General features: G+C 46.5%; 1 protein-coding gene and 1 long non-coding RNA gene across 3 annotated transcripts; one reads left to right on the forward strand and one right to left on the reverse strand.

Annotated features, from left to right (window-relative positions):
- Positions 1-17,575: 17,575 nt before the first annotated feature.
- On the reverse strand, positions 17,576-19,843 carry LOC122942499. Its single transcript, XR_006390569.1, has 2 exons — positions 19,707-19,843; positions 17,576-18,376 (listed from the first exon to the last, which is right to left on the reverse strand). It is a non-coding gene; the product is annotated as an uncharacterized LOC122942499 (long non-coding RNA).
- A 1,724-nt stretch (positions 19,844-21,567) lies between these two features.
- LOC122942487 (interferon-induced protein with tetratricopeptide repeats 5-like) lies at positions 21,568-58,222 on the forward strand. Of its 2 annotated transcripts, none has more exons than XM_044300141.1 (2): positions 21,568-21,590; positions 54,760-58,222. In XM_044300141.1, the coding sequence occupies exons 1-2, from the start codon at positions 21,586-21,588 to the stop codon at positions 56,204-56,206; spliced, it is 1,452 nt and encodes a 483-aa protein (XP_044156076.1). In that variant the 5' UTR covers positions 21,568-21,585; the 3' UTR covers positions 56,207-58,222. The 2 variants fall into 2 exon arrangements, with proteins under 2 accessions (XP_044156076.1, XP_044156077.1); XM_044300142.1 differs by lacking the exon at positions 21,568-21,590 and adding an exon at positions 51,958-52,016.
- The last annotated feature ends 13,867 nt before the right edge of the window (positions 58,223-72,089 follow it).

Consider the following 72,089-nt stretch of genomic DNA (forward strand, 5'->3'; position numbering starts at 1 on the left):
AGGTTATATTAATCACATTGCGAATTCAACTTAGAGCTGGGTTCCTAATGGTTACAGTGGCGTTACTATGCCTGGGTCATTCAATGCGCTAGATAAATACTGTTGGTTATATAATTCTGGTCTCGACGCGTTTCCCCTTTAATAACAGGTTCATCAGGAGACAAAGAGGATAATCCAGTAAGCCACGATCAATACTTAGTGACCACACACCAACGGTTTAACAGAAATAAACCAAATCAAAACAAAGAAAATAACTGGAGCACCCCCACGGCAGTATATGGCTGCCAAGGATTTCACAACAATGGTGCACTACAATAGATTACAACAGGTCCGGAGTGAAAAGATAGCTTAAATTAAATCAATACTCATCTGTTGCTGTATTAGTCCTGAGCAGCGATCTGCGGCTTGGGGTGCTCCAGGGGGGCACTGAAAATACAGCTCCAATTTGTGTACTAATCCCTAGAATATTTAAACCCCCAGGTAGGGCAGTCCCTAGTAACTTGCCACCAATCGCGGTGGTTTCAGGGGCATCATGTGACCTGGTCCCCACCCATCCCCTAAAGTTGAAAGGGTGCATGGGTTAATTGGATGTGTAATATGGATATATTTTACACATTAAAGGGAACCTGTCACCGGGATTTTGGGTATAGAGCTGAGGACATGGGTTGCTAGATGGCCGCTAGCACATCCGCAATATCCAGTCCCCATAGCTCTGTGTGCTTTTATTGTGTAAAAAAAACGATTTGATACATATGCAAATTACCCTGAGATGAGTCCTGTATGTGAGATGAGTCAGGGACAGGACTCATCTCAGGTTAATTTGCATATAAATCGGTTTTTTTACACAATAAAAGCACACAGAGCTATGGGGACTGGGTATTGCGGATGTGCTAGCGGCCATCTAGCAACCCATGTCCTCAACTCTATACACAAAATCCAGATGACAGGTTCCCTTTAATATACAATATTCGCATATTACTGTTCCATTTACCCCCCGCGGTATGAAATATAGGCCAGCGATCTCACCAGTCCACCTGTGGCTTCCGCTCAACCAGGTGGAACGCACTCCGGGAGTTGAAGAAGGCCGTGCGTTCCACCATGAAACGGCCAATCCAGGCCGTCCTAGTCATCACAGGGCTGCGGCGACTGGATCACATGTGTGTTTGCGTTCCAGCGCGGCATCCCGTCGGCGTGGTTATGCGCTCCACTGGTTTGGGGCCTCCGTTCCGATCGACAGGAGCAGGTGGAGGAATGGAAAAGTGTTCCAAAGAGCCATAGTATTCATTATGGGGAATAGCGGGGGGAAGAGACATAATAATAATACTAATAGTAATAGATTCCCCAGAGTTATTTTGTACTTTCGCAGATAATAGAAGAAACAACTAATTTTCCCCAAACTAAATAGAATGATGAATTGACAGATCACATCACAGGTCACTACATCCATATATGAATGGGCAGGTCACTTCTCCATATGCACATCTTACTTGGTGAACGTGGGGCTATATACTCTTTTTACCCTGCAATTGGGTGGTGGGGAAACCTAAATAACCATGCATGCAGATACAAAATAGACATCAAGTTTTATAATTATTAATTGATGCCCCGCATAAAGCATCTCCTTTCCCCAGGGGTGTCAATTTGGCAACCCGTGGGTTAGAGCTAGGGAGTTATTGCCCTACAACCTGGGGCTAGGGAAATCGGTGGTGCTATATGTAATAGATATATATGATACCAACGAATGACCTTAATCATTGGAAAGGTCCTAACGATAATAAAATTGATACTTCGCGTGTCGATATCCAGTTCCGTCACGTAGGAAGGAAGTTTAAGAGTGGTTCCGACAGGATTGCCGAGTGTTTCATAGAAAACTTGAGAACGTCAACTGTTCATTTAGACCCCCCGGGGACTGCGAGCGGAGCCGGGAAATCCACTCCGTCTCTTTCTGGAGGATCCTCCGGTCCCAGTCGCCCCTCCTAGGGGAGGTTCTAATCAATTCCAAGGCAGAGAATTTGATTAGTTGGGAGTCCCCATTGTGGACTTCCCACATATGATTAGCTATGGGCGCGTCTTTCTTGTTTTTAATATTGTTCATGTGCTCCAGGATTCGTCTACGGAATTCCCTGAACGTTTTTCCCACATAATCCTTGGGACAAGTACACTGGGCCAGGTACACGACCCCCTTGCTACGGCAGTTTATAAAATCGCGTATGTCATAGGTTCTACCTAAGTTCTAAGTTGTAATCTCAATGCGATTAATGCAGGTTATATTAATCGCTTTGTGAATTCAACTTACCACACTCTGCGTCAACTACGTAATTTTCCATGGGAGTTTTGCCATGGATCCCCCTCCGGCATGCCACAGTCCAGGTGTTAGTCCCCTTGAAACAACTTTTCCATCACTATTGTGGCCAGAAAGAGTCCCTGTGGGTTTTAAAATTCGTCTGCCTATTGAAGTCCGCCCGTTCGTGAACATTTGTGGAAATTCACGTTCGCCGTTCGCGACATCACTACTTACCATCCCTTCCAACAAGCAGCTACACATGGTGACAACTTGCCAGTGTACGGGGGACTCAGCATGGACCACCCCAAAACCGGCCTCTGCATGTGGAACCGTAAGGTGATTCTGACATAAATTACCCTGAGGCATGCTGGCAGTGGCGTTGCAAGGGGGGTGCAGGCCGCACCAGGTGACACCTTCACAGTAGTAATGTCCACATTGTGCCCCCTTCACAGTAGTTATCCCCAATTTTTTCCCCTCACAGTAGTTGTGCCCACATTGCGCCCCCTTTACAGGAGTTAGGCTAGTCTCACACTAGCATTGCTGGATTCCGGAACTGCCTGCTGGATCTGGAAATCCGCGTGCAAACGGATGTCATTTGTTTCCGGATCCGTCTGACAAATGCATTGAAATACCGGATCCGGATCTCCGGTGTCATCTGGAAAAACAGATCCGGTATTTAGTTTTTTCATAATTTTCAAAGGTCTGTGCATGCACAGACCGGGAAAACGGATCAGTTTTACCGGAACACTTGCTACATTTCAATGGAAATTAATGCCGGATGCGGCATTCCAACAAGTGTTCCGGAATTTTGGCCAGAGAAAATACTGCATCATGCCGCAGTATTTTCTCCGGCCAAATACCGTAAGAGGGACTGAACTGAAGACTGCATTCATTCAGAATGCATTAGGACAAAACTGCTGCATTTTTTTTCCCGGTATAGAGCCCCTAGGGTGGAACTCAATACCGGAAAACTTTAACGCTAATTTGAAAGTACCCTTATGCTCACATGTACCCCCTTCACAGCCCACATATGCCCCTCCCAGCAGTTATGCCAGATATGTGCCCCCTCACAGTCATTATGCCAGATATGTGCCGGTTCACAGTAGTTATGCCAGATATGTGCCCCTTCAGAGAAAGTAAAAAAAAAAAAAACAACAGTAAATATTCACTTACTGTAGTTTCTCCAATGATCACGGCTCCCACAGCAGTAGCAGGATACTGTCACACATCGTGCTGCTGTGTAAGAGAAAAAGAGGCTGATTCCCGGCCTGCACTGCTCCTCCTTCACAGACCAGCAGAGTTATGTCCGGCAGGTATCCGTATTTTGTGGATATGCAGTTTAGAGATGTCGCGAACATAAAATTTTCCGTTCACGAACGGCAAACGCGAATTTCCGCAAATGTTCGCGAACGGGTGAACTGGGCGAACCGCCATTGACTTCAAAAGACAGGCGAATTTTAAAATCCACAGGGACTCTTTCTGGCCACAATAGTGATGGAAAAGTTGTTTCAAGGGGACTAACACCTGGACTGTGGCATGCCGGAGGGGGATCCATGGAAAAACTCCCATGGAAAATTACGTAGTTGACGAAGAGTCGTGTTTTAATCGATAAAGGGCATAAATCACCTAACATTCCTAAATTGTTTGGAATAACGTGCTTTAAAACATCAGGTATGATGTTGTATCGATCAGGTAGTGTAAGGGTTACGCCCGCTTCACAGCGACAGACCAAACTATGACAGACCAAACTCCCCGTTTAACGCAGCGCAAACAACCGCAAACAGTCCATTTGCACAACTGCAAACTCCCCATTTGCACAAGGTTGGATACCAAGCTAGCCATGTCCCGTTCCTTGTCCTCACTGATGTCATTGAAGGTCTCTTCCTCCACCCAGCCACGTACAACACCAAGGGTCCCCGAAAGGTGACAACAAGCCCCCTGGGACGCCTGCTGCGGTTGGTCTTCCACCTCCTCAAATCCACCTTCCTCCTCAGACTCCTCTCTCTGCATTGCCGCAGGTTCAGCAATCGATGACGACAAGGCTGCTTCTGGTGGTGATGGTGACCACAACTCTTCCTCTTCATGCTCATCTATGGCCTGATCCAGCACTCTTCCAGAAAAAAACGCATATGGGATGAGGTCGATGATGTTGCCTTGGGTTTGACTGACCAGGTTTGTCACCTCCGCAAAAGGATGCATGAGCCTACAGCCATTGTGCATGAGCGTTCAGTAACGCGGCCAAAAAATACCCAGCTCCACAGAGGCTGTCCTCTTTTTTTTTTAAATTAAAAAAATCAGTTCTTACCAGTTTAATCCCTGTTACATCCTCTATCAGGGGACGTGTATGGAATAGATTTTAGGAACCAGGAGATGGAAAAAGATGCTTGGTCGGTCCTCTTACTTCCAAATTGGGGCACTGCGCGTGCGCCGTGTAATGTACTGTGCAATCCCAATATGAGTGGTGTGTTAAGTAGTACTATTCCTATCAGTTTAATCCCTGTTACATCCCCTATCAGGGTCCGGTTTATGGAATAAATTTTAGGAACCGGGAGATGGAAAAGATGCTTGGTCGGTACTCCTACTTCCAATTTGGGGCACTGCGCGTGCGCCGTGCAATGTACTGTGCCACCAGATCTGAGTGGTGTGTTAAGTAGTACTATTCCTATCAGTTTAATCCCTGTTACGTCCCCTATCAGGGGACGTGTATGGAATAGATTTTAGACAACCGCAAAGAGTTGTCAATAGTTGTCAATAATTTTATTCCTCTATGCGTCAATCTTGGTGTAGTGATGACTGTGCTCGTGCGCATGTTTGGGAGATTGCAGGCAATGTTTTTTTTTTCAAAGCCTATGGTCGTGCTAAGGTAGTTCAGTAACAGTTAAGTGACCCAGAAAACAATGATTCTTCAGTTTGGGCCCATTGTTGGCCTAGTAGGCTTTAATGATCACCTTAGATCAAGCATGTCCAAACTGCGGCCCTCCAGCTGTTGCAAAACTACAATTCCCAGCATGCCCTAATAGCTATAAGCTATCCAGGCATGCTGGGAGTTGTAGTTTTGCAACAGCTGGAGGGCCGCAGTTTGGACATGCCTGCCTTAGATGATCACAAAGAAAATTAATGTTTTTTCTATGCAAAATTATCCAGCCGATCGCTTTTGGTCTGTTCACAATGAAGCAACGACCTTATCATCTGGGGTGTGCCAACATTGCCATTGCCAACACACTCATAGAGGTGGTCGCTTCATTGTGATATGCAAGCCCCTTCACCATAACAAGGTAACGATCACGAAGGGGAATTGACACATGTATGTGCCTTTTTTTTTGTTTAGCATTTGCAGCCACAGTGCAGCAAAAGAGGCCAGAGAAATTAGGCATGTATACATGCCTGAAAAATCTGGTATTGTTCAGCCGCTGTAGCAGCGGACAGAAAAGTGATGTTTTCCAGGCAGAAAGTGCCCTAAAACATTGCGGCTTGAACTCTAGTTGGTGGCGGATAAGTCACAAGTCAGCTCATCTCATCAGGCATTCTTTAGTCGAATGTATCGCCCACTGTCAGTCCCTTCGGGATCCATCCCTCATTCATCTTAATAACGGTGAGGTCATCTAGATTTTTTTGACCTAGGCGACTTCTCTTCTCAATGACAATACCTCCTGCTGCACTGAAGGTCCTTTCTGACAGGACACTTGAAGCGGGGCAGGCCAGAAGTTCTATTGGGATAGCTCAGGCCACAGGTCAAGCCTGCACACCCAGTAGTCAAGGGGTTCATCGCTCCTAAGAGTGTCGATATCTGCAGTTAAGGCGAGGTAGTCTGCTACCTGTCGGTCGAGTCATTCTCTGAGGGTAGAGGGCTGTGGCGATGCAAAGCTCTGCATGTCCTCCATCAACAACACGTCTGTAAAGCGTCCTGTCCTTGCCGGTGTGGTCATGGTAGGAGGAGGACTACTTTCACCTCTTCCCCTGTTAGATTCTCGTTGTGCTGTGACATTACCCTTATACGCTGTGTAAAGCATACTTTTTAATTTATTTTGGAACTGCTGCATCCTTTCCGATAATACGGTAAGATTTCAGGCACTTTCTGCATATACCGGGGGTCTAGTAGCATGGCCACCCAGTACAGGTCGTTCTCCTTCAGCCTTTTTATACGAGGGTCCCTCAACAGGCACGACAGCATGAAAGACCCCATTTTCACAAGGTTGGATGCCGAGCTACTCATGTCCCGTTCCTCGTCCTCACTGATCTCACTGAAGGTCTGTTCTTCCCCCCAGCCACAAACAACACCACGGGTACCAGATAGGTGACAACAAGCACCCTGGGTTGGTCCAACCCTGCTGTGGTTGGTCTTCCTCCTCCTCAAAGCCACATACCTACTCTGACTCCTCTTCCTCAGACTCCTCTTCCAGTGTTGCCGCAGGTCCAGCAAGCGATGCTTATAAGGCTGTTTCTGGTGGTGATGATGGTGACCACAACTCTTCCTCTTAACGCTCATCTACGGCCTGATCCAGCACTCTTCGCAGGGCACGCTCCAGGAAGAAAACAAATGGGATGATGTCGCTGATGGGGCCTTTGGTGCGACTGACTAGGTTTGTCACCTCCTCAAAAGGATGCATGAGCCTACAGGCATTGCGCATGAGCGTCCAGTAACGTTGCAAAAAAATTCCCAGCTCTGCAGAGGCTGTCCTAGCACCCCGGTCATACAAATACTCGTTGACGGCTTTTTCTTGTTGGAGCAGGCGGTCGAACATTAGGAGTGTTGAATTCAAACGTGTCGGGCTGTTGTAAATCAAGCGCCTCACTGGCATGTTGTTTCACCGCTGAATATCTGAAAAGTGTGCCATGGCCGTGTAGGAACGCTTGAAATGGCCACACACCTTCCTGGCCTGCTTGATGACGTGCTGTAAGCCTGGGTACTTATGCACAAAGCGTTGTACGATCAGATTCAACACATGTACCATGCATGGCACATGTATCAACTTGCCCAAATTTAATTCCGCCAACAAATTGCTTCCGTTGTCACACACCACTTTGCCGATCTCCAGTTGGTGCGGAGTCAGCAAATGATCCACCTGTGCGTTCAGGGCGGACAGGAGTGCTGGTCCGGTGTGACTCTCTGCTTTCAGGCAAGTCAACCCCAAGATGGCGTGACACTGTCGTATCCGGGATGTGGAATAGCCCCTGGGGATCTGGGGGTGTGCAGTTGATGTGGAGAAAGACGCAGCAGCAGAAGAGGACTCAGCCGAGGAGGTTAGCGAAGAGGGTGGAGTAGGAGGAGTAGAGGAGGTGGCAGCAGGCCTGCCTGCAAGTCGTGGCTGTGTCACCAACTCCTCTGCAGAGCCACAAATTCCATGCTTGGCAGTCGTCAGCAGGTTTACCCAATGCGCAGTGTAGGTGATATACCTGCCCTGACCATGCTTTGCAGACCAGGTATCAGTGGTCAGATGGACCCTTGCCGCAACACTGTGTGCCAGACATGCCATGACTTCCTTTTGCACAGTACAGATTGGGGATTGCCTTTTGTGAAAATAAATTTCGGCCGGGTACCTTCCACTGCGGTGTCCCAATAGCTACAAATTTTTTGAAGGCCTCAGACTCCACCAGCTTGTATGGTAAAAGCTGGCAGGCTAAGATTTCCGACAAGCCAGCTGTCAGACGCCGGGCAATGGGGTGACTCTATGACATTGGCTTCTTACGCTCAAACATGTCCTTGACAGACACCTGACTGTGGGCAGATGAGCAGGAACTGCTCAAGGCGAGAGGCGAAGTGGCGGGTGGTTGAGAGGGGGCAAGGAGGACAGCAGTGGTTGACGTGGCTGAAGATGCTGGACCAGGAGGAGGATGGTGGCTTTGAGTTTGTGTGCTGCTTGTACTCATGTGTTGATCCCATAGGCGTTTGTGATGTGAGATCATGTGCCATCGCAAAGCAGTTGTACCTAGGTGGGTGTTGGACTTCCCACGACTCAGTTTCTTTTGGCACAGGTTGCAAATGGCATCGCTGTTATCAGAGGCAGACACACAAAAAAAATGCCACACTGCTGTTCTTTGCAATGACGGCATTATGGTGGTGGCAACAGCATGCGTTGATTGGCGTGCTGTCTGGCTGACCCCGAGTGCTGATACATGCTGTCTGACTGTGCCACTAGCTCCTTGCGACGACCACCCCCTGCTTCCAACTCGTCTCCTCCTCCTCTCTGTCTCCCCATCTGAACTTTCCCCCTGTTCTTCTTCTCTTAGAGCGGGCCCCCACGTGACATCCACAGACACATCATCATCATCAACCGCTTCACTTGTATCTGACAACTCAGCAAAGGAAGCAGCAGCGGGTACATCATCATCATTATCACACCGTACATCCATGTGTGTAATGCTGCCTGATTGAGACATATCCCTGTTATCTACATCCTCTGGAAATAATGGTTGCGCATCACTCATTTCTTCCAACTGATGTGTAAATAACTCCTCTGACAGATCAAGTAGCAGCTGTGGTGCTAGTGTTGGTGGTAGCGGCAGGCGGGCGAGTGGTAACTTGAGAGGTGCCCGAAGCTGAGCTGGAGGAGGATGGTGAGTCAAGGTTCCAAGCGGAAGCTGTAGAAGATTGGGTGTCCTGTGTTAGCCAGTCAACTAAGTTAGGCCGGACAAGAAGCGGAGCGGTAAGGGGAGGCTGCTCATGAAGAGGGTTTTGGATGTGAAGGGACAGGTGAGGTAGGGGTTAAGGCACGGAGGAGGGATTCAGGAAAGGACACGTGTCGCCATGCGAACGGGGGGGGGGGGGGGTGGCTATGGGTCAGAGCGGAGGTGGGGTCAGTGGCATTCGGCCAGGAGGAAGCAAACGAGCAGGATTATGGCGGCGCCGGCTTGGTCTGTGGAGGAGATGTTGGAGGGGCTGCACAGGGAGGCGGAGGTGCGGGGGCCTGGCTGGTTCAGGAGCAGGTTGGTGTGTATGTTATAGCTCCTGCTCCTGCAGCTACCCCCACTGTACGGGCTGTCCGGCCGCGGCGGGGTGTCCCACCGGCGCGCCTTAGCCCTGAAAGCACCCCCAGGGTCCGAGTAGGGAGCCCCTCAAGGGACCCTCCGCGGCGGAGAGGGTCTGCTCAGTCTTCTGCAGGGCTCTCTCATCGCAGGAGGAATCCCACTACACGGCGGGGCCCAGAGCAGAGCGGGACGCCCCTTCCCCCGCTCTCTGCTGCCAGTCTTGGGGACGCAGGACCAGGAACGGTGGATCGGCCCAGTCCAAGTCCCAGCGGGCGGTCTACTCAGCTGTGTGATGAGATCCATGTGCTTCGGGCTGCACAGAGTGGGGGAGAAGAGCTGTGCAGGCCCAGTGAAGTTCCAGGCAGAGGTGGAGCCGTGTCAGCGTGCCAGAGGCCTGCCAGCATCATCCAGAGGGCTGTGCAAGTCATCCGGGAGGAGGTACTGTCGACGTCCAGGAGCAGCGCCGAAGGAGAGTCCGTGCAGCGGGAGTCAGGATCAGCGGCAGCGGGAGTCACAGAGCCCGTGGTGCCTGGTGAGACTACTTGGGGTCCCTTGTTAGCGCAGGGCTTCCCGGCGGGAAGTGCTGGGGGGGTGGCCATGGGTGAGTTAGGAAAAGGGTTGGGGCAGTTGTTGGGGGGATTGGCGGCTTGGTTGTCTAGTCTGGGGTCAGTAGGTGTGTCACCATTGCCGGCGTGGGGGGTGCTGCCAGGACCGATAGCCGGGTTGTGCGGAGGGTCGGTGTCGGTGGAGACTCAGGTTGGGGGGGAGGAGGAGGTGCAGAGGTTGGATGACAGAGCGCGTGGGGAAGTGTATGTGTGCTTTGAGGGCCCTTTGGGGGCCCATTTGAAGCAGGAGGTTAAGGAGAAGATCTGGAAAGGGAAGTATGTGGAGATATTTTCACTGCTCCCCTTGGAACGGTTTAATTTGGATAGGGGCAAGAAGGAAGAGGGGAAAAAAAGAGGAGGAGGAGAAGCGGCGGCATAGGTTGATTCCCCGCTCATTTGCAAATTGGCTACAGGTGTTTGCCATATTAGCAAGTGTCATTGGGGAAAGGTCCCCAAAATGTTGTTCAGCGTTGTTCTGTTACCAGGATGCTATAGGGGAGGTGTATCGGGTGTATGGCGGTGTGGGGTGGCTTTGCTACGACGAGCAGTTTCGGCAGCGTAAGGCGGTTAGGTCAGATATATACGGTGGGACCACAAGGACATCGGGTTGTGGTTGAAGGTGACGGCACCGCCTAGGGCGGGGCAGTCCTTTCGGGGTGAGCCCGGGGGGTCGTCTCGGGGAGCATTGGCGGCAGCATCGGCAAAGGGGTTGTGTTTCCTCTTTAATGAGGGAAGCTGCAGATTCGGTGCTAAGTGCAAATTCAAGCACGAATGTACAGTGTGTGGGGGGTCCCATGGAGCTAGCCGGTGCTTTAAGGGGGGAAGACAGAGGGGCGGTGATGGCGTTGGAAAAGGGTCCGACACCGGTGCGGGTGGAAGAGATGCAGGAGTTTCTAGATAGGTACCCGGACTGGGCGGCGGCCAGGTTGTTGGGGGATGGTTTTCGGTTTGGTTTTCGCATTCCTTCGGTGGTAATGGCAGGGCCTATGGTTCATGAAAATCTTAAGTCTGCGCTTGATCATGCAGTGGTGGTGACTGAAAAGTTAATGAAGGAGGCAGAATTGGGTGGATGGCGGGCCCATTCAGGGCGCCACCGCTTCCGAACCTTAAAGTGTCTCCGCTGGGGGTGGTGCCAAAGAAGGAGCCGAACAAGTTTCGGCTCATTCATCATTTGTCTTACCCGAAAGGGGCGTCGGTCAATGATGGTATAGATCCCGAACTTTGTTCGGTAGTGTATACGTCATTTGATGCGGCTGTTAAGTGGGTACAACGGTGTGGGCGGGGGGCGTTGTTGGCAAAAGTTGATGTTGAGGCGGCTTTTCGGCTGCTTCCAATTCACGTGGAGAGCATGGGTTTGTTGGGTTGTTGTTGGGGGGAGTATTTTGTGGATAGGTGTTTACCAATGGGGTGTTCTCTCTCGTGTGCGTACTTTGAGACTTTTAGCTCATTTTTGGAGTGGGTGGTGGTGGAAGTTTCGGGTTGTTCTTCGGTTATTCAGTCTGGGGCCTGCGAATTCTCGGGTCTGTTCTTTGTTGTTGTACACGGTGCAGTCGGTTTTTGCGTGTTTTGGGGTGCCGTTAGCGAGGGAGAAGACGGTGGGTCCAGTGACGGAATTGTGTTTCCTGGGGATCGTGATAGACACTGAGAGGATGGAGTGTAGGCTTCCGGAGGACAAGTTACTGAATTTGCGGCAGGAAATTGATAGGGCCATAGTGCGGGATAAGATTAGGTTGAGGGATCTACAGTCGTTGTTAGGGAAGCTTAATTTCGCATGTCAGATTATGCCGATGGGTAGAATTTTCTGTAGAAGGTTGGCCGCCGCTACATCTGGAGTGTCTGCGCCTTATCACTTCATTAGGTTGCGGAAGGAGTTAAAAGGGGATTTAAGGGTTTGGGCGGAGTTTTTGGGTCAATATAATGGGCGGACATTGGTTATGGGGGAGGTTTGTGATACTGCAGATTTTGAGTTGCATACGGACGCGTCTGGGGGAGTGGGTTTTGGCGCTTATTGTCAAGGGCAATGGTGTGCGGGCGGGTGGCCGGAGTCGTGGGTGGTATGGGGTTGGGTGAAGAATATTGCATTGTTAGAGTTGTTTCCCATTGTCATGGCGGTTGTGTTGTGGGGGAGGTTTGAAAATAGGAAGGTGCGTTTTCATTGTGATAATTTGGGGGTAGTTCAGGCTATCAACAGTTTATCTGCATCTTCTCCTCCAGTGGTTAGGCTTTTGCAGTTTCTGGTATTGCGTTGCTTGTCAATGAACGTGTGGTTGGTGGCAGAGCATGTCGCTGGAGTGTCTAATTCTGTGGCGGATTCTCTTTCTCGTTCACAGTGGGAATGTGGGTGAATCGTTTCATTGCAGGTGTGGCTTTTGGGTTCAGGCTGCAGGTATTGGTGGATTTGACAGGTTTTTGAGTTTTTTTTGTGCGGCAGGTTTTAAAAGGCTGGCCGGTGTCTTTTGATTTATTGGTTCAGATGGGTGAGAAGTTGAGCGTTGTCTGTAGCTCTGGATGGGAGTTAGGGTTGTTTAGGGCGGCATTTGCCTTAGCGTTTTTTGGGGCATTCAGATTGGGGGAGTTAGTGAGCGGCAGTGTCAACCGTGCGGGGGGGGGGTTGACGAGTGAGGATGTGGAGTTAGGCGAGGATAAGATTATGGTTCGGATTCGTAGGTCGAAAACTGATCAGGAGGGCAGAGGGCAACAGTTTACATTGTTTTCTGTTCCTGAGTGTGGTATGTGCCCAGTTCAGTGTGTGGGGAGGTATCGGTTGGGTATTGGGAGGGATTCTTTGCCATTTTTCGACATGAGGATGGTTAGTTTTTGTCCAGATTTCAATTCTTGGCTGTTTTTAAGAAATGTTTGAAGGCTTTGGGGGTTCAGGATAAGGAGTATTCCGGACATTCGGTTAGGATTGGTGCTGCGACTGAAGCGACCAGATTAGGGGTCAGTGATGAGGTAATTATGAGGATCGGGCGTTGGGAGTCGGTACGATTTAGATCTTATGTTAGGCTGGGCTTTTTGTAGTTGTGGTGCAGTGGGTAGGGGTTGTGTTAATTGTGTTTTTTGTTTGTTTGCAGGTTTTCCGGCAGCCTTGGTGTGGATTTTAGGACATTCCTATGTTTTTTGGGGGGCGCTCAGAGCAGATGTGAGGCCGAATGGTCGCCAGCTTGGGTTGAGTTCTGAGGTGGCTACGGTTAGGTGGTTAGGGGTTAGAGGGATGTTATGGGGAGGGTGTGTTGCGGGAGGTGCAGCGGTTTGCTCGGTTGAATCGGCCTCCGGATGTGTTGGTGCTCCATGTTGGGGGCAATGACTTGGGGAGGCGTCCATTTAGGGAGTTGATACAGGATGTGAAGTTTGACCTGTTGAGGATCTGGGCGTTGTTCCCCGGTGTGGTTACGGTTTGGTTGGACATCGTGCCGCGTAAGTCATGGAGGGAGGCAAGGTCTGTGGAGAGCATTAATAAGGCCCGGATGAAGGTGAATAGGGCAGTGGGCCGGTTTATGGCAAAGAATGGGGCTGTGGCGGTGCGGCATGAAGAGTTGGAGAAGGGAGTTGGTGCATTTTGGAGAATGGATGGGGTGCATCTGAATGCGGTGGGGGCGGATTTGTGGTCATTGGGGATCCAGAATGGAGTGGAGATAGCGTTACGGATGTGGAGGGACGCGCAGGCTTGAGGAAGTCAATCTGCGCGTTCTTGGAGGCGGGGGAGGTCCTTGAAGTAGAAAAATATGGTGGTATCTGAGGATGGGAGGGCACCGCGGGAGGGGCTGGACTCTCATGGAGGAGCTGGGATTAACGAACTAGGCGTCCATCAGTTGCTGCCTCCCAGCTGGGTTCAACGGCTGGGGGCAAGATAGAGTCGCAGTTTTTTCCCCGGTGTTTATGAGGCTATTGGGGCTTCTAGGACCTCCCTCGTCATTGGTTAATTTATTGTTAAGTTAATTATGTTATGTATTTATTCAATAAACGGCTGCTGTGGCCGATTAAATCTGAGCAGTAGTGTCGTGTGTTTATTTAGGGGAAGTGGGGAACGAGTCAGGTAAAGTATAAGTATAAGGGGCCGAACATAAGCCAATTCCCTCTTCATGTCCTCAGAACTTTTTGAGTTCAGGGTACGTGGCCTCTGAACACTGGGCATTATTCTAGGGCCAAAGGGAATCACAGCACCATGACGGCCCCTGCGGGGTGGCCTGCCTCTGCCTGTCTTTTTTTTTTTATTAGTTTAGTTGTACTATGCGTGCATGCTACTGTGACACCAGATATGAGTGGCACTGTGCACTGGCAGAAGTTGGCAAAGTAGACGCTGTAGGCCTGACACACACGCTTGCAGACCACTAACTGCTATTCTATTAAAGTCAAAATTTTATTTTTTATTTTTTTATGTAATATACTCTGACACCAGATGGAAGTTGCACTGGTGACACTCTGCACTTGCAGGGCCTGAAACACACACGCTTGTAGGCAACTGACTGCTATTCTATTACAGTCCAAAAAGGGTTTTTTTTTTATATATGAGTGGTGGCACTGGGAAAGTTGGCACAGTATACGCTGTGAGCCTGAACAGGCAACACACGCTGGCAGGCAACTGCAATTAGATTACACAGGAAAAAAAAAAAAAAAAGCAGACTGATGTACTAGCCCTAAAAAGGGCTTTTTGGGGTGCTGTCCTTACAGCAGAGATCAGATGAGTCTTTCAGGACACTGGAATACACTTGCCTAGCTATCGATTTCCCTATTAAATCAGCAGCAGCTACACTGTCCCTCCTCTCACTTAGGCCTCATGCACACGACAGTATTTTTTAACGTCCCGCAAAACGTGGTTCCGTTGTTCCGTGATCCGTGGCCGTTTTTGCTTCCGTTGTGCTTCCGTGTGTCCGTGTTCCTGTTTTTTTTGCGGCCCGTCAGAAATCCTGGAATGGTTAAAAAAATTTCATTTTAATATCTCCACCCAGGATACTGGTATAAATGAAGGGCACCTGAGTATGCTTTTGTGGCCATTTTCTGTAGTCTTTCCAGAGTACAGAGGTTATTTTGGCTGCTTCTCTTTGCTGTATCACCATGTCGGATTCAGAGGAAGAGGTCTTGGTGCATTGGCTCGTTTCTCGGCAATGGGGTCCGCGCCCTCCTTTGTTGAATGAGGAACCGAGTAGAAGGCGACGATTTTGGGTCCATCCGATTGTTTCACAATACTACCGGAAAGGACACTTCCATACCCTATACCAAGATCTGCGGCTGCATCCAGAGAAGTTCTATTCCTTCTGTCAGATGTCAGTCACTACATTTGATCGCTTGCTGTCGTCTCTACGTACTGTCCTTACCTTCATGGACACCAATATGAGGCGCAGCATTACTCCTGAGGAAAGGCTCATCGTCACGTTGAGGTAAGCAGTATAGTACTTGTAAAGTTTAAACTGTAATGTGCAGTGCTTGTGTCAGGAGGAACATGTGCTAGAAAATGGCTGCTGTGAGACATGTGCTACTGTTTGCTGAATTAACCTTAGTTTTGCCTTATTTTTTTTTTGGTTGTGTTGCTTTCTGTTTTACCCCTTCAATACCTGCAACATATGACTCCTTTTTTGTTTTTAAATAAATTTTATGGGCTTGTTTGAAACGTGTGTTCAGCTAACGGGCTCCAGACACTCCATGATTCCTCTGCAGTCGCCGGTAGTTTGTAGAAAATGTTGTTTTTAGTCAGTCAGTCAGCCATGTTACAGCAGGCTGTAACCTGCCTGTCTGACTGTTTTTTGGGGGGAATTTTCCTCAATTACAGGTGTCTGCGGTTGCTTTTTGGAGTGTGTGAAAGAATTGGGTCACTCTGTCAGGATCTCTATCGGCGTGTACCACCCTATTAGAAGTCTATATCCCAGTTTGTTCACTATTCTGTCGGATTGTGCTGCTGCCAACCCCTGAGATTTCCATCTAACGTCCTCCTTATGCCTATTGCTCTCATAGTTTTAACCTTGCACAGGACTATCTGCATTTTAAAGGGTCTAAACACAGTTGATGTAAAATAGTTGTGGTAGTACTGACCCCACCCCAATTGCTGTTTTAGTTTGCTGTGTATTCCCGTTTTATATTTTATTAAGTTTATTCAACCATGGACATGTTGCAGTGATGGCGAGCCGTTTTCAGACAGAGTTGCGACTGATCAACCCACATCCGTCAATTTTAATGCCAAATGCCCACAAGTCAATTTTGCATGAATACTGTAGTACAATATAGTTGGACCTTTTTGGTTAAAATCATTTTGATCCAAATGAATGTTTAAATTCCATGCTGCCTGTAGTTTTCATAGTGTGCCTTCTGCTGATGAATATATGAGATTCAGCGGTCACTGGGACCAGAGTGTGGCTTTTTGTCACCTCACTGACTGATTATTTTGATAAAACATACATTTTAATGATTCATTTTAAAATATTTATTTTCACTCTAAATTCCTAAGATTTAAAATTCCTCAGAACTTGGAGAGATGGGAATTATATCTAATACTGATACATGAATTTGTTCCCTACTGGGGTGCCTGATATCTCCTCAGGACTATCCCCCTTCTTTTCATGTATCCTACTACTTTCAAGTCAAACTGTTTTCTATACCAACTATTTATTTCGCTGTGTATACTATCTCCCCTGTTGGGGTTCCCTTCTCTCCAATTCTGAACTAAAACCAGTGTTACTCCTGCATCCCTACATGTTTCGCCGTATCAACGGCTTCTTCAGGGGATGGCGTGCAGTGCTGATGAATGCTCTGTAAAGTCTAGGGTCTATATTTGTTAACCCTCGACTTTACAATGGGTGTGGGCGCACACAGAGGGCCTGGAGTGCCGCCTCTGGCACCTGTCCCATAGGTTACACACCACTACACATAGGGTGTTTACAATCAGGTAGTGTATACAACATTATACAAGAATCCTGATTCGGTTGTTCCCTTACATTTGTTTTGTTTTTTTCTCAACAGATTCCTTGCCACTGGGAGCTCTTTTGCATCCCTGCATTTTGAGTTTCTTTTAGGAACCTCGACGATCTTGAGAATTGTACGACACACTTGCCTATGTCTTGTGGCAGCAACTCCGAGAGACGGTGATGCCGCAGCCCAAGGTGGACGATCGCTGAGGGCTTCCAAAATTCTGCGCAGTTCCCAAACTGCATTGGGGCAATGCACCAGGATTCACGAGGCTTCCTCTTCTGTAGACTTTGAAGATCTTTCAACGTCTTCAGATTTGGGTTTGGAAAGGACCCTGCATAGACGACCAGGGACTGCAGGCATTGCACTTCGGGAACTCTATGCAGACTACTTTCACAGCCCAGAGGGACGCTATTCGTGGCAGTTTTTGAAATCTTCTGGGCTCTTTAGTTTTTTTTTATTTTGTAGATAGATTACTTTAAATTATTGTGGTAGTTGAGTGTAGGGACTCGCAAGATAATGAGGACCCTTGACGTGGGCTTGCGGGCTGAGATTTTGTGGACATCACATATTTTTTACGGTTATAACAACAATATAAATGATGCCTTTGTCTAAATGTAAATAGACTCAAACATCTTTATATTTCTAGTCTATTGTCCACAACATTTTCTAATACCTCCTCCTCCAAGTACTGAAAATTAAAGGTGTGGAGCCTCATAATAAAGTGTTGCTTTGGGAGATACTGTGTGTGTGTTTTTTTTCTTAGAATACAATTATTAAAGGTAAAAGAATTGTGCAATGTAGCAAATAAAAAACAGACACATTTTTGGTGCAAGAAAGTATTTTAAGCAAAATATTTTGCCAAACCAACGGTAAGTTAGGACAATGCTTTGCCCATTAAGCACCAAACAATTTTAAAACATAAAAACAATAAGCTAACACACAAATCAAAGATCTAGAAGGTCCTGGGTAAATGACCCCGCAGCAAAGGAGGACCGTGGCCTTCCCTAGGCCTTCTGTGGTGGGACAGGTTGCAAACTGCCCAGGTAAATGGCCTGAGCCACCCCTTGTATTTGGCCATGGGGTGGGCCGTACTGGGGGTGTGGGGCAAAAGAAGGCGCATGGGTTGGTTGACTTGGAATGGGAAAGTGTCCAGGTCTTGGAGGCTGGCCGGCATTTTCAAGTTCATTCTTCCATGCGTTTAATTTGGCTAGAATGTCCCCATGATTTGGCAGCGCACACATTTTCATCACCACCGCAATGGAAGCAACACATTCATTTTGCTCATTTTCTGGGATCTTCTTCATTAGTGGCCCTAATCCCCTGAGCATCTTTTCCTCAACTCCATCACTCCGCCTCTGGGCCAGAAAATCAATGACGCGTGCGTCAATAACCTCACGACTCTCTGGCACAGAGGTGGAGGGAGGGACTTGGCGGCGACTGTCTTGGCTGCGGCTGTATGACCCGGGGTGGACTGGAGAGTGGTTGTGGGGCCTGGGCCTGTGAAGATTCCTCTGGATCCCCTGTCGGCGTCGGTGCGGGACTTGTTTCCGGCGAAAACATTGCCGGAGTTTCACTTCCTGACGATTCCGATTCGTCCGAGGGTTCCAGACTGTCCACAGTACTGTTTTTGAAAGTAAAAAAACAACACAATTAGATCATTTAAGTTAAACATTTCAGAATTACCTCATTGATATTAGGTGTAACCAGCCGTGTATATACAAGATATATACGGAGTGGCTCCATACACCAAAATTATGAGTTTACACAATGAACACAAGCATCTATGTGAATAGTGCGATTCCTACTGAACATCCTATTTAAATGCCACGATGGGCCAAAACTTGTAAAGGGCTAATGGTAATGTATTGGAAAAACATTGTTTGCCTGTTGGAGCTGTCCAGCGTCAGAAGAGGAATACTCATTCAAGGGCCAAAACCAGTGCGGATATTCACGCCATCTCAACAGTATGTGGCCTGCTGCACCCATACCCACATACAAGATGTAATGTTTAACTTGTTGAACTTCTTTTACGGCCAACAATTAACATGTACTAGGCCACAATTGAACATGCTGAGAGTAGTCGTTTGGAGACGGCTGGTCAAGCCTTCTTGGAACCTCATTTTAAACCATTATCACAGGATTCTGTGGTTGGCATTTTAGAGGAGCAATCCAAGGAATCAATGTTGTGGCTGGTGCAATACAATAAAACCAATATAAATGACATGGGCAATATCTAATGGGTATCAAATCTCTAAACGTAAATTGTTTAAAAAAAAAGTAGATATGAGGAAAATATTACAGCACCCTCTAAAGGTAAAAATGATACACTAATCAGGACTCCCTTAAAAACGGGAGACATGTGCACATTTTTCAGAACAACTGACCTATCCCGAGGATATGTTCCTCAGAATTTATTGTTGTATGACCAACAGGCGTAAATCATGCAGAACATCTGTATGATGAGATAATGCGTGCAGTGCGCACATGGCTTGTCGCTGCGAAAAACATTATCAGATTGAAAACATCTATGTTCCTTGTCCAGCCAAAAATTGGTGCAACAGGAACAAAACAGAGAGGGGAGGTGCTATGTGCGCACTACACGTGTCGTCTCATCATACAGCTCATCAGCGGGATTGACTGGTGTGACTCCTCCACATAAATGATGGACACAACCAACACCAGGCATGTACAAAATGTTGCCCACCATCTGATGCACAACGACAACTCCAAGCAGGACTGGTTAACTTACAGCTATTCAGGCATGCTTGGCGTTTAACTAGAAAAAAAAAAGGATGGAGTAATTTTGTACATGGCAGCCCTAAAGAAAGTATATGTCTTTAATAGTACAACTTAAATGAACCCATTACTTTTGTGTACACTTTAGGTGAGCCATAGACAAACGTAACTTTCCGCTAAATGTGAAATGGAACTACAAACCAAAATATACTTACAGCCTCAAGTCCATAACCGGTTTTAAAAACCTCAACTGGGCAGTGTAGATGTAGGGCCTCTTCCTGGAGGTACCCTCTCCACTCCGGCCTTTACTGGATACCTCACGCCAAAATTGGTCGCGGCAACTGGCCCACCGAGTTTTAGTTTGTTTCACTGTCCAAAAATGACAGAAAAACTAATTGATCACCAATTTAAAAATGACCCCCAAACAAATCTGAAAATGACATTTGTTTGAAACGGAAAAAAAAGGGGAAAACAATTTAACATCTAAAATGGACAGAATAAGCAGCACATGGTACAGTCCAGCAGGTGTCTGGATACTAATGAAGAAGAACAAGATGAAGGAGACTAGTCGTGTAAGCCATGTGGCCTAAAAAAACTAACAATATGTGAAGGTGACAACTATAAGATGCTCAAATACAAGGACATGTGTCAGCAAAAAAAAGGGCACAAACGTGATTATATACATGAGTACTGTATGCTGGAGCAAAGGGAGGGACAGCCATTTAAATATAAAAATGGTGTTGTATGGTGTCTAATAGACGTCACTTTAACAAACTATGTTCAGCCCTTTATGGAAAATGAAGCTGGACCCCAAAAATAAGACTATTGGGACCTCAGGGATTAAAAAAAGACATCTTGTTGGCACCCAGAGGGCAAGGACAGCACAACTACATTGCTCTCACTTACCTAATTCGGCACGGCCTCGGCTATCTGCTTTGGCCCATTCGTTTTTGCGCAGGCTACGGGCCACCTGCTCCCACGCAGCATCCTTTCTTGTTCTATCCAAGTACACATTACTGCGGGTATCCCATATCTCTGGCCTCTCCTGGACCAGTGTGATTAATTTATCCACATTCCAGCGAGGCATTGTGGCAGACTAATTAATGTAATGGCTGCCTCACCACACTGAGAATCTTCCAGACACAGGTGGCTAGAAATTAGCATAACCTGTGACCCTAAACCCTAGGGTCTAAGTTTACACAATGATGACGAATAGGGGGCGGACCGAACATCGCATATGTTCGCCCGCCGCGGCAAACGCGAACAAGCTATGTTCGCCGGCGAATAGTTCGGGACATCTCTACTGCAGTTTGCAGACCGCATAATGGATACGTTCCTGTGCAGGAGGGTTATTCTGAGCCGTCTAAGTATATCCTTAATCTCTGAACTAAGAGCTCATAAACACTTATTTAAGCCATATTCTTATCACTTTGAAAATAATTGCACTATAATGAGTGTTTATGAGCTTTTAGAAGTTCAGAGATAAGATTATACATAGCCTCCAGCTGAGCTCCCTGAAAGGACGCCGTGTAGACAGAGAGCCTGCTACTTTGCAAATGCTGTACAGAGAAAGGGGCTGAACATCTTTAATAAAGAGCCATTTAAAATAGGCTTTTTATCCCAAAATTAGTACAATGCAATAATAATAATAAAAATTCTCTCAAAAGTGTCCATAGCCTTTGAACTATTTATTTTCAGTGTATGCTGGAGACCATTTTTCAGCATTGTCTCTCAGCTAAATTGAATGTAAAACGTAAAAATTCATTAATTTAGAAAAAAATAATTGTAGTTATGTAATAAGACTCTGTTCTATGAAGATGATTATAAGGGAATTAGCATGAAGAGGTTAAGTCATTGCCGGAATGAATGCCCTCACCATTGCCTGGTTACTAACAGAGTTGGTTTCATTTTACATTCCTTGCCAAAAACATCCGTCTGTTTCTGTTTCTAACAAGGAGCAGTATCGTTTCTCCCGTCTCCCCGCCTCTCAGCACTGACGGTGGGGACTATATAAAAGCGCGGTGATCACTGGGTTCTATTCAGAAAGTTTCTTCTCCAAATCTCAGAGAACACAAGGACAGGAGACGTGACAAAATGAGGTAAATACTCTCACTTTTTCCTAATTGTTTTGTTTATTAACCTTCAAGATGCCGCAATTATAGGGCAGTACTTTATACCTTGTCAAGTTACAGCTACAGTTGCAAGAAAAAGTATGTGAACCCCTTGGAATGATATGGATTTCTGCACAAATTGGTCATAAAATGTGATTTAATCTTCATCTAAGTCACAAAAATAGACAATCACAGTCTGCTTAAACTAATAGCACACAATGAATTAAATGTTACCATGTTTTTATTGAATACACCATATAAACATTTACAGTGTAGGTGGAAAAAGTATGTGAACCCCTAGACTAATGACATCTCCAAGAGCAAATTAGAGTGAGGTGTCAGCCAGCTGGAGTCCAATCAATAAGATGAGATTGGAGGTGTGGGTTACAGCTGCCCTATAAAATACATACACCAGTTCTGGGTTTGCTTTTCACAAGAAGCATTGCCTTATGTGAATGATGCCTCGCACAAAAGAGCTCTCAGAAGACCTACGATTAAGAATTGTTGACTTGCATAAAGCTGGAAAGAGTTATAAAAGTATCTCCATAAGCCTTGCTGTTCATCAGTCCACGGTAAGACAAATGGTCTATAAATGGAGAAAGTTCAGCACTGCTGCTACTCTCCCTAGGAGTGGCCGTCCTGTAAAGATGACTGCAAGAGCACAGCGCAGACTGCTCAATGAGGTGAAGAAGAATCCTAGAGTGTCAGCTAAAGACTTACAAAAGTCTCTGGCATATGCTAACATCCCTGTTAGCGAATCTATGATACGTGAAACACTAAACAAGAATTGATTTCATGGAAAGATACCACAGAGGAGGCCACTGCTGTCCAAAAAAACATTGCTGCATGTTTACAGTTTGCACAAGAGCACCCGGATGTTCCACAGCAGTACTGGCAAAATATTCTGTGAACAGATGAAACCAAAGTTGAGTTGTTTGGAAGAAACACACAACACTATGTGTGGAGAAAAAGAGGCACAGCATACCAACATCAAAACCTCATCCCATTTGTGAAGTATGGTGGGGGGGCATCATGGTTTGGGGCTGCTTTGCTGCATCAGAGCCTGCACGGATTGCTATCATCAAAGGAAAAATAAATTCCCAAGTTTATCAAGACATTTTGCAGGAGAACTTAAGGCCATCTGTCCACCAGCTGAAACTCAACAGAAGATGGGTGTTGCAACAGGACAACGACCCAAAGCATAGAAGTAAATCAACAACAGAATGGCTTAAACAGAAGAAAATACGCCTTCTGAAGTGGTCCAGTCAGAGTCCTGACCTCAACCCGATTGAGATGCTGTGGCATGACCTCAAGAAAGCGATTCACACCAGACATCCCAAGAACATTGCTGAACTGAAACAGTTCTGTAAAGAGGAATGGTGAAGAATTACTCCTGACTGTTGTGCATGTCTGATCTGCAACTACAGGAAACGTTTAGTTGAAGTTATTGCTGCCAGAGGAGGTTCAACCAGTTATTAAATCCAAGGGTTCACATACTTTTTCCACCTGCACTGTGAATGTTTACATGGTGTGTTCAATAAAAACATGGTAACATTTAATTCTTTGTGAGTTATTAGTTTAAGCAGACTGTGCTTGTCTATTGTTGTGACTTAGATGAAGAGCAGATCACATTTTATGACCAATTTGTGCAGAAATTCATATCATTCCAGAGGGTTCACATACTTTTTCTTGCAACTGTATGACGAAGAAGCATGTATTGTAGATTCGGGTCGGTTGTGTAAGCAATTTCCACTTAAAGAGGACCTGTCACCTCTACTGACGTGTCGGTTCTAGTAACTGCATGCATCCCTCATTCAATAGCTATTCTGGAGCATTGTGCTGTTCCAGCTTTATTCTTCTATTTTACTAATTGCTGTGTTCGCATTATCCTGTCATTTATTATGTTGTGTAACGCTGCCACCCTGTGGTTATTCTTATAATTCATTTATAGTGTGTTATGTAAATTTCCATTGCAATGCTCTCCTCCCTTTTTTGTGACATCACATCCTCTGGAAGGTCCTTCGTACTTCCTCTTTGTTGCAGACTTCAAGATGGTGAGAGCAATTCTTTTTGACCTCTAATATCTCTAATATCCTCTAGCATACCCTGATTCCTGCATTTGTTTCCAAGCAAAGCAATCAATAAATTATCAAAGCTTCACCATTGTATTCTCCTCACTGGATTATCACATGCAACTGGTGCCTATATCTGGAGATATTAGTGAGTTCAGCTATCTACCATTGCTTGTACAGGGGCTATCACTCACAACCAATCAGGGGATTTTCTCTAACGTACATCTGTGGCAGAATAGTCAAAAAGAAGCTTAAATCTACTGTCTTGCATGTCTACACGCAGTCTGCCAGCGAGCTTAGAGCTGTCCGCCATCTTACACGCACGTGGCTTCATAAGCACAGTGCACAAGCTGGAATACCCTCTTAAAGAGACAGTACCGCTTAAACAGGAATAACATGTCCACAAGAGGCTTAGTGGATCTCTCAGTAACTGAACATACAGAAAGTCACCCTGCTCCCAAAAACACAGATATGCAGGAAGCAGAGTCCATGTTAACTGAAGAACAAGCAGTACGATCTAAACGTGTTATCAAGCCAACACAAAAGATCAGAGAGAACTTTGAGGCGACCAAAGAAGAGTTCAGTGACAATTTAAATGATTTATGGCAGAGAACTGAACACTATATAGCAGCTCTTTTACGATATAACAACGACCCAACAAAGTTAACCACAACGTTGAATCGCTTAACTAACTCCTATGTCCGCTATCAGCGACTCTCTGCTAAGTACATCACTTTCCTGAGCGACTCTGATTTTGACGAAGCCTCAGAGGAGCTGAGTGAGAGAAAGAATCTCCTTGAAGAGAAGGATGCCCTAGTACAAGATGCTAAGAGCAAGGCAGAACTCCGCATCGCACACTTACAGGAGGCAAGATCCCATCGGTCAACTTCAAGTAAACATACAAAATATACCCTTTGATCTTCCAAAACCTCTCGTTCCGGAAGGTCAGCCTTGCATGACAAGCTTATAGAAGTCCGGGCAGAAGCAGAGGAAGCTAGCGTAAGAATTTCCTTTGCTAAGAAGGAGGCGGAGATTACGAAGAAGAAAGCAGAAATGGAGGCTAAGAAAGCAGAAATGGAGGCTGAGACCGAAGCCCAGCTAAAGATCCTTCAGACAGAAAGGGAAGAAGCAGCTACCTTAGCTAAATTAAAGATCCTCGAGCAAGCATTAGGCCAAGGTACCGACCCAGACTGTTTCGTCCCAGGAGAAGAGGAAGACCCAGCCGACTGCACTGCCAGGTATGTGCTAAGGCAACCATCGCCTACTCCTCCTGTTAAATCACATGCACCAACGCCACTTCTAACTCACCAACTGGGCGAACCCCCAGAGTACCAGAAATCGTCACAACCCAGTAATAAGGTAATATCTAGCACCAAGCGGGCTGACCATCCAGAGACTAAACCGCAGCTTAATCCTTATGCCACATCCATCCTGATCAATCTCAACCTTATCTGCCAGAGCCCCTACATGCTCTAGAGACACCACAATGCAAAACAGCAATATGGAATGGGAGATCAGACATGTCAGACTTTTCCAGATACATGATGCGCAGGGAGCTGATTAACATTAGTCTCTCAAGGTATGATGACCGTGCCGAAAACTACAGGGCCTGGAAATCGACCTTTAAAGCAGTAATCGGTGATCTAAACCTCACTGCCATGGAGGAACTTGACTTGCTCATCAAATGGTTAGGCCCAGAATATGCAGAACGCATAAAGACATTAAGAGTGGTTCATGCTGGCCACTCAGAGGAAGGTCTCGCTGCAGCATGGGAGAGACTTGAACAGACCAATGGCAGTCCAGAAGCTATAGAAAGTGCCTTATTAAGGAGACTTCAAGCCTTCCCAAGGATAACTGGCAAAGACAATCGCAAACTCCAGGATCTGAGCGACCTACTAAAAGAACTTGATTTGGCAAAAATGGACCAACGTCTGCCAGGACTGAGTTACCTTTATACCGCCCATGGCGTCAATCCCATAGTGTCGAAACTACCACATGGCATGCAAGAGAAATGGGCAGACCAGGGCTCCAGATACAAGAGAGAACACAATGTGTCTTTTCCCTCTTTCTCTTATTTTACCAGATTCATCAGTGACCAAGCTCGGAAGAAGAATGACCCCAGCTTTGACTTCACTGAATCCACTCTACCTGCTTCATCCTCATGTTCAAGGTATGACAACACCACAAATAAACGTAGAGACTTAAGGGGGACAGTATCCGTTAGGAAAACCAATGTTCCACTCATTTCAACTTGCACTACTAGGAAGGAAGACTCTGTTCTCAAGGAAAATGACCCTAACCGCATGTGCCCCATCCATAAAAGACCTCATCCTTTAAAGGAGTGTCGTGGGCTCAGGGCAAGACCTTGCAAGAACGCAGAGAGATACTCAAAGAGCTTGGAGTGTGTTACAAGTGTTTTGCCTTATCAAATCATATGGCGAAAGACTGTAAGGTTAATTTCAAGTGTGCAGAATGCAGCAGCGACAAGCACGTTACAGCAATGCATCCTACCTTGCCTTCAGACAACGCACCATCTCAAGCTGTGACCAATGCCGTCGCACTTCATGGCGGGGAGCCACCAGCTCAAGAATTAGCTACAACTACTGTTTCCTCTTCCTGTATGGCGATTTATGGCAAGGAGGCTAATTCTAAGTACTGTGCAAAGGTGTGTTTTGTCAACGTTTACCCAGAAGGGCAATATGAAAGGGCCATCAGAATGTACGCAATTATTGATGAACAAAGCAATAGGTCTCTGGTAAAACCTAAATTCTTTGAGATTTTCGGCATAGCAGGAGAAGCAACACCATATACCCTCAACACTTGTTCTGGTCGTGTAGAGACTTATGGCAGAAGAGCCACTGGATACCTTATCTCCTCCATTGAAGGGAACGTTCATATACCCTTGCCAACGTTAATTGAATGCGACCAAATACCAGATGAAAGAGATGAAATTCCTACTCCAGAAGCTGCATACCATCATTCCCACTTGAAGCATCTAGCTAGTGAGATTCCCCCTATGGACATGAATGCTGACATCCTACTTCTGCTTGGGAGAGACATTCTGAGGGTCCACAAGGTGCGTCAACAATGCAACGGTCCTGATAATGCCCCATACGCACAGAGACTCGATTTAGGCTGGGTAATCGTGGGCGATGTATGTATAAATAAGAGCCACAAACCATCTCAAGTGAACTCCTTCAAAACCTTTGCGCTCAACAATGGTCGCACATCTCATTTTAAGCCATGTGTTCATCATTATGAGGTGAAGGAAAGGCTTTCTAACCTCTTAAAGACACCAGACATCATTCCTACCAGTTATGACAACTTAGGAAAAACTGTGTTTTGTACAACACCAGACGATGACAAACTGGCCTTGTCCATGGATGACAAAGAGTTTATTAAAATAATGGACGATGAATTCTTCAAAGATGCATCTAACCACTGGGTTGCACCTTTACCTTTCCGTGCTGTAAGAGCCAGACTCCCTGACAACCGGGAACAAGCACTCTCCAGATTCATCTCTTTGCAACGTACGTTAAAAAACAAACCAGAAATGAAAAGTCATTTTGTGGCCTTTATGGAAAAGATATTTCGCAATGATCATGCAGAGCCGGCTCCACCCTTACAAGAGCATGAAGAATGCTGGTACCTTCCATCCTTTGGGGTATATCACCCACGGAAACCAAACCAAATAAGAGTGATATTCGACTCAAGTGCCAAACATAACGGCGTATCTCTGAACGACGTCCTTCTCACCTGTCCGAACCTGACCAATAATCTGGTGGGAGTGCTCATGAGATTCAGAAAGGAGCCAGTAGCCATTACTGCTGACATTGAACAAATGTTCCATTGCTTTATCGTGCGGCAAGATCATAGAAACTACCTCAGTTTTTTTTGGCACAGAGACAATGACACCAGCAAAGAAATGGTTGAATGCCGCATGAAGGTGCACGTGTTTGGTAACAGTCCTTCACCTGCTGTTGCTACATATGGCCTACGTAGGGCTGCCTTAGATGGTGAATCAGAATTTGGCCCCATGCACACTGCCGTGTTTCACAGCCGTGTGCGGGCCGTGGAACCGCGGCCTGGATCCCTCCTGAGAGCAGGAGCGCACGGCGTCACTGGTTGCTATGACGCCGTGCGCTCCCTGCTGCCGCCGCAATACAGTAATACACTGGTATGATCTATACCAGTGTATTACTGTACTGTGCCGGCAGCAGGGAGCGCACGGCGTCATAGCAACCAGTGACGCCGTGCGCTCCTGCTCTCAGGAGGGATCCAGGCCGCGGTTCCACGGCCCGCACACGGCTGTGAAACACGGCAGTGTGCATGGGGCCTTTGGGGAACATGCCAGAAACTTTGTTGTGAGAGACTTCTATGTGGACGACGCACTCAAATCCTTCCCTACAGCGGAGGAGGCCATAGATCTGCTCAAAAGGACACAAGGTATGCTTTCAAAGTCTTGTCTAAGGTTACATTAGATAGCCTCTAACTGTGCTGCCGTAATGAAAGCCTTCCAGCCCAGTGATCATGCCACAGAATTCAGAGATTTGAATCTAGGGATAGACAATCCACCAGTACAGAGAAGTCTGGGCCTGAGGTGGGACTTAGCAAATGACTCCCTTGGATTTTAAGTTAACTGTGCAGATAAACCATTTACTAAACGGGGAGTTCTCTCAGTGGTGAACAGCCTATATGATCCCCTGGGATTTGTGGCACCTTTGACCGTACAAGGCAAATTCCTGTTAAGACAGTTCTCAGAGTCTGTATCTGACTGGGATGCTCCACTGCCCTCTGACAAACTACAAAAGTGGGAGTTGTGGAAGGAATGCTTGCATGCATTAGACAGGATTCACATACCAAGGTGTTACACTCCAACATCCCTTACAGCCACTCGGAGGAGAGAAATCCACATCTTCTCAGATGCGTCTACTGAAGCCATCGCAGCTGTTGCTTATTTAAAGGTAATAGACTATTCCAATCAAGCATATGTTGGATTTCTGTTTGGAAAGGCAAAGTTAGCTCCAAAACCTGAGCACACCATTCCTAGACTCAAACTTTGTGGGACTGTGCTGGCCGTAGAGATTGTGGACTTTATAAAACGTGAGCTGGATATTCAGGTGGATGACATTCAATTTTACACAGACAGTAAGGTTGTCCTGGGTTACATCTACAACCAGTCAAAACGCTTCTACGTTTATGTCAGTAACCGCATTGAAAGGGTTAGAAGATCCTCTAAACCTGAACAGTGGCACTATGTTCAATCTCATCTCAATCCCGCAGATTGCGCCACCAGCCCGGCATCTGGTAGAGTCTCTGCAACTTCTTGGTTAACAGGTCCAGCGTTTCTGCTAAACCAGAATGAAGATACTCCTACTCAAGGACGTCTTCAGTCTCCAGGACCCTCATGAAGATCCAGAGATTCGGCCTGAAGTTAATACCTTCGTCACCAAGTCTGAAAGGAGGGCTGGCTTGGGCTGTCATCGCTTTGAACGCTTCTCTAGATAGTCAAGACTCATTCACATCATTGCAAGGTTAGTCCACATTATTCATTGTTTTCATGCTGAGAAGCATAACACTGACTGTCGCAGTTGGCACCTGTGCCATAAACTTCTCACGGCAGAAGACATTATTCTAAGTGAATTGCTTGTGATACATAACGTACAGCAAAGTGCCTTTAAAATGGAACTGAAATGTATACATGACAAGCAAGATATACCAAAAGGCAGCCCCATTGTCAACTTGAAACCAGTAATTGATGATCGTGGCATGCTGAGAGTTGGTGGTCGACTAAACAAGGCTAAGCTAGAGATTTCAGAAATGAATCCCCTCATTATTCCTGTCAAACACCATGTTACTACACTGCTGATACGGCATTATCATGAAAGAGTCCAGCATCAAGGCCGGCATTTCACTGATGGCGCTTTAAGAGCCGCTGGCCTTTGGATAGTGGGAGCAAAAAGACAGGTTGCTCATATTATTCACCATTGCATTAAATGTCGCAAGGCGAGAGGAAAATTACAACATCAACAAATGTCTGATTTGCCAGTTGATAGGACAAGCACCGAACCACCGTTCACTTATGTTGGTCTGGACGTCTTTGGGCCATGGACAGTCACTGCACGTAAGACCAGAGGTGGTCATGCAGAAAGCAAACGATGGGCAGTGTTGTTTACATGCTTAAGTCTACGTGCTATACACATTGAAGTAATAGAATCCATGAACGCTTCTAGCTTCATCAATGCTTTAAGATGATTCCTCACTAGAGTTGAGCGAACACCTGGATGTTCGGGTTCGAGAAGTTCGGCCGAACATCCCGGAAATGTTCGGGTTCGGGATCCGAACCCGATCCGAACTTCGTCCCGAACCCGAACCCCATTGAAGTCAATGGGGACCCGAACTTTTCGGCACTAAAACGGCTGTAAAACAGCCCAGGAAAGGGCTAGAGGGCTGCAAAAGGCAGCAACATGTAGGTAAATCCCCTGCAAACAAATGTGGATAGGGAAATTAATTAAAATAAAAATTAAATAAATAAAAATTAACCAAAATCAATTGGAGAGAGGTTCCATAGCAGAGAATCTGGCTTCCCGTCACCCACCACTGGAACAGTCCATTCTCAGATATTTAGGCCCCGGCACCCAGGCAGAGGAGAGAGGTCCCGTAACAGAGAATCTGTCTTCATGTCAGCAGAGAATTAGTCTGCATGTCATAGCAGAGAATGAGGCTTCACGTCAGCCACCACTGCAACAGTCCATTGGCATATATTTAGGCCTAGCACACAGGCAGAGGAGAGAGGTCCCGTAACAGAGAATCTGGCTTCATGTCAGCAGAGAATCAGTCTGCATGTCATAGCAGAGAATGAGGCTTCACGTCAGCCACCACTGCAACAGTCCATTGGCATATATTTAGGCCCAGCACACACACAGGCAGAGGAGAGAGGTCCCGTAACAGAGAATCTGGCTTCATGTCAGCAGAGAATCAGTCTGCATGTCATAGCAGAGAATGAGGCTTCACGTCAGCCACCACTGCAACAGTCCATTGGCATATATTTAGGCCCAGCACACACACAGGCAGAGGAGAGAGGTCCCGTAACAGAGAATCTGGCTTCATGTCAGCAGAGAATCAGTCTGCATGTCATAGCAGAGAATGAGGCTTCACGTCAGCCACCACTGCAACAGTCCATTGGCATATATTTAGGCCCAGCACACACACAGGCAGAGGAGAGAGGTCCCGTAACAGAGAATCTGGCTTCATGTCAGCAGAGAATCAGTCTGCATGTCATAGCAGAGAATGAGGCTTCACGTCAGCCACCACTGCAACAGTCCATTGGCATATATTTAGGCCCAGCACACACACAGGCAGAGGAGAGAGGTCCCGTAACAGAGAATCTGTCTTCATGTCAGCAGAGAATTAGTCTGCATGTCATAGCAGAGAATGAGGCTTCACGTCACCCACCACTGCAACAGTCCATTGGCATATATTTAGGCCTAGCACACAGGCAGAGCAGAGAGGTCCCGTAACAGACAATCTGGCTTCATGACAGCAGAGAATCAGTCTGCATGTCATAGCAGAGAATGAGGCTTCACGTCACCCACCACTGCAACAGTCCATTGGCATATATTTAGGCCTAGCACACAGGCAGAGCAGAGAGGTCCCGTAACAGACAATCTGGCTTCATGTCAGCAGAGAATCAGTCTGCATGTCATAGCAGAGAATGAGGCTTCACGTCACCCACCACTGCAACAGTCCATTGGCATATATTTAGGCCTAGCACACAGGCAGAGCAGAGAGGTCCCGTAACAGACAATCTGGCTTCATGACAGCAGAGAATCAGTCTGCATGTCATAGCAGAGAATGAGGCTTCACGTCACCCACCACTGCAACAGTCCATTGGCATATATTTAGGCCTAGCACACAGGCAGAGCAGAGAGGTCCCGTAACAGACAATCTGGCTTCATGTCAGCAGAGAATCAGTCTGCATGTCATAGCAGAGAATGAGGCTTCACGTCACCCACCACTGCAACAGTCCATTGGCATATATTTAGGCCTAGCACACAGGCAGAGCAGAGAGGTCCCGTAACAGACGATCTGGCTTCATGTCAGCAGAGAATCAGTCTGCATGTCATAGCAGAGAATCAGGCTTCACGTCAGCCACCACTGCAACAGTCCATTGTCATAAATTTAGGCCCAGCACCCAGGCAGAGGAGAGAGGTCCCGTAACAGACAATCTGGCTTCATGTCAGCAGAGAATTAGTCTGCATGTCATAGCAGAGAATCAGGCTTCATGTCAGCCACCACTGCAACAGTCCATTGGCATATATTTAGGCCTAGCACACAGGCAGAGGAGAGGTTCATTCAACTTTGGGTAGCATCGCAATATAATGGTAAAATGAAAATAAAAATAGGATTGAATGAGGAAGTGCCCTGGAGTCCAATAATATATGGTTATGGGGAGGTAGTTAATGTCTAATCTGGACAAGGGACGGACAGGTCCTGTGGGATCCATGCCTGGTTCATTTTTATGAACGTCAGCTTGTCCACATTGGCTGTAGACAGGCGGCTGCGTTTGTCTGTAATGACGCCCCCTGCCGTGCTGAATACACGTTCAGACAAAACGCTGGCTGCCGGGCAGGCCAGCACCTCCAAGGCATAAAAGGCTAGCTCTGGCCACGTGGACAATTTAGAGACCCAGAAGTTGAATGGGGCCGAACCATCAGTCAGTACGTGGAGGGGTGTGCACACGTACTGTTCCACCATGTTAGTGAAATGTTGCCTCCTGCTAACACGTTGCGTATCAGGTGGTGGTGCAGTTAGCTGTGGCGTGTTGACAAAAGTTTTCCACATCTCTGCCATGCTAACCCTGCCCTCAGAGGAGCTGGCCGTGACACAGCTGCCTTGGCGACCTCTTGCTCCTCCTCTGCCTTGGCCTTGGGCTTCCACTTGTTCCCCTGTGACATTTGGGAATGCTCTCAGTAGCGCGTCTACCAACGTGCGCTTGTACTCGCGCATCTTCCTATCACGCTCCAGTGCAGGAAGTAAGGTGGGCACATTGTCTTTGTAGCGTGGATCCAGCAGGGTGGCAACCCAGTAGTCCGCACAGGTTAAAATGTGGGCAACTCTGCTGTCGTTGCGCAGGCACTGCAGCATGTAGTCGCTCATGTGTGCCAGGCTGCCCAGGGGTAAGGACAAGCTGTCCTCTGTGGGAGGCGTATCGTCATCGTCCTGCCTTTCCCCCCAGCCACGCACCAGTGATGGACCCGAGCTGCGTTGGGTGCCACCCCGCTGTGACCATGCTTCATCCTCATCCTCCTCCACCTCCTCCTCATCCTCGTCCTCCTCGTCCTCCAGTAGTGGGCCCTGGCTGGCCACATTTGTACCTGGCCTCTGCTGTTGCAAAAAACCTCCCTCTGAGTCACTTCGAAGAGACTGGCCTGAAAGTGCTAAAAATGACCCCTCTTCCTCATCCTCCTCCTCCTCCTCCTGGGCCACCTCCTGTTCCATCATCGCCCTAAGTGTTTTCTCAAGGAGACATAGAAGTGGTATTGTAACGCTGATAACGGTGTCATCGCCACTGGCCATGTTGGTGGAGTACTCGAAACAGCGCAACAGGGCACACAGGTCTCGCATGGAGGCCCAGTCATTGGTGGTGAAGTGGTGCTGTTCTGTAGTGCGACTGACCCGTGCGTGCTGCAGCTGAAACTCCACTATGGCCTGCTGCTGCTCGCACAGTCTGTCCAGCATGTGCAAGGTGGAGTTCCACCTGGTGGGCACGTCGCATATGAGGCGGTGAGCGGGAAGGCCGAAGTTACGCTGTAGCGCAGACAGGCGAGCAGCGGCAGGATGTGAACGCCGGAAGCGCGAACAGACGGCCCGCACTTTATGCAGCAGCTCTGACATGTCGGGGTAGTTGTGAATGAACTTCTGCACCACCAAATTCAGCACATGCGCCAAGCAAGGGATGTGCGTCAAATTGGCTAGTCCCAGAGCTGCAACGAGATTTCGCCCATTATCACACACCACCAGGCCGGGCTTGAGGCTCACCGGCAGCAACCACTCGTCGGTCTGTTGTTCAATACCCCGCCACAACTCCTGTGCGGTGTGGGGCCTGTCCCCCAAACATATGAGTTTCAGAATGGCCTGCTGACGTTTACCCCGGGCTGTGCTGAAGTTGGTGGTGAAGGTGTGTGGCTGACTGGATGAGCAGGTGGAAGAAGAGGAGGAGGAAGCCGAGAAGGAGGAGGTGGCAACAGGAGGCAAAGAATGTTGCCCTGCGATCCTTGGCGGCGGCAGGACGTGCGCCAAACAGCTCTCCGCCTGGGGCCCAGCTGCCACTACATTTACCCAGTGTGCAGTTAGGGAGATATAGCGTCCCTGGCCGTGCTTACTGGTCCACGTATCTGTGGTTAGGTGGACCTTGCTACAGATGGCGTTGCGCAGTGCACACTTGATTTTATCGGATACTTGGTTGTGCAGGGAAGGCACGGCTCTCTTGGAGAAGTAGTGCCGGCTGGGAACAACATACTGTGGGACAGCAAGCGACATGAGCTGTTTGAAGCTGTCTGTGTCCACCAGCCTAAATGACAGCATTTCATAGGCCAGTAGTTTAGAAATGCTGGCATTCAGGGCCAGGGATCGAGGGTGGCTAGGTGGGAATTTACGCTTTCTATCAAATGTTTGTGAGATGGAGAGCTGAACGCTGGCGTGTGACATGGTTGAGACGCTTGGTGACGGAGGTGGTGGTGGTGGTGTTGGTGGTACATCCCCTGTTTGCTGGGCGGCAGGTGCCAACGTTCCTCCAGAGGCGGAGGAAGAGGCCGAGGCGGCAGCAGCAGAATAGGCCGAGGCGGCAGCAGCAGAAGAGGTAGCAGGGGGAGCCTGAGTGACTTCCTTGGTTTTAAGGTGTTTACTCCACTGCAGTTCATGCTTTGCATGCAGGTGCCTGGTCATGCAGGTTGTGCTCAGGTTCAGAACGTTAATGCCTCGCTTCAGGCTCTGATGGCACAGCGTGCAAACCACTCGGGTCTTGTCGTCAGCACATTGTTTGAAGAAGTGCCATGCCAGGGAACTCCTTGAAGCTGCCTTTGGGGTGCTCGGTCCCAGATGGCGGCGGTCAGTAGCAGGCGGAGTCTCTTGGCGGCGGGTGTTCTGCTTTTGCCCACTGCTCCCTCTTTTGCTACGCTGTTGGCTCGGTCTCACCACTGCCTCTTCCTCCGAACTGTGAAAGTCAGTGGCACGACCTTCATTCCATGTGGGGTCTAGGACCTCATCGTCCCCTGCATCGTCTTCCACCCAGTCTTGATCCCTGACCTCCTGTTCAGTCTGCACACTGCAGAAAGACGCAGCAGTTGGCACCTGTGTTTCGTCATCATCAGAGACATGCTGAGGTGGTATTCCCATGTCCTCATCATCAGGAAACATAAGTGGTTGTGCGTCAGTGCATTCTATGTCTTTCACCGCTGGGGAAGGGCTAGGTGGATGCCCTTGGGAAACCCTGCCAGCGGAGTCTTCAAACAGCATAAGAGACTGCTGCATAACTTGAGGCTGAGACAGTTTCCCTGGTATGCATGGGGGTGATGTGACAGACTGATGGGGTTGGTTTTCAGGCGCCATCTGTGCGCTTTCTGCAGAAGACTGGGTGGGAGATAATGTGAACGTGCTGGATCCACTGTCGGCCACCCAATTGACTAATGCCTGTACCTGCTCAGGCCTTACCATCCTTAGAACGGCATTGGGCCCCACCATATATCGCTGTAAATTCTGGCGGCTACTGGGACCTGAGGTAGTTGGTACACTAGGACGTGTGGATGTGGCAGAACGGCCACGTCCTCTCCCAGCACCAGAGGGTCCACTAACACCACCACGACCATGTCCACGTCCGCGTCCCTTACTAGATGTTTTTCTCATTGTTATGGTTCACCACAACAACAAATATATTATTTGGCCCAATGTATTGTATTCAAATTCAGCGGGATATAAATTTGAGGCCTAGTATTTAGGCGCTGGGTGACCGGTATGGATTTAGTGACAGAATTAGACTTGGAAATGCACAGAAGCGTGTGTGTGAAGTTATTCTGAATGACCCAATGTGCACCTTGAATATTATATACCCTTTTTGGGATAGATTTCAAATAGCTCTGATATAGCAGGAACCACTAAATTATGAAATTGCTAAATTGGGAATTGTACTTCAACCCAGAACAAAAAATGTGCTTTGACGGGCACTAAATAACTTTCCCAGCTACAACAGTACAGCGGTAACGAGAGATTTAGAGGGATTTAAATTTGAGGCCTAGTATTTAGGCGCTGGGTGACAGGTATGGGTTTAGTGACAGAATTAGACTTGGAAATACACAGTAGCGGGTGTGTGTGAAGTTATTCTGAATGACCCAATGTGCACCTTCAATATTATATACCCTTTTTGGGATAGATTTCAAATAGCTCTGATATAGCAGGAACCACTAAATTATGAAATTGCTAAATTGGGAATTGTACTTCAACCCAGAACAAAAAATGTGCTTTGACGGACACTAAATATCTTGCCCAGCAACAACAGTACAGCGGTGGGTAACGAGAGATTTAGAGGGATTTAAATTTGAGGCCTAGTATTTAGGCGCTGGGTCACCGGTATGGATTTAGTGACAGAATTAGACTTGGAAATGCACAGAAGCGTGTGTGTGAAGTTATTCTGAATGACCCTATGTGCACCTTCAATATTATATACCCTTTTAGGGATAGATTTCAAATAGCTCTGATATAGCAGAAACCACTAAATTATGAAATTGCTAAATTGGGAATTGTACTTCAACCCAGAACAAAAAATGTGCTTTGACGGACACTAAATATCTTGCCCAGCAACAACAGTACAGCGGTGGGTAACGAGAGATTTAGAGGGATTTAAATTTGAGGCCTAGTATTTAGGCGCTGGGTGACAGGTATGGGTTTAGTGACAGAATTAGACTTGGAAATACACAGTAGCGGGTGTGTGTGAAGTTATTCTGAATGACCCAATGTGCACCTTCAATATTATATACCCTTTTAGGGATAGATTTCAAATAGCTCTGATATAGCAGGAACCACTAAATTATGAAATTGCTAAATTGGGAATTGTACTTCAACCCAGAACAAAAAATGTGCTTTGACGGACACTAAATATCTTGCCCAGCAACAACAGTACAGTGGTGGGTAACGAGAGATTTAGAGGGATTTAAATTTGAGGCCTAGTATTTAGGCGCTGGGTCACCGGTATGGATTTAGTGACAGAATTAGACTTGGAAATGCACAGAAGCGTGTGTGTGAAGTTATTCTGAATGACCCTATGTGCACCTTCAATATTATATACCCTTTTAGGGATAGATTTCAAATAGCTCTGATATAGCAGAAACCACTAAATTATGAAATTGCTAAATTGGGAATTGTACTTCAACCCAGAACAAAAAATGTGCTTTGACGGACACTAAATATCTTGCCCAGCAACAACAGTACAGCGGTGGGTAACGAGAGATTTAGAGGGATTTAAATTTGAGGCCTAGTATTTAGGCGCTGGGTCACCGGTATGGATTTAGTGACAGAATTAGACTTGGAAATGCACAGAAGCGTGTGTGTGAAGTTATTCTGAATGACCCTATGTGCACCTTCAATATTATATACCCTTTTAGGGATAGATTTCAAATAGCTCTGATATAGCAGAAACCACTAAATTATGAAATTGCTAAATTGGGAATTGTACTTCAACCCAGAACAAAAAATGTGCTTTGACGGACACTAAATATCTTGCCCAGCAACAACAGTACAGCGGTGGGTAACGAGAGATTTAGAGGGATTTAAATTTGAGGCCTAGTATTTAGGCGCTGGGTGACAGGTATGGGTTTAGTGACAGAATTAGACTTGGAAATACACAGTAGCGGGTGTGTGTGAAGTTATTCTGAATGACCCAATGTGCACCTTCAATATTATATACCCTTTTTGGGATAGATTTCAAATAGCTCTGATATAGCAGGAACCACTAAATTATGAAATTGCTAAATTGGGAATTGTATTTCAACCCAGAACAAGAAATGTGCTTGAACGGACACTAAATAACTCGCCCAGCTACAGCACTAGGGACAGATTTAGCTGGATATAAATTTGAGGCCTAGTATTTAGGCGCTGGGTGACCGGTATGGATTTAGTGACAGAATTAGACTGGGATATGGCCAAAAAATGAACAGACTATTGCTGGTTAAATGCACTTGGTGTGACAGCTTCACCCTGATGTAGGCTTTAGCCAAAAAACAACCACACCATTGAGGGTTAAATGCACTTGGTCGCAGCTTGTGCTGGCGCACCACAAGACACAAAATGGCCGCCGATCACCCCAGAAAAATGAGACTGACAAACGGTCTGTGCAGCCTAAAAACAGTGAGCAATTGAGGATCAGCAGCTCAATGATCCACAGCTGCAGATCGATCAGTTAATCAAGTCCTTTGGAGGAGTTAATCTGCCTAATCTCGCCCTACTGTCGCAGCCGCAACCTCTCCCTACGCTAATCAGAGCAGAGTGACGGGCGGCGCTATGTGACTCCAGCTTAAATAGAGGCTGGGTCACATGGTGCTCTGGCCAATCACAGCCATGCCAATAGTAGGCATGGCTGTGATGGCCTCTTGGGGCAAGTAGTATGACGCTTGTTGATTGGCTGCTTTGCAGCCTTTCAAAAAGCGCCAAGAAAGCGTCACAAAAGCGCGAAGAAAGCGACGAACACCGAACCCGAACCCGGACTTTTACGAAAATGTCCGGGTTCGGGTCCGTGTCACGGACACCCCAAAATTCGGTACGAACCCGAACTATACAGTTCGAGTTCGCTCATCCCTATTCCTCACCATCAGAGGACCAGTAAAGCAAATAAGATCTGACTGTGGAACCAACTTCATAGGAGCCTGTCGAGAGTTGCAAATTGACTCTAAACCAGTTCAAGACTACTTAGCCAATAATGGTTGTACATGGATCTTTAACCCCCCTCATGCCTCTCATATGGGCGGTTCATGGGAAAGAATGATAGGCATCACCCGCAAAATATTGGACTGTATGCTTATGAACTCAAACTTCTCAAGGCTTACCCATGAGACTTTGACTACCTTCCTGGCTGAGGTACCTGCTATTGTCAACTCAAGACCTCTTGTACCTGTATCTATGGATCCAGAATCCCCTGCCATTCTCACTCCAGCAACTCTTCTCACTCAGAAGTTTGGATCTGTTCCTAATCCACCTGAAGAGTCTTCTTCTAGTAACATATATCTGAAACAGTGGAAGCACGTTCAACATCTGGCCGACTGTTTCTGGAGCAGGTGGCAAAGGGAGTACTTAACGCTTCTGCAAGCACGTAGAAAGTGACAGGTCAAGCCAAACTTACAAATAGGAGATCTTGTACTCATGAAAGACCAGAAGGTGGAAAGAAACTCCTGGCGCATGGGACTCATCTCAGAAGTCTTCACCAGTGAAGATGGCAAAGTTCGCAAGGTGGGAGTGACCATCGCAAAACAAGGCCATCCCAAATCCTTTATCAGGCCTGCATCTGAGATTGTTCTCCTCTTACCCGTAGAGGAATGATTCTTTTACTTGAGGAACTTTATTCCTGGGAACCAGAAGACTCAAGGCGTTGGACTGTTCCAGTCACCATTTCCAGTGTGTTTTTGTTTGTTTTGTCTTTCAGGTTCCAACATTTCATGGACATTTTGTAGTTGCATATATAGTAAAATCCAAGGATTTCAGACGGGGAGTGTGCTGTTCCAGCTTTATTCTTCTATTTTACTAATTGCTGTGTTCGCATTATCCTGTCATTTATTATGTTGTGTAACGCTGCCACCCTGTGGTTATTCTTACACCCAGTTGTACCTTTATTCTTAAACGTATAGTAGGAATAAAAGAGCAATGACACAGCACAGAGTCATATAAGTAGATGCTCCCGAATTGTCATTTTCTGTGGAATACTATTGTTTACTAAAACAGACATGCAAGGAGAAGTGGCAGGTCCTCTTTTAAGGCATTTTCTGGAACTTCAAGGGATTGTGCAGTGGGTATATATTAATGACCTATCCTCAGGGTAGGTCATCAATATCGGATTGGTGGGGGTCCAACTCCTGGTACTGCTGTTCAGCTGTTTAAAGAGGAGGCGGCGCTCGAATGTATGGTCGCTGCTTCTGCTTCAGAATTAAACTGCACATCGTCTCGCCTGTAAATGCGGCACAGCGTAATTACCAATACTTCACTTGAATGGGAGGAGTAATTGTAATTACACTGCCTCTGCAAGCGAGACAAGATGCAATGTAATCTTGAGGCGGAAGCAGCGTTCGTGTGAGCGCCGCCTCTTCTTCAAAGAGCCATTGGTGGGGGTGTCGAGAGTCTGACAACGACTAATCAGATATTGTATTGATGAACTATCCTGAGGATATGTCATCAATATTTACTAGCAGCACAAGACCTTTAACTACTGATCAATATCAGAGGTCAGGGGTCAGCTGATCAGTTGTTTTCAGGAGCTGTAGCAGCGGAACGAGGCTCCAGAACTCCAAAGCTCAGTACACAGTGTAGTGGCCATGCCCGATTAATGCTGCTATGCTCCCTATAGTAACCAGGCACAGCCACTCCACAGTGTATGGAGCTTTTTAGTTCCACTACCTGGTTCCTGCACCACAGTTCCTAAAAATAGTTGATCAGCAGATGTACTGGGAGACCAACTCCAACCAATCTGATATTGATGACCTATCCTAATGATTGGTCATCAACAGTTCAGTCCTGGCAAACCCTTCAAAGAACATAGGAACAGAGATTCACTGAGAACTACATTAAAAAGGTTATCAGTCCTAGGAGCCTACAACCCCAATGGTCGTAACCTGTGCTCTATCAAAGACCTTTGGGGGGACATTTAATGTAACTTTTTTTTTACATTTGTTACTGATTTTTCCTGTAGCCTGTTACAGGAGGAATTCAACCCCCCAGAGGTTGTAAATCACTGTACAACCTCAATGTAGAGCTGATCTGGGTCTGCTAAGTCCCAGCGTCTCTCGCAGACTCCTGGCTCTCAGTGACCACATGACCGCTGGGACTGGAGCAGGAAATGGCATTGCCGCTTCCTGATCTCTATACACAGCAGTCATTGAGCGCAGTGTATAGATCGATAGGGTAGGCAGGGATTGTAAAAAAATATATAAATGTCCCTGGCTTCTCTATGGGGAGACTTGCTGTGACTAACAGCAGGATCCCCACTCCAGCAGCTGAAATATTATCGCGCTGTTGCAATCTCTGAACTGAGGTTTTGAAACGTCCATGCAGAGATGAAGAACCACTGCCCAGACATTTACAGTATAAGGCCTCAAGAACACGGCCGTTGTGCGTACGGGACAGATCGAGACCCATTCAACTTGAATGGGTCCGTGATCCGTCCGCACCGCAGCTCCGGATTGCGGACCAATTCAAAGGCCGTGTGCATGAGGCCTAAGGCTACATGTACAGCCAGCCAGTCGCAGGGGGAACACGTGAGGTTCACGGTGGACCGATAAGGGGTCAAATGATATAACACACAATTCATCAGTTTACTCACGGTTAGCAGATAGCCTCCCTGGGCCAGCAGCACAGTGTTGAGGTGGACAGAGAGAAATCCTCCGGGGCACGCTCTGTGGTAGGAAGCATCAGCCAAGATGGTGGTTGAGGTGCCCTCGATGTTAAGGGTGCTTAGGGTGCTTGTTGCGGCTGAGTCCTTTAATGGTTTTTGTCGTGACTCAAGTACCGTTAATGGTGGTACAACCATAGGTAGTAATAATGAGGTAGACAGTGGTAAGATGCAACTCACAACTTTTACTTTAGAGATCTTTCAGTTGCAGTAGTACAATTATGCAGTCTTTAGATGATACAGAGATAATTCTGCAAATCCACTGTTTAAGGCTTGTCAGGTTTTTGGTGGGTTTTGGAGCAGTGGGTTAGGTGTACCTGGTTCCTTTAGATTCTTTGAATCCTATTCCTTGACTTTCCCTACAAGCTGAATATTTGCAGACAGGAAAACTTAACTGAAGGTTGGTGTGGCTGCCTGAAGCTATAAACCTCCACCATGCAAAGGTGTCTGTGGCCCACCTCCACCGATGAATTCCTAGGAATGCTTGTTTCTTTTCCAGGGAGGCAAACTCTTCTCCTACTGGTCAGGGATGCAAGTCTATAGTCCAGCTACAGAAGGAAAACGCTCTTCTGCGCCTAACATCTAAGTAAACACCTCCTAGTGAAGTTGTATCAATGTAGTACGGAACGCTATGAAATTTAGATAAAACAAATACTATATTATTTCAAACAAGGGGAGGAGGGGAAGGGGAAAACTACAACCTATATATAAAATTCTAGATGACCACCTAACCACAGTGTCTGAGACGGATCAAGATGGCACATGAAAACCGCAATGGGCGGTACCGCTCAGTTGTGGATAGGGTCACTAGAAAGTCCACTACTGGTGCGTTACTGAAAGCTGCACCACCAGGCCAGCCGGCCGTGATGAACTGATACAGCCAGAAGTGTGCACCGTGGTACGGACAAGGTGCTCTGCTCAAAAGAACCAGCTTGGTGTGCCCTGAGAACCATCTGTTCGGTTATGAACCAGATGTCTGAGTGCCGGCCCTACGAGCACGAATCAAGGGACACTAGACTAAGCTGGGTAGAGCAAAAGAAAGACTTGATCGCAGCTGCTCACAAACTGCAGAGGGTTGGGGTACCACAAACCTCAACTGCAGTGTGAGCGCAATACAAGTCACATGCAAAAAGCATAAGTTTGCCCTCGCTCAACGCGTTTCGCCATGTGTGGCTCGTCAGGAGCATAAAAATGTGGGTTTGAAACAAACAGCAAAATAAGCTGCTAACCTCCGTAACAGAGGCTGCAGCTGTCAGCACTGAGTGGCCGTGACAGCTGCAGCCTTTTGCATGTGACTTGTATTGCGCTCACACTGCAGTTGAGGTCTGTGGTACCCCAGTCCTCTGCAGTTTCTGAGCAGCTGCGATCAAGCATCTCTTTTGATCTACCCAGCTTAGTCTAGTGTCCCTTGATTCGTGCTCGTAGGGCCGGCACTGGTTCATAACCGAACAGATGGTTCTCATGCAGGTCGGTCGCTGTGGGTAGATGTTTATCAATGGATTAGCTTGTTAAATTTAGTCCAGGGCACACCAAGCTGGTTCTTTTGAGCAGAGCACCTTGTCCGTACCACGGTGCACACTTCTGGCTGTATCAGTTCATCACGGCCGGCTGGCCTGGTGGTGCAGCTTTTAGTAACGCAACAGTAGTGGACTTTCTAGTGACCCTATCCACAACTGAGCGGTACCGCCCATTGCAGTTTTCATGTGCCATCTTGATCCGTCTCAGACACTGTGGTTAGGTGGTCATCTAGAATTTTATATATAGGTTGTAGTTTTTCCCTCCCCCCCCCCCCTTGTTTGAAATAATAAAGTATTAGTTTTATCTAAATTTCATAGCGTTCCGTACTACAGTGATATAATTTTGATGGTGGAACGTATACCTAACACCAGAAACTCGTCAGTGAATTCCTAGCGAAGTTGGCTCCACTCACTAATCTGTGTTGGAAAGTCTTCACTCTATTTTTCCTCCCACTAACTTGATCTGACTACCTCAGATCTGCTCACTTCTGAACTACATCCTAGTTTCGACTCCTCTCTACTCCCTCCTGGTCTCAACTGACTAACTAGGACTAACCTAGGTATATATAAGACCTAAGCTCTATCACCATCTAGAGGTGGGATGTATAAATTGCACCTAATAGGCCTGTTAACAGGGATTTTGCAGTTACACAAATGCAAAATTATACCATACTGTACAATGCAATTGTTATAATCAAAAAGTACTTTTAAGCAGTGCCCACACACGTAGTGGGACGCTGCATATGCACACTAGTGATGAGCGGGAGGTGCCATATTCGATTTCGCGATATTTCGCGAATATTCGAATGAATATTCGTGTTATATTCGTCGAAATCGAATATTCATAATTATTCCAATTATCGCGAATAATATACGAATTTTATTTATTCGCGTATTGCGATAATTTTTCTTGATAGTATAAGGCAACATTCCTATGCTAATTGACTATGGCTAGGCTAATATGTGTATTTTACGAAGTTTCGTGATTTGCTCTAACTTCGTCTCTTAGAATATTACGAATATTCTAAAAGACGAAGTTAGAGCAATATTACGAAATTTCGTAAAATACACATATAGATTGTAATTTAGCTAATATAGTGCTATAATCCCTTTTTTTCCTCAAATTTGTTTTTTGCCTGTTCTGAACTTAAGTTTTGTAAAATATGTACACTATTAAAAAATATTACTATAGCAGTATATTAGCTTAAATACAATCTATGTGTATTTTACGAAATTTCGTAATATTGCTCTAACTTCGTCTTTTAGAATATTCGTAATATTCTAAAAGACGAAGTTAGAGCAATATTAAGAACATTTGCAAAAGCCGAAATTGCGATGCGAGTAATATAATACGAAATAATCGCATGAAGATTTCAACTTAGCACTGCTATATTCCATATTCTAGCCTAGTATGGAATATAGCTGTGCTAAGTTAGCACTGCTATATTCCATACTAGGCTAGAATATGGAATATAGCAGTGCTAAGTTGAAATCTTCATGCGATTATTTCGTATTATATTACTCGCATCGCAATTTGCGAAATTTCGTAAAATACACATATAGATTAGATTGTAATTTAGCTAATATGGAATATAGCAGTAAGTTGAAAACGCCACTGACTGGAGCAGCCAGGAAGCCAGGAATCCAAAGGACAGGTAAGAACAACTTTAGAGAAGTGGGAAAGAAAAAAATATAATAATAAAATAAAAAAAAACGAATATTCGAATTCGCGAATATATAGAACGATATTCTAAATATTCGCGAAATCTCGAAATTGCGATATTCGAGAAAAAAAATTCGCAATTCGAATATTCGCGCTCAACACTAATGCACACGACAGGCATTAAAAATGGAAACACTGGCAGTTTTTCATGGACATTCTGCATCCATGTGTGCATAAACAACCAACCGCAAAAAAGTATAGACCACAGTGTGGTAACAAAATATGACCCACCGAAAATATAACACCACACAAAAAATATAAATACATTTTTTATTACATCAAAGAAGACAATAAGATAAAATCATTACACATAATGCAGCATGGACTCACAATATGTTAAGCCCTCCCACTTCTACTGCAAGTACAGCTCCCCACAACATAACCCCTGTAACTACATGATGCGATAATACCCAACCATAAGTGAAATGTCAATAATATTCAAAAAATTACCGCACAACTTTACAACACTATCCAGCCACCTATTAGTAATATCCCTAGTGGACAATTGATGATGTGAGTAATGCAATTATTCGAGCAGTTAAACAAATGGTATGGGACCATTATACCATATGCAGGATTTCATAGTCTAGCGTGCTAAATCAGGCACATATAATACATAGCTCATGGAATAAGCATTAAAAAACAGAAGCATAGTGAGGTACAGACCCAGTGTAAGGGGAGCGCCATGACATACGTTTTGCCCAGCTTCCTCCTGGGGGCAAATTTTAATCCTGATGTCTGCCCTACCTATATACCCCTTTCTAATGAGGACCACCTATGACTTGAAGAAGGAGAATCACCTGTAATTGTTTGCATTCTTGTTCCCCAAACACCTTGTCAATATGGCGTCCAGTCTCACCATAATGCAGCAGTTTGGCGATGACATGTGAACTGCTAGATGTAAGAACGCATCACAGGGCCCCAGTGTCACCCTCCCACAAAACAAACGGAGGAGACGACATCGCCGTCCCATCCAAAGAATGCTAGTGTATCCTAGTTACGGCTAACTGGTTCGGGCACACGCGACATAGACGCCATCTTGAAGATGGGCAAACCACCCTCACCCCTGTAAACATATTTATAGCAATAAATAAACCATATAAAATCCTAGAGATATTAATGAGCCATAGGGACATGGGAGCAATTAAAATATACACTCAAAATCTTACATCCTAAATAAGAAATAAATAAATAAATATATATATATATACAGTACAGACCTTCTCATTCAAAGAGTTTTCTTTATTTTCATGACTACGAAAATTGTAGATTCACACTGAAGGCATCAAAACTATGAATTAACACATGTGGAATTCTATACATAACAAAAAAGTGTGAAACAACTGAAAATATGTCATATTCTAGGTTCTTCAAAGTAGCCACCTTTTGCTTTGATTACTGCTTTTCACACTCTTCGCATTCTCTTGATGAGTTTCAAGAGATAGTCACCTGAAATGGTCTTCCAACAGTCTTGAAGGAGTTCCCAGAGATGCTTAGCACTTGTTGGCCCTTTTGCCTTCACTCTGCGGTCCAGCTCACCCCAAACCATCTCGATTAGGTTCAGGTCCAGTGACTGTGGAGGCCAGGTCATCTGGCGCAGCACCCCATCACTCTCCTTCATGGTCAAATAGCCCTTACACAGCCTGGAGGTGTGTTTGGGGTCATTGTCCTGTTGAAAAATAAATGATGGTCCAACTAAACGCAAACCGGATGGAATAGCATGCCGCTGCAAGATGCTGTGGTAGCCATGCTGGTTCAGTATGCCTTCAATTTTGAATAAATCCCCAACAGTGTCACCAGCAAAGCACCATCACACCATCATACCTCCTCCTCCATGCTTCACTGTGGGAACCAGGCATGAAGAGTCCATCCGTTCACCTTTTCTGCATCGCACAAAGACATGGTGGTTGGAACCAAAGATCTCAAATTTGGACTCATCAGACTAAAGCACAGATTTCCATTGGTCTAATGTCCATTCCTTGTGTTCTTTAGCCCAAACAAGTCTCTTCTGCTTGTTGCCTGTCCTTAGCAGTGGTTTACTAGCAGATATTCTTCCTTGAAGGCCTGATTCACACAGTCTCCTCTTAACAGTTGTTCTAGAGATGTGTCTGCTGCTAGAACTCTGTGTGGCATTGACCTGGTCTCTAATCTGAGCTGCTGTTAACCTGCAATTTCTGAGGCTGGTGACTCGGATGAACTTATCCTCCGCAGCAGAGGTGACTCTTGGTCTTCCTTTCCTGGGGCGGTCTGCATGTGAGCCAGTTTCTTTGTAGCGCTTGATGGTTTTTGTGACTGCATTTGGGGACACTCAAAGTTTTCCCAATTTTTCGGACTGACTGACCTTCATTTCTTAAAGTAATGATGGCCACTCGTTATTCTTTACTTAGCTGCTTTTTTCTTGCCATAATACAAATTCTAACAGTCTATTCAGTAGGACTATCAGCTGTGTATCCACCTGACTTCTCCTCAACACAACTGATGGTCCCAACCCCATTTACAAGGCAAGAAATCCCACTTATTAAACCTGACAGGGCACACCTGTGAAGTGAAAACCATTTCAGGTGACTACCTTTGAAGCTCATCAAGAGAATGCCAAGAGTGTGCAAAGCAGTAATCAAAGCAAAAGGTGGCTACTTTGAAGAACCTAGAATATGACATATTTTCAGTTGTTTAACACTTGTTTGTTATGTATATAATTCCACATGTGTTAAATCATAGTTTTGATGCCTTCAGTGTGAATCTACAATGTTCAGTCATGAAAATAAAGAAAACTCTTTGAATGAGGTGTGTCCAAACTTTTGGTCTGTACTGTATATCTTATATCTATCTATCTATCTATATATATGTATATATATCTATATATATATATATATATATATAGATATATATACATATATATAGATAGATAGATAGATAGATAGATAGATAGATATAAGATATACAGTACAGACCAAAAGTTTGGACACACCTCATTCAAAGAGTTTTCTTTATTTTCATGACTGAACATTGTAGATTCACACTGAAGGCATATATATATATATATTAGTTTCTGTCTGTCTATCTGTCTGTCTAGACGTTCTTTATGCGTGACCAAATGACTGGACCGATCTTCACCAAATTTGGCACACAGGTACATCAGGTGTCCGGGAAGGTTTTAGACCGGGTCAATTCTTTCTCTTCAAATCCCAACTGCTATAAACACAGTTTTACTCCAGGTTTCCATAACAACCCAGCCATATTTCTTTACTGCCTAAACGGGTGGTCACAGTGAAAGTAACAGTTAAAGGGGCGGTCACAGTGAAAGTCACAGTTAAAGGGGCGGTCACAGTTAAAGGGGCAGTCACTGTGAAAGTCACAGTTAAAGGGGTGGTCACAGTGAAAGTCACAGTTAAAGGGGCGGTCACAGTGAAAGTCACAGTTAAAGAGGCGGTCACAGTGAAAGTCACATTTAAAATGGTGGTCACAGTTAAAGGGGCGGTCACAGTAAAAGTCACAGTTAAAGCGGCGGTCACAGTGAAAGTCACAGTTAAAGGGGCGGTCACAGTGAAAGTCACAGTTAAAGGGGCGGTCACAGTTAAATGGGCGGTAACAGTGAAAGTCACAGTTAAAGGGGCGGTCACAGTGAAAGTCACTGTTAAAGGGGCGGTCACAGTGAAAGTCACAGTTAAAGGGGCGATCACAGTGAAAGTCACAGTTAAAGGGGCGGTCACCGTGAAAGTCACAGTTAAAGGGGCGGTCACCGTGAAAATCACAGTTAAATGGGCGGTCACAGTGAAAGTCACAGTTAAAGGGGCAGTCACAATGAAAGTCACAGTTAAAGGGGCGGTCACAGTGAAAGTCACAGTTAAAGGGGCGGTCACTGTAAAAGTCACAGTTAAAGGGGCGGTCACAGTGAAAGTAACAGTTAAAGGGGCGGTCACAGTGAAAGTCACAGTTAAAGGGGCGGTCACAGTGAAAGTAACAGTTAAATGGGCGGTAACAGTGAAAGTCACAGTTAAAGGGGCGGTCACAGTGAAAGTCACTGTTAAAGGGGCGGTCACAGTGAAAGTCACAGTTAAAGGGGCGGTCACAGTGAAAGTCACAGTTAAAGGGGCGGTCACCGTGAAAGTCACAGTTAAAGGGGCGGTCACCGTGAAAATCACAGTTAAATGGGCGGTCACAGTGAAAGTCACAGTTAAAGGGGCAGTCACAATGAAAGTCACAGTTAAAGGGGCGGTCACAGTGAAAGTCACAGTTAAAGGGGCGGTCACTGTAAAAGTCACAGTTAAAGGGGCGGTCACAGTGAAAGTAACAGTTAAAGGGGCGGTCACAGTGAAAGTCACAGTTAAAGGGGCGGTCACAGTGAAAGTCACAGTTAAATGGGCGGTCACTGTGAAAGTTACTGTTAAAGGGGCGGTCACAATGAAAGTCACAGTTAAAGGGGCGGTCACAGTGAAAGTCACAGTTAAAGGGGCGGGCACAATGAAAGTCACAGTTAAAGGGGCGGTCACTGTTAAAGTCACAGATAAAGGGGCGGTCACAGTAAAAGTCACAGTTAAAGCGGCGGTCACAGTGAAAGTCACAGTTAAAGGGGCGGTCACAGTAAAAGTCACAGTTAAAGGGGCGGTCACAGTAAAAGTCACAGTTAAAGGGGCGGTCACAATGAAAGTCACAGTTAAAGGAGCGGTCACAGTTAAAGGGGCAGTCACTGTGAAAGTCACTGTTAAAGGGGTGGTCACAGTGAAAGTCACAGTTAAAGGGGCAGTCACAGTGAAAGTCACAGTTAAAGGGGCGGTCACAATGAAAGTCACAGTTAAAGTGGCAGTCACTGTAAAAGTCACAGTTAAAGGGGCGGTCACAGTGAAAGTCACATTTAAAATGGTGGTCACAGTTAAAGGGGCGGTCACAGTAAAAGTCACTGTTAAAGCAGCGGTCACAGTGAAAGTCACAGTTAAAGGGGCGGTCACAGTGAAAGTCACAGTTAAAGGGGCGGTCACAGTGAAAGTCACAGTTAAAGGGGCGGTCACAGTTAAATGGGCGGTAACAGTGAAAGTCACAGTTAAAGCGGCAGTCATAGTGAAAGTCACAGTTAAAGGGGCGGTCACCGTGAAAGTCACAGTTAAAGGGGCGGTCACTGTGAAAGTCACAGTTAAAGGGGCGGTCACCGTGAAAGTCACAGTTAAAGGGGCGGTCACAGTTAAAGGGGCGGTCACAGTGAAAGTCAAGGTTAAAGGGGCGGTCACAGTGAAAGTCACAGTTAAAGGGGCGGTCACAGTTAAATGGGCGGTAACAGTGAAAGTCACAGTTAAAGCGGCAGTCATAGTGAAAGTCACAGTTAAAGGGGCGGTCACCGTGAAAGTCACAGTTAAAAGGGCGGTCACTGTGAAAGTCACAGTTAAAGGAGCGGTCACTGTGAAAGTCACAGTTAAAGGGGCGGTCACTGTGAAAGTCACAGTTAAAGGGCCGGACACTGTAGAGGTCACTGTTATGGGGGAAAGTGTTGATATTTTTTTACGACACACGGAAACATAAAATGAAATAGATGAAATATACCTGTGCAAAGCCCGGTCCTTTTGCTAGTATATATATACACTCACCTAAAGAATTATTAGGAACACCTGTTCTATTTCTCATTAATGCGATTATCTAGTCAACCAATCACATGGCAGTTGGTTCAATGCATTTAGGGTTGTGGTCCTGGTCAAGACAATCTCCTGAACTCCAAACTGAATGTCAGAATGGGAAAGAAAGGTGATTTCAGCAATTTTGAGCGTGGCATGGTTGTTGGTGCCAGACGGGCCGGTCTGAGTATTTCACAATCTGCTCAGTTACTGGGATTTTCACGCACAACCATTTCTAGGGTTTACAAAGAATGGTGTGAAAAGGGAAAAACATCCAGTATGCGGCAGTCCTGTGGGCGAAAATGCCTTGTTAATGCTAGAGGTCACAGGAGAATGGGCCGACTGATTCAAGCTGATAGAAGAGCAACGGCTCCGTATTTTCAGTGCCCCCCTGGAGCACCCCAAGCCGCAGATCGCTGCTCAGGACTAATACAGCAACAGATGAGTATTGATTTAATTTAAGTTATCTTTTCACTCCGGACCTGTTGTAATCTATTGTAGTGCACCATTGTTGTGAAATCCTTGGCAGCCATATACTGCCGTGGGGGTGCTCCAGTTATTTTCTTTGTTTTGATTTGGTTTATTTCTGTTAAACCGTTGGTGTGTGGTCACTAAGTATTGATCGTGGCTTACTGGATTATGCTCTTTGTCTCCTGATGAACCTGTTATTAAAGGGGAAGCGCGTCGAGACCAGAATTATATAACCAACAGTATTTATCTAGCGCATTGAACGACCCAGGCATCCATATGGGCCAATCTTTGTTGTAAGGGCACTTCAAGGACAGGTAGTTTTAGGCACGGGGACAGAGTGCCTCTACCATCTGAGGGCATCTCTGGGCAGAGAATAGACCAGGGATATCCTAGGGATATACCAGGGACCCATATGTGTTTGCCTAGTACCCATTGCTAGCACTGCAACATCTACACCTGACCCTTGTCGGCTACTTACGTTTTTTTGTTTGTCTGTGTTGTACGTTTATCAGTCCCCAAGTGAGGGACCTCTTGATTTTATTATATTGATAATAAAAGCTATGTCTTAGGTAGTTGGCTTCTGTGACAGTGCTTTCGTATACAACTACCATTTAAGTATTTTGACGGTCCACAACACGCACGACCTTGAGGCGGATGGGCTACAACAGCAGAAGACCCCACCGGGTACCACTTATTTGCACTACAAATAGGAAAAAGAGGCTACAATTTGCACAAGCTCACCAAAATTGGACTGTTGAAGACTGGAAAAATGTTGCCTGGTCTGATAAATCTCGATTTCTGTTGAGACATTCAAATGGTAGAGTCCGAATTTGGCGTAAACAGAATGAGAACATGTATCCATCATGCCTTGTTACCACTGTGCAGGCTGGTGGTGGTGGTGGTGTAATGGTGTGAGGGATCTTTTCTGGGCACACTTTAGGCCCCTTAGTGCCAATTGGCCATCGTTTAAATGCCACGGGCTACCTGAGCATTGTTTATGACCATGTCCATCCCTTCATGACCACCATGTACCCATCCTCTGATGGCTACTTCCGGCAGGATAATGCACCATGTCACAAAGCTCAAATCATTTCAAATTGGTTTCTTGAACATGACAATGAGTTCACTGTACTAAAATGGCCCCCACAGTCACCAGATCTCAACCCAATAGAGCATCTTTGGGATGTGGTGGAACGGGAGCTTCGTGCCCTGGATGTGCATCCCTCAAATCTCCATCAACTGCAAGATGCTATCCTATCAATATGGGCCAACATTTCTAAAGAATGCTATCAGCACCTTGTTGAATCAATGTCACGTAGAATTAAGGCAGTTCTGAAGGCAAAAGGGGGTCCAACACCGTATTAGTATGGTGTTCCTAATAATTCTTTAGGTGAGTGTATATATATATATCTTATATATATAAAAATGAGTTTAAGTCTGTCTGTCTAGACATCTGTCTGGACGTTCTTTATGTGCGACTTAACGACTGGACCGATCTTTACCACATTTGGCACACAGGTACATCAGGTGTCCGGGAATGTTTTAGCTCTAGGACGTATCGTTCTTGAGATATTCCCAAAAAATGAGCCCCCCCAATACAAGCCTGCAAGTCTTTCTCTTCAAATCCCAACTGCTATAAACACAGTTTTACTCCAGGTTTCTATAACAACCCAGCCATATTTCTTTACTGCTTGAAGGAGCGGTCACAGTGAAAGTCACAGTTAAAGGAGCGGTCACGGTAAAAGTCACAGTTAAAAGGGCGGACACTGTAGAGGTCACTGTTATGGGGGAAACTGTTGATATCTTTTTACGACACACGGAAACTTAAAATGAAATAGATAGAATATACCCGTGCGAAGCCGGGTCCTACTGCTAGTTTCTTAAATATATAAAAATGGATTTCTGTCTGTCTGGACGTTCTTTATGCGCGACCAAACGACTGGACCGATCTTTACCAAATTTGGCACACAGGTCCATCAGGTGTCCGTGAAAGTCACAGTTAAAGGGGCAGTCACTGTGAAAGTCACTGTTAAAGGGGAAGCCACTGTGAAAGTCACTGTTAAAGGGGCAGTAGACTGTTAAAGAGCCGGTCACTGTAAAGGTCATTGTTAAAGGGGCGGTCACTGGTAAAGGGGCGGTCACTGTGAATGTCACTGTTAAAGGGGCAGTCACTGTGAAAGTCACTGTTAAAGGGGCTGTCACTGTGAAAATCACTGTTAAAGGAGCGGCCACCGTGAAAGTCACTGTTAAAGGGGGCGGCCATTGTGAAAGTCACTGTTAAAGGGGGCGGCCATTGTTAAAGGGTCGGCCACTGTGAAAGTCACTGTTAAAAGGCAGTCACTGCTGAAGGGGCGGCCACTGTTAAAGGGATGGTCACTGTTAAAGGGGCGGTCACTGTAAAAGTCACTGTTAAAGGCGCTGTCACTGAAAGCAAGTTTTAAAAGGGTGGGCACTGTTGAAGTAACTGTTAAAGGGACAGGCACTGTGGAGGTCACTGTTAAAGGGGCAGGCACTGTTAAACGTGCGGGCACTGTGAAGGTCATTTGTAAAGGGGTGGATACTGTAGAGGTCACTGTTATTGGGGAAACTGTCGATATCCCTTTACGACACACGGAAACATAAAATGAAATAGATGAAATATAACCGTGCGAAGCCGGGTCCTTCTGCTAGTGTATATATATATATGTGTGACAACACCATAAAGTGCTAAGACAATTTAAAGTGACAGTTCAACAAAGTGCTGAGTGCAAGTACAACGTGAGCATGCAGGTGAAAATATTTATTTATATGGTGTGACAAACCAATAAATATTAATGTATATAAAAAGTAGCCCACCTATTAAAAAAATGTAATTATTAAACCTACATTCTAAAAAATACATACATGATTGTGCAGTAAATATTAAATTATAAAAAACATGTGTTACTATACCAGTTATAAAAAACTGGTATACTACGAGGAGGCCATGCGATCACTGGAGGAACACAGCCTCTTCAAACAGCAGATCGGTGAGGGTGCTGGGAGTCGATGATATATTGATGGTCTATCCTGAGGTCATCAATATTCTACTCCCTGAAAACTCTCTTTAATAAGTTAGGTACATCTCAGTCCAGCACAGAGGAGATCAATACTCATATGTAAAACTTCAGTCTTCATAAATTGACCCCAAAAGTGTAGCAGAGTTTTCTTGAAAAGGACTATCTCTTGCAATTACACTGTGCCGCCTCTGCATGTGAGATGATGCGCAGTGTAATCTTGAAGCAGAAACAGCGTTCATGCGAGTACCACCCCTTCTTCAAATGATCGCTGGGCTTTCTGGGAGTCGGACTCATGTCGATCAGATATTGATACTTGTGAGATCTGCACACCCTCCAGTGGTGGGTGCTCATAGAGGACAAAAGTCAGTCCGATATAGAAAGGAAGATCTTTGGCACACCAAAGGATTCTTTTTCAAGCGATGCTTTAATACATATTTGTGCAGTTACATCATTTTGTGTTTATTTTTCATCCAGAATATGTAACAGTATATGGAGCCGTCAAAAGAAGTCCCACTCCCAACATTTCGGTCAATAATGACCTTTGTCAAGGGATCTGATTCATGTGAGGAGCGGGCTTGTCTGGATGGGCCAGATCCATTGACAACGATCATTATTGACCGAAACGTTGGGAGTGGGACTTTTTTTGACTGCCCCATATACTGTTACATATTCTGGATGAAAATTAAACACAAAATGATGTAACTGCACAAATATGCATTTAAGCATAGTTTGAAAAAGAATGCTTTGGTGTGCCATAGATCTTCTTTTCTAGATCAGATATTGATGACCTACGCTTAGGTTGGGTCATCATTATGTACTCACTGCAGAACCCCTTTAACCTTACAGTTCAGGCAAATTGAACACAAAGTTTCCTTATACACTAGATGGCATTATAGAACATTCTGGCTACAGTTTGGATACATTGAACATAAAGTTTCCTTAGAGTGCATATAATGCATATAACATTTAGTTACATACTGTATCTGGTGGTGCATTTCATGTTATCTACAGCATATGTAATATATTGTGCATTTTATGTTATCACTTTTTTAATCAGTTACTAATACCAATCACCTCTCATATTCTTTATCCCAGTGGTTTAGAAAAGGGGACTTTGAAGCTACGGTTACTACAACTTAAATGCCACTTTACTTGGAAACTTCTTTTACAGACCATAAACCCTGATGAATTAGCAGTCAGATTGTATGATCAATTGACATTTCTTGTCACCAAGAACAAATACATGGTGTACAATCTACTGGCCTATGTGATGCATCTGAAAGGGGACAACACACAAGCTATTGCCCATTTAAAGCAAGCAGAAGAAATGATTAAAGAGAACAACCCGACTGGGACTGATCAAAAGTATTTGGTGACATACGGAAATTACGCGTGGGTGTTCTACTACTTAAACCAGTATGAAGAATCTCAAAAATATATAGATAAGGTGGAACATATTTATAAGGAGCTGAAAGATACCACAGATGTAGCTGAAATGTATGGTGACAAAGCCTGGTCGTTGTTACACTGTGGTAGGCGATATTATGAAGAAGCAAAACAATGTTTTCTAAAGGCTTTGGAGCTGGAGCCAGAAGACCCTGAGTGGAACAGTGGATATGCAACAGTGGTCTATAGACTGGAAAGTTTCGATGACAGAAAATGTCCTGCTTCACAATGCAAATCACTGGAGCTACTGGAACGTGCAGTGGAAAAGAATCCAAATGATGCAGTGGTGAAGTCACTTCTTGCCTTGAAGCTTCAAGATCTAAACAGGACTGATGAGGGAAAAATCTATATCGAAGAAGCCATAAATCAAGCTCCAAACCTTCCATATTTGCTCCGTTACGTAGCAATGTTTTACAGGAGAGCTGGAATGCTAGATGATGCCTTGCATGTCCTACAAACTGCAGTAGATCTCATCCCAACTTCTGCATTTCTGCATCACCAAATTGGACTCTGTTACAGGCAAAAGTATCTCAATGACAAAAAGAGGTTTGGAAACAGGAACAGTTATATCGGCCAAACAGAGACTGAAAAATTAAATGACCTCCTGCAAAATACCCTGTTTTATTTTGAGAAGGCGCTGGAATACAAGAAAACTTTTGTTTATGCGTATATAGACTTAGCAAAAATGTACTGTGAAGTCAAGGAATATAAAAAAGCTGAGGACACATTTAAAACCGTTATGGCAATTACCAATCTTATTGATCAGGAGAAGCAGCAGATCTATTACTATTATGGATGTTTCAAAGAATACAACATGAGGTCTGAATCTGAAGCCATCAACTACTATAAAAAGAGCATACAGTTTACTTTATGCATGAAAGATAGAGAGTTCAGTGTAAAGTCTCTAAAAAGAATTGCTTCAAAGAAGATTCAGAATGATATTACTGATGCTGAGGGTTTTGCTTTGCTTGGCTTTGTCCATAAGATGAATGGGGAAATGAACGATGCAATCGATTGCTATGAAAATGCCTTAAAATATGACCCTCACAATGCGGAATATGTGAGTGAACTCTGTGAGCTGAAGCTGGTGATCTGAAAAAGGAGCGACATAGAAGACAGATCTTGTGTTTTAAAACGTACCATTTTTTCTTTCATAAATCAGTAGAATGGGTGTGCCTCCATGAAATCTATCTGCAGTACTGTGAACAATTAAATTCTAGACATGAGACGGGGAGAGGAGGGGGATGCAACTGCAGTGTCTTCTTTAAGGGGTAGGGAATAGAAAAGGGAATCTGATTAGTCAGGACTAGGGTTGCCACCTTTTCTTCAAGCCAAACCCGAACACTTTAGCACTTTGCGGCAATTTTTGGGTAAAGTATACACTATGCACATATTTTGTAATTAAATAATATTGTAGGTAATCACAAGGCATCACAATACATATGGAGTCACTTTTTTGTAGGCAGCGTACCTTTCTGACCAATCAGGAGGCTGGGATGCGAGTCATGACATACTGCCCAGCTTACTGATTGGTTAGGAAGCCAGGCTGCCTAGCAACAAGTAAAGCAGGCTTACTAGCCAATCAGGAAGCCAGGAGGCGGATGATAACCCACCTCCCGGCTTCCTGATTGGAAAGGAAGTCGGCTGTATGCTCCCTTGGCGCTGCCAGTCAGAGGGACATCTCCCTCCGACCGGAAGTTCCAATATCGGGGAAGGTATCGGAGCATTTGGGCTAGTACAAGTAGTAGTCGCCCAAATACTCTGTATCGGCACCGATAATAGTATCGGTATCAGTAGTTCGGTACATATATAGTGCAAATCCATTTTATTGATGGTTGTCATTGAAACGACAAGCGCATTTCTGGGCCTGAGGAAGGGGACCCTGCACGGCCCCAAAAGCACTTGTTGATTGGACGACAACTATTAATAAAATGAATTTTGCACTAACATGAAATTTGGATGTCTGCATTGGACGATATGTATTATTGCACATAAAAGATGCCCCTACAAAACATGTCACTGGTTAACTGTGGCATTTTTTTTATGGGGGCATGTTTTATCTGCAACACTAACAAGTGCCGTGCCCGCCGCCCCCCCCTTCCAATTAATATTTTTTATTAAACACTTCAAATGTTTTAAATACCTTTTTTAGAAGTTAAGCTTCAGAGGTCCAGGTGTGTGGAGAAGGACGGCAGTCACGGCATTGGTCGCAGAGGTCGACTGACTCCCTGACGAAACGAAGAAGAGAAACTGCTAGAGCAGCTGCTCCACGTGCAGGCTGCCGGAGAATGATTTCTCCCACGCTCCCTCTCTCTCTCTCTCTGATGTCACTTCCTCTCACTAGCAGAGAGAAAGAGAGGGAGGGAGTGTCTGAAGACAGCGCCGCCCTGGGCTACGATGTCACAGGCCCAACTGATTGGATTCGCCGCGCCGGCAGTGACAGGCTCAGCTGATCGTCCACTGCTGACACCTGACCTCATCGCCATCCGCCGGCGCTGCTGACTGATACACCGGCCGCTCGCGGTAATAACCACTTGCCGCCGCTCATCGCCACCGCTCACCGCCAGCTGTCAGATGAGAACCGGCTAGCAAGTCTACAGTTTGAAATGAATCCTTTGCCCGGGTCTGAGAAAAGCTTGTACTCGGGCACAGGATTACAAACCCGGACTGTCCGGGTCATTCCAGTACGGGTGGCAACCCTAGTCAGGACACACAGCATATACAGAGAAATTGTGTAGGTTGTTAGACTCTTCAGGCTGAACTATATCTAAAATATCTCTTCAAGGGGTGATTTTCTGGTAGCTACAGTATAGGTACTCTATAACAATCATTTTGTTAATAAACTCTGCCTCTACCAAACCACCAAATGGTAGGTAAACTATAGAAAAAGGTATATACTTAAATTGCACACAACTGATCGTGATATGATGTATTACCTTCATTGTTTTCCACAGGAATGCACTTTATGCAAATAAATAAAAATGTATATGATTCACAAAGTAGAAAATTCTGCTCTGCTACATTGACATGCTCAAATTTAGGATTGTATTAAATTTGTCAACTATTAGAACATAGCTAAGCTTTAATATATAAAGAGAGCACTCTGACAATGTTGCACTAATATTTAAAATATATCTATATAATCTAAAGCATTTAATATACTAATATTGATTTGTGGAAATAAATCATTTTCCGCTGTAATATTCCATGCTATCTATAAACACACGGTGCTGTGATATCACAGCATTGTTACTCTAGCTATAAATGTATAGTGCTGCCATTTTGCACAGTAGTTCACAGTTTAAAATGGATTTCTGGTTCTTTTGAATTGATGGCCCATCCTTAGGATATGTCATCAAAATCTGATCCTTTGTGGTCCGACTCCCAGTGAGTGCCTCGGCCTCCTCTTAGGCCAGTGACGTCAGGTTCATTAGTAACATGGCCTAGGAGTGAATGGGCCAATCACAGCCACTGTACAAGGAACAGCAATGTGCTTGGTATGCTGCAAAGAGGCCACAGAGCTCACCAGAGCAGCGTGGTTTCGACAAACAGCTTATCGGCAGGGGTGCCAGGAGTCAGACCCCCACCGATCACATCTTCATGACCTATCCTGAGGATAGGTGATCAATATAGGAGACTAGGAAACCCCTTTAAAATATTTGCATTCAAGACATTTATAACGTAAAAACTGTCTTAGGCCGGTGGTCATCTGCTATATGCGATTTTCTTCCCTATGCACTGTGCACTTTTGGTTTCACACAATTAATGGATTAAATGAAGGCCGGTGAGTGCCGTGGATTATTTTACCTTCCTGTTTTAAATATAATATACTATTTAGACCAGTGAATCTCAACGCTAGCCCTCAAGTATTCCTAAGGCCTCTTTAACACGGGCGTCGCGGGTGAGGGCCGGATGCAATGCATGTGTGTTCAGAGAAAATCGTGGGAGTAGGCACGCAATTTCAGTCAGTTTTGACTGCGATTGTGTTCCGCTGTTCAGTTTTTTCCACGTGCGTGAGAAAAAACTGAATGTGGTACCCAGACCTGAACCCGGGCTTCTTCACTGATTCATTTTATTATTCTCCTTTATAACATGGTTATATAAGGAAAATAATATCCTTCTTAATACAGAATGCTTACAAAAATGTGGCTTGAGGGGTTAAAAAATAAATAAATTAACTCACCTCATACACTTGTTCGCGCAGCCGGCATCGTCTTCTTTCTTCTTTTGTCAGGACCTGCAAAAGGACCTTTGATGAACTCCTTCTATCTTTATTCAGCGGGACCTGCGCTGACGTCACCACGCTCACCACATGGTGAGCGCGATTACGTCATCAGAGGTCATTTTGCAGGTCCTGAAGGAAGAAGAAAGAAGACGATGCCGGCTGCGCGATCAAGTGGATGAGGTGAGTTAATTTTATTTATTTTTTAACCCCTCAAGCAACATTTTACTAAGCATTCTGTATTAAGAATGCTATTATTTTCCCTTATAACCATGTTATAAGGAAAAATAATACAGTAAATTGACTTTAATCAATTTACTAACATCATCTCCTAGCAACCATGCGTGAAAATCACATTGCCTCCGCACTTGCTTGCGGATGCTATGAGATTTTCAAGCAGCCCCATTAATATCTATGGGGCCTGCGTTGCGTGAAAAAGTCAGAATATAGAACATGCGATTTTCACCCAACGCACAAGTGGATGCGTGAAAATCACCACTCATTTGAACAGTCCCATTGAAGTGAATGGGTCCAGATTCAGTGCGGGTGCAATGCGTTCACCTCACGCATTGCCCCCGCCCAAAATTCTCACCCATGTGAAAGGGGCCTAAGGGTACTTTCACACTAGCGTTTTTGTTTTCCGGTATTCAGTTCCGTCACAGGAGCTCAATACTGGAAAAAACTGATCAGTTTTGTCCTAATGCATTCTGAATGGAGAGCATTCCATTCAGGATGCATCAGTTCAGTCCCTCTTATGTTTTTTGGACGGAGAAAATGCTGCAGCATGCTGCAGTTTTCTCTCCAGCCAAAAATACTGAACACTTGCCGGAATACCGGATCCGGCATTAATTTACATTGAAGTTTATTAGTGCCGCATCCGGCATTAAGTGTTCCGGCAAAACGAATCCAGCTTTCCGGTCTGCGCATGTGCAGACCTTTAAAAATGCAAAAAAAAATTAATACTGGATCCGTTTTTCCGGATGCCACGCAACGGAGAGACGGATCCGGTATTGCAATGCATTTGTGAGACGGATCCGCTTTTTTTTAGCAAAATGAAAGCATTAGTATAAGAAAGAAAACCACTGCAGGAGATAAGGTATTTTATTAAACATGGCATTGGTAAGAGCTTAATATGGTCAAACCAGGTGACAGATTCCCTTTAAGAAATTGGCATTGGGGGTGTTGCCGTTTCAGTTTTCACCTCAGGCAGCAGAAAGGCTACAGTAGGTGCACCCCTGTCTATAGGGGTAACTGGAGTTGACAAACACGAGTTTTGAGATAGACATTTTGAGTGGGTTTGAATGTACCTGACTTAACTCAGTGTCCCACATCCAAGGCTGTTACAGCTTCGGACTGGGATACTTAGGTCCCACCAGTATAACTGATTCTGGGGCCCACCTTAGGGCTCCTGCACACAAACTTTTTTTCCCCATGTCCGTACTGTTCCCTTCACTTCAATAGGGCCGCAAAAAAAAAAAAAAAGACTCCGTGTGTGTATTCTGTGTCTGTATGTACATCCAACGGTCGTGTTCATAAGCACTGTAGGAAAGCGCAAGGGGCCGTCATTGATTGAAGGTATGTGTCATCGAGATTCCTGGCCTTGGTGAGGTAAGTGCCAGTAGTTTTAAGTGTCAGTGGCCTCTAGTGCTGACTGACACTGTTTGTTGTTAGTATGGCTGTAAAGCCGATCTGGGCCGGCTCATACCGGGATTAGCCAAAGTGCTGGGTGGGTGGCTTGTAAGGCTCAAAGGTCTCTAGGAACTAAGCGTAGCATTTGCATACCTCTCTGACTAATACTATATAAAACATAATGCTTGACGGGGGTATTGGTTACATTTCACTCGCCCCAACTGCAACTACCTGCTCTCACCTATTCAGCCCACCCATTATACCAATACACCCAACCATCCCAAAAAGACTCGGACAACGGGGGAGGTCCTTGAAGCCCCAAAAAACCCCAGTTGCCGACCCGGGGTGAGCCATTTTGCCTCCAGCCGTTACCCCAGCTCGGAAGCACCACAAAATGGCCCCCCCCTCAACAGCTCGGCCACCATGGGAGTCCAGCCCCAACAGTGGGGGCCATCCCAATGTCCTCCAGTTCCACCGTAACCCACTCCAAAGACCCCCCACCGCCAACGCCACTGTGACAAAAAAACAATCCATTCTCCACATGCACATATCTCCCCCCCCCCTCCAGCCAAACTTAAAAAGGGCGGGTGGGAGGGAGCTTTCTCAGGTACCAAAATGGCTACCGTCCTCTTCCCCCCTACTCTATTTAACCTCTATGCCCCTCCCCTCCTGCTTAAACCCACCAATACGGCCATCCTGCCTCCACCCAACCCCCTGCTACCCCAATCCTAATCTCCCTGGGGCTCCCTAACCAAACCCCCCGTCATGTGGGTCTACCCTTAGGGGCCCCCCCTTTCTCCCCCCTTTCAGTCCGGCCATTTCCTTATTGTGTACTCTTAAAACCACATAGAACTCTTGGGAACTACTTTAAAATTCCTCAGGAAGGACAGGAGGGAATTTGTATCTGACGTCTGATTGTTTCTCAGGTCTCTCACCCTTACTAATTTATTCTGTCACTGTCTAGATAGACTTTCCCACTCGGGGGTCCCTACCTCTCTATCCTGAACTAAAAATCTTTGCCTGCATCCCTACATGTTTCGCTGTTTAAATCGGCACCTTCAGGGGATGGCGTGCAGGTTTGACATGTGGGGGCGTTCCCTGGGCTTTAAAGGGACTCTGTCACCACTTTCTAACCCCCACTTTTTTAACTATCGTTTTATTCATGGTGCCCTTCTGATTACAGTTGTCATCTTATATGTTAGATCTGCGGTGCCGTTTAGGTAAAAAATCGATTTATATCACCTGTCAATCAGCTAGATAAGGTGCCCAGGGCGTTCCTCTCCTCTTGAATCTGCCGCCTGCCGCCGCCGCCGTTGGTGCCCAGCTCCTCCCCCGGTCTCGTCAGCGCTGCCTCAAACAACACAGATCCGCCTCCGGCTCTCCCTCAATGCCCCCTCCTTTTTTTCGGAAATCTCGCCCGTGCGTACGCATCCTTTCGGCATCATCGCTCTAAGTTCGCGTTATGCGCATGCGCGAGAAAAGGATGCGTACGCACGGGCGCAGGCCTGTGCGCACACGCGAGATTTCTGAAAAAAAGGAGGGGGCATTGAGGGAGAGCCGGAGGCGGATCTGTGTTGTTTGAGGCAGCGCTGACGAGACCGGGGGAGGAGCTGGGCACCAACGGCGGCGGCGGCAGGCGGCAGATTCAAGAGGAGAGGAACGCCCTGGGCACCTTATCTAGCTGATTGACAGGTGATATAAATCGATTTTTTACCTAAACGGCACCGCAGATCTAACATATAAGATGACAACTGTAATCAGAAGGGCACCATGAATAAAACGATAGTTAAAAAAGTGGGGGTTAGAAAGTGGTGACAGAGTCCCTTTAAACCCTCGTTTTTTGTGGATGGGATCGTTCCATCCAATCGCCAAGTATCATATGTCTGAAGGACAATTTTCCAGACCAATCAGTTGCAAGTACTAGCGCTCTCTAGAGACGTAATTTGTCCTACGATGATGAGGTAATGTCTCACGCCTACGACGTGTCCCTCCTGCGTCTTCCGACCCCCATTGATGACATCACCTCAATGGTATATCGCGCCTGCGCTGGGACTTAGAGCATTGTAAGCGCCTCTCCAGGTACTGCGCCTGCGCAAGTCTTGCCTTTTGCCTGACTCCGAATACCTTTCAGTGCGCATGCGTCCCCCACTGTGAGGATTTCTATTATTCTCCTGTGCTTGTTCTGGGTATATCACTAATGCGCATGTGTTCTTACTTAGAAACTTTTTTCTTTTCTTCTCAACTACTGTCAGGTACCTAGACTTACCCTTCCGACTATCAGCGCCTGATAGATCCCCTGTGCTTTTATTCTCACTTTAATTTAACCATGATATCATCATAAATGATTGTCCTCATCAGTGCTATTCTATTTTATTGATCCTAATGCTCCATACAGGGTACTGTCCATTATTCTTTGGTCTTTTATTCCTTCAATTCATGTTGGCATTATCATTCAATTTTTATCTATTTTCTTTCTTTTCTTTTCTATTTCTTTCTTTCTTTCTTTATTTTATTTTTTATTTATTTATTTTTTCTTTTATTATTTATTTCTGTTTTTTATCTTATTTATTATTGAATGTTTTCCTATTTTTCTTTTAATTATTTTACATATACTTGGTGTGGCTTCTCCCCACGCTCCAGGCCGGGTCTTTATTGGCCTATATAAAACCCAGCCAGCAGTCTCAGTTGGGTGTGGTTTATCCTCCATTTAACAGAGAAGCTTGGGAGTCTCTGTGTTTTGGGACCTGTGAATTTGTGTCGTGCTAAAGGGCTGGGAGCCGCATGCCGGGAAACAGGCCCCTAAAGCCTGCTGTTGACTGCGGGTGGAAAACTGCTAACCAGGTGAAGATTTTGTTCTATGGACATTGCATGGTGTGAACAAACACCAAGACTGAACGGTCATTTTGTTTTTCCTTATGTGTGAATAAACACTGAACTGTTTAACTTAAAGACTTTGTGATTGCCTCTATACTGCGTCCGCTATCCTGTCTACCAGAGCAAAACCCCACAGCACTTACAGTGATAACAGAAATATTAAAGATGAAGTATGATGGCAGACATTCACAGCAAAATGCACAAACATACATGTAGCAGAATTTACACATATATGGATATCCTGCACTGAAGTCAGTCAGAAACAAGACACGTGCAGCGCACACCAATCACTTATTGGACATGTGGCACACAAGACACATGTGGCACACAAGACACTTATATACGTGGCTCACATGGCACTGATGCACATATGTCACATGCTGCACATACACCACTGATACATAGAACATATATAGCACACACCAATCACACATAGGAAACACGCAATGCCCACACCAAGACAATTATGCCTAACCCTATTAAGTGTAGCACACCTAAAAGGGTTAAAGGAGTTGTCTCACTTCAGCAATTGGCATTTATCATGTAGAGAAAGTTAATACAAGACACTTACTAATGTATTGCGATTGTCCTTATTGACTTTTTCCCATCACATTATCACAAATCCATGGTTACGACCACTCTGCAATCCAGCAGTGGTGGTCGTGCTTGCACACTATAGGTAAAAGTGTTGACCTATGCGCATTTCCAGCCTTTCCCTATAGTGTGTAAGCACGGCCACTGCTGTTGGATTGCACAGTGGTAATATGCTGGAGTACAGCGCTGGCTATTTCCAGTGGTCCTAAAGAGAATAAATGGAGCAGCAGGGCATATGTGTGGCCTGCCACACCATAAAATAGGGGGAACAGGACAAGTTCCTGGGATCAGTGGAGGGGTCGCAGAATCGGACCCCACTAATCATATAGTTATGCCCTATGGTGTGGAGAGGATAACTTGAAAACCTTGCCAACCCATTTAAATCCTCCACCACTCTACCACTAGTATCTCTTTACATGGCAGAAGTGATGCCTGTAAATACGGAATATCATCACTACTGCCATGTAAACCATACGTGTCAATACTGGAGAATATGACGCACTGTGCAGATTTTTTCAGGCATAAGTCCAACCCCCTTTGCATGTCACAACCTTTAACAAAGCCCAAGCAAAGGTGCTAGAGGAGCAACGTGACCAAGGGCACAAACGGAGGGTCATAACTGAAACAGAGGCATTAGGGTCACCTGAGGCAGGGTAATAGTGGAGATCCTGGAGCAAGGGTAACTGGAGAAGAGGCAATATTAGTGGTGCATTTAGAGTGGGGGCATCTGAAGCGGGTGCATTTATGGGGGTGCACCTAAATCAGAGGCATTAGGGTTGCCCGAGGCAAGGTAATAGTGGTGATCCTGGAGCAGCTGCAGGGGTATTGGGGGCAACTGGAGAAGAGGAAATATTAGGGGTGCATTTAGAGTGGGGGCATTTGGGGGCATCTGGAGCTGTGGCACTAATGGGGGTGCAACTAAAGCAAATGCATTGGGTGGACCTAGGGCAGAGTCCCCCCAATGCCACTCTGAACTCTGCAGAAAGCAGCAGACATACACAGATCTGAGTCTGCTATAAAAAAATCCCCTATTTCCCCCTTACAGTCTCCTACAGCTTACTACAGTCACACACCTGAGAAATCAGCCCAGCACTACAGAGGATTCCTTCTCTCCAGCAACCACAGTTTTCTGACAGCAGGGAGGGCAGGAGGATGGCCAGACATGTTCTCTCCTCTTTCACTGCCAGCAAATGGGAAGTTTAGAAAATACTGCGGGGGCTCCTGTACAATTTACACCAGTAGGAGGCTGCATCACTGTGCGATACTGCCACCTAGTGGCTAAAATAATTATCTCTCCTGAGAAACAAGATAAATAATTACTCCTTCGTCTTATCCCTGGGCACAGGAGACTGGGGGCCTACCGAGGAATCCCCCGCCTCCCCGGTGGGCCAGTCCGAGCCTGATAGTCAATTGGTGTCATGGAACCATGAACCAGACGTACAACAGAGATAGGTGGAATAAGAAGGCTTTATTGAAAATCAAGCCGTAGCTAAAGTCCAAACGGATGGCTAAACTGAAGCAGGGTCTTGCGTAGACGGAGGTCAGGAACCAGGAGGGTAGTCAGACGTAGCCAGGATCAGGAACCAACGGGGTAGTCAGACGAAGCCAGGATCGGGAACCAACGGGGTAGTCAGACGAAGCCAGGATCGGGAACCAACGGGGTAGTCAGACGAGGCCAGGATCAGGAACCAGAAGCAGCAGCAGTCTTTGAAGCATGTGCACACAGGAGGACCAAGCAAGGAACTGAAGCCACAGACCTTCTATATATATGAGCTAGGCATCCAGCTCCTCCCAGTGGGAAGGAGGAGCCGCAGGGTGGGAGGCTACAAGAAACCCAGAAACCAAGATGGCCGCCAGCACATGTCAAACGAAGGAGAACAGTGAGAAGGTAAGACCATGACAGTACCTCCCCCTCAAGGGCCCCTCCTCCGCGGAGTAAGGAACGGTTTCAGAGGGAAGCGTGCGTGGAAGGCTCGGAGCAACGCAGGAGCATGGACATCTGTGGAGGGAACCCAGGAACGCTCCTCTGGACCATAACCACGCCAATGGACCAAAAACTGCAACCGACCGCGGACCAGGCGTGAGTCCAGGATATTGCTCACCTCATATTCCTCACGATTGCCCACTTGGACCGGACGGGGCCGAGGAACCGAGGAAGTGAAACGATTACACACCAATGGCTTCAACAGGGAGACATGAAACACGTTGGAGATCCGCATGCCAGGAGGAAGCGCAAGGGCATAGGCTACCGGGTTTACCCTGTGAAGCACTCGGAAGGGACCAACAAAGCGAGGCGCCAGCTTGGGAGTGGGCACTCGAAGGTTGAGGTTGCGGGTGGACAACCATACACGGTCTCCGACCTGGTAGGAAGGAGCGGGCGCTCGTCTGCGATTAGCCTGGAGTCTCTGGCGTTGCGCAGAGACCTCAAGGGACCTCTGGATCTGTACCCAAGAAGTACGTAGGACGGAAAGGTGATCCTCCACAGCCGGAGTATCCTGGGGAGAGAATACCTCCGGTAACACGGCAGGTTGGAACCCATAATTGGCCATGAAGGGAGACGTCCCAGAGGAAGAGTTCACCGCCGTGTTCCTGGCAAACTCAGCCCAAGGCAGGAGGTCAACCCAATTGTCTTGGTGATCGGAGACATAGCAACGAAGGAATTGCTCCAAGGCCTGATTGGATCGTTCTGCGGCCCCATTGGACTGAGGGTGGTAGGCCGAGGAGAAAGAGAGATGAATCCCCAACTGGGAGCAAAAGGCGCGCCAGAACCTGGACACAAACTGACTCCCCCGATCCGACACAATCTCCTTGGGCAAACCGTGCAACCGGAAGACCTCCCTGGCAAAAATCGAGGCCAACTCTTGTGCAGAGGGTAACTTCTTGAGAGGAACACAGTGGCACATTTTGGAAAACCGATCCACAATCATGAGAATGACCGTATGGCCTCGGGATGCAGGAAGGTCCACAATGAAATCCATCCCCAGGTGTGACCATGGACGCTCCCCGGTGGCTATGGGTTGCAAAAGGCCCAACGGAAGGTGCCGAGGGGACTTACTCTGGGCACAAACGGAGCATGCCGCTACATATGCGGCGATGTCGGAACGTAGAGAAGGCCACCAGAACAGACGTGAAACCGCCCAGGACAGCTGATTCTTTCCAGGGTGCCCCGCGGCCTTGGAGTTATGGTAGGTTCGCAACAACCGAGTGCGCAACTCCTCAGGCACAAAACATCTGCCGTTGGGTCTCCCAGAGGGAGCACCAGATTGAGCCGCCAAAATCTGCTCACCCAGAGGAGAGGTCAGGCTGGTGCGAATAGCAGCCAGGATCTGATTCGGGGGTATGACCGTAGTCGGAATCGACTCCTCCCCGGACAGCTCGGAGTACTGCCGTGATAAGGCATCCGCTCTGATGTTCTTGGAGCCGGGTAGGTAGGAGACCACGTAATTAAAACGTGACAAGAACAGAGCCCATCTGGCCTGACGTGGTGTCAATCTCTTGGCCTCAGAGAGGTAGGTCAGATTCTTGTGGTCCGTCAGGATGAGAACCGGAACCACCGAGCCCTCGAGCAAGTGCCTCCATTCTTTAAGGGCCTGCACGATGGCCAATAACTCCCTGTCACCAATCTGATAGTTGCACTCCGCGGAAGACAGTTTCCGGGAGTAAAACCCACAAGGAAGCAGAGGACCCTCTGGTGTTCTACGCTGAGACAGGAGGGCGCCTACTCCCGTCTCAGACGCATCCACCTCGAGGACAAAAGGCAACCCAGGGTTGGGATGCGACAGAATCGGAGCCGACACAAAGGCGGACTTTAGAGCCTCAAAAGCTCGGATGGCCTCGAGCGGCCAGACCTGAGGATTACTGCCCTTCCTGGTCAGATCCGTGAGAGGCTTGGCTAGCATGGAAAAGTCCCTGATGAACTTCCGATAATAATTGGCGAAGCCCAAAAAGCGCTGCAGGGCACGAAGCCCACTGGGCTGGGGCCACTGTAAGACAGCCGAAACCTTCTCAGGATCCATGGAGAACCCCTCAGCGGAAATGATGTAACCTAAGAAGGTTACCTGGGATCGGTGAAATTCGCATTTCTCAAGCTTACCGAACAGCTTGTTCTCTCGTAAGCGTTGCAACATTCGTCTGACATCCAGAATGTGGGCCTCCATGGATGCAGAATATACCAAGATGTCATCCAAATAGACCACCACACACTGCTGCAACAGGTCACGGAAAACATCGTTGATGAATTCCTGGAAGACTGCGGGCGCATTGCACAACCCAAAGGGCATAACCAAGGATTCATAATGACCGGTCCTGGTGTTAAACGCGGTCTTCCACTCATCGCCCGCCTTGATCCTTACCAGGTTATATGCCGCCCTCAGGTCGAGTTTGGTAAAGACCGTGGCCCCTTTGAGGCGATCAAACAGCTCGGAAATCAAGGGTATCGGGTAAGCGTTCTTGATCGTGATGCGATTGAGACCCCTGTAGTCGATGCAAGGCCTCAACTCACCGCCCTTCTTTTTCACAAAGAAAAATCCAGCCCCTGCCGGGGACGAGGATTTGCGAATGTGTCCGCGTGAAAGCGCCTCCCTCACGTACTCCTCCATGGCCTCATTCTCCGCTACCGACAGTGGATAGACTTTGCCACGAGGAGGAACGGCACCAGATTGTAACTCTATGGCACAATCGTATGGGCGGTGCGGAGGTAGGGCAACCGCACGCACCTTATCGAATACATCCCGGTACTCCTCGTATTCAGGAGGCAACAGAGAGTCCGAGGAAGTACACAGCAACTTGACAGGCCCATGGATGCAACTAGCCCCACACTGCGGTGACCACGAGAGGATCTCGGCCGATCTCCAATCGAAAGTCGGATTATGCTTCTGGAGCCAGGGGTACCCCAAGACCACCGAGTAGTGTGGAGACCAAATAACCTGGAGACAGACCGACTCTCTGTGAACGGCACCAATGGCCATCCCCACTGGAAGGGTCTCCTGAGTCACGTGTGGCGGCAGAAGGGGTCTGCCGTCTATCGCCTCAAGAGCCAGTGGGGAACCTCGAGGCTGCAGAGGAATGGAATTGGCGGCGGCGAACACACTATCAATGAACAAGCCACCAGCACCAGAGTCCACCAACGCCTGGGTCGTCACCGAGCCCCCGACCCAGGAGAGGACAACAGTAATCAGTGGTTTGTCAACACGGGAAACCGGGGACGAGGAGACTCCACCCAAGATCTGCCCCCGACAGGATCTCAGGTGCGAGCGTTTCCCGGACGGTTCGGGCATGCCAACCGAAAATGCCCACCGAGACCACAGTACATGCATCGGCCCTCGCGTCTCCGGAGTACCCTCTCCCCCTCGGACAGGCGAGCAACCCCCAGCTGCATGGGTTGACCCCCAGACCAGTCATCCCCAGGAGGCGTGGGAGGAGAGGGAGGCACGGGTGGGACAGCAAACGTAGGCGCCAATCTGTTAGAAGGCCTCCGCAGGCTCTCCTTAAAGGAAGGTCTCTCCCTGAGTCTGGTGTCAATCAAAATCAGGAAAGAAATAAGGGACTCGAGCTCCACTGGTAGGTCCTTGGCTGCAATCTCATCCTTCAAGGCATCCGAGAGACCATGAGAGAAAGCAGCGACCAGAGCCTCATTATTCCAGCCCACCTCTGCTGCCAGGGTACGAAACTCAATGGCGTATTCAGCTACGGATCGTGAACCCTGTCTGATGGACATAAGGAGCTTCGCAGCAGAGGCAGCACGAGCCGGCACATCGAATACCTTCCGAAGAGAAGCAACAAAACCGGAAAACACGGCAACCACCGGATTGTTGTTCTCCCATAAAGGGCTGGCCCAGGCCAAGGCCTTGTCCGAGAGCAGCGAGATCAAGAAGCCCACCTTTGATCTCTCAGTAGGAAAGGCATGTGGCAGCAACTCGAAATAAATGGCCACCTGGTTAAGGAAACCTCGGCACTGAGTTGGCTCTCCCCCAAAGCGCTGTGGAAGGGGGGCAGAACCGGTCATACCCCGAAACACCGCAGGTGCAGCAACAGGTGTCGGGGTAGACTCTGGCGCAACAACCGGAGCGGCAGTAGGAGCGGGCCCAGGAGCGACAACCGACCCATCGGCAACGGAAGCTAAATGAGCCGTGCGTTCAAGCAGGGTTTGTAACGCCACAGCGAACCGACCCAACAGGTGATCCTGCTGATCAAGTCTGGCAACCAGCGTAGGTAGCGAGGATGGCCCTGTACCGTCAGAATTCATGGCTTGGTCCTAATGTCATGGAACCATGAACCAGACGTACAACAGAGATAGGTGGAATAAGAAGGCTTTATTGAAAATCAAGCCGTAGCTAAAGTCCAAACGGATGGCTAAACTGAAGCAGGGTCTTGCGTAGACGGAGGTCAGGAACCAGGAGGGTAGTCAGACGTAGCCAGGATCAGGAACCAACGGGGTAGTCAGACGAAGCCAGGATCGGGAACCAACGGGGTAGTCAGACGAAGCCAGGATCGGGAACCAACGGGGTAGTCAGACGAGGCCAGGATCAGGAACCAGAAGCAGCAGCAGTCTTTGAAGCATGTGCACACAGGAGGACCAAGCAAGGAACTGAAGCCACAGACCTTCTATATATATGAGCTAGGCATCCAGCTCCTCCCAGTGGGAAGGAGGAGCCGCAGGGTGGGAGGCTACAAGAAACCCAGAAACCAAGATGGCCGCCAGCACATGTCAAACGAAGGAGAACAGTGAGAAGGTAAGACCATGACAATTGGGTCCATCAGGTAGCATTTTTTTTCCTTAACTTGATGGAAACGCCACTTCCATTATTTTCATTCTTCTGCTCCTATCATGGAGTTGAACAATAGAAATAAAAGTGATTATGTGAACCATACCTTACCCCTACCCCAGGGGTCATGTACTGTTTTATAAGGAAAGGTGAATCCAAACCTCTCCTCTCGCTGCAGCCTGCCATCTCTCCTCCGCTACACTGGCAGACTGGGGGAAGGCTGCTTCCTCCTGGAATATCTTAGGGCCTTTAGCTGTATATATTCTTAGCATTAAAACAAGACCTGGTTCATATCTCTAGGTGCTATACAGACTGAGATATAGCTATTAATATCAAAGAGTTATCTCATATATTCTTGGCTACTGAAAATTACTGACGCTGACACATTGTAGCAGGTACAAAGGCTGCAGGTTTATAGGCTTTATGCCACATCTGATCAGTTCAGCCAGAAATAAAATAATCTTTCTGATGCCACTAGGGGGAGCTCTTTACATACTATTTATTATTGACTTAAATAAGAGGTGCGAAATTATAGTAAAAGAGTGATAGGCACACGCCAGATGGAATCACATAGGACGTAAATGTCACGGCGGGCGTGCACTCAGACTCACAGATAACCCACCAACCAGGCTCTGGGCGAGAGACAGTGGAAGGGTCACCTCCTAGCTAATCCCTGACCTCTTTCCCTGCACTGCTCAGCCCACATGCAGACCTTAAAGGTAGGTGTGATGTGTCCCCTTGCCTGGGCTGAAAAAACCCTAACTTCCCTGAGATGATGAAGAGGGGAAATAGGAGCAGCCTGCTCGCACAGAACCTGGAAGGGAGAGATGACACAAACAACCAAACTTGAAATACACTTATCTTTCTGAGCTGGAACAGACAACCTTCCTTCCCAG

The sequence above is a fragment of the Bufo gargarizans genome, chromosome 6 (genome assembly GCF_014858855.1).
Source record: "Bufo gargarizans isolate SCDJY-AF-19 chromosome 6, ASM1485885v1, whole genome shotgun sequence".
In the NCBI taxonomy this organism is placed as follows: Eukaryota; Metazoa; Chordata; class Amphibia; order Anura; family Bufonidae; genus Bufo; species Bufo gargarizans.